The sequence below is a fragment of the Mus musculus genome, chromosome 6 (assembly GCF_000001635.26).
Source record: "Mus musculus strain C57BL/6J chromosome 6, GRCm38.p6 C57BL/6J".
NCBI classification, from domain to species: domain Eukaryota; kingdom Metazoa; phylum Chordata; class Mammalia; order Rodentia; family Muridae; genus Mus; species Mus musculus.
Window position 1 is genome coordinate 133669137 of NC_000072.6, and position 72089 is coordinate 133741225.

The window sequence follows — 72089 nt, forward strand, 5'->3', positions numbered from 1 at the left end:
TAGTTTTTTCTTCTTTTATCTGATATTTTCTTTATTTACATTTCAAATGCTATTTTCTCTCCAGTTCAAACCTCCAGAAATCCCCAGCCCCTCTGCCCTCCTCCTGCTTTTTCTAATGCCAATCTTTCCTTACTTATGCTTGCAAGATTCTCTCCCTCTATCACTTTCCCTTTCTCTTTCTCTCTCTCTCCCCCACTCTGTCTCTCTCTCTCTCTCAATCTGTCGCTCTCTTTCCTTTTTTTTTCTTATTTTTTTTAATTACGTATTTTCCTCAATTACATTTCCAATGCTATCCCAAAAGTCTCCCCCACCGCCCCCCCCCACTCTCCTACCCACCCATTCCCATTTTCTGGCCCTGGGGTTCCCCTGTACTAGGGCATATAAAGTTTGCCTGTCCAGTGGGCCTCTCTTTCCAGTAATGGCCGACTAGGCCATCTTTTGATACATATACAGCTAGAGTCAAGAGCTCCGGGGTACTGGTTAGTTCATAATGTTGCACCTACAGGGTTGCAGATCTCTTTAGCTCCTTGGATACTTTCTCTAGCTCCTCAATTGGGGGCCCTCTGATCCATCCAATAGTTGACTGTGAGCATCCACTTCTGTGTTTGTTAGGCCCCGGCCTAGTCTCACAAGAGACAGCTATATCACGGTCCTTGCACCAAACGCTTGCTAGTGTATGCAATGGTGTCATTGTTTGGAGGCTAATTATGGGATGGATCCCTGGATATGGCAGTCTCTTGATGGTCCATCCTTTTGTCTCAGCTCCAAACTTTGTCTCTGTAACTCCTTCCATGTTGATTTTTTCCAATTCTAAGAAAAGACAAAGTGTCCACACTATGGTCTTCATTCTTCCACAGTTTCATGTGTTTTACATACTGTACCTTGTATCTCACTATACTAAGTTTCTGGGCTAATATCCACTTATCAGTGAGTACATATTATTTGAGTTCTTTTGTGATTGTGTTACCTCACTTAGGATGATGCCCTCCAGGTCCAACCATTTGCCTAGGAATTTCATAAATTCATTCTTTTTAATAGCTGAGTAGTACTCCATTGTGTAAATGTACCACATTTTTTGGATCCATTCCTCTGTTGAGGGGCATCTGGGTTCCTTCCAGCTTCTGGCTATTATAAATAAGGCTGCTATGAACATAGTGGAGCATGTGCCCTTTTTACCGGTTGGGACATCTTCTGGATATATGCCCAGGAGAGGTATTGCGGGATCCTCCGGTAGTACTATGTCCAATTTTCTGAGGAACCGCCAGACTGATTTCCAGAGTGGTTGTACAAGCTTGCAATCCCACCAACAATGAAGGCGTGTTCCTCTTTCTCCACATCCTCGCCAGAGTCTGCTGGCACCTGAATTTTTGATCTTAGCCATTCTAACTGGTGTGAGGTGGAATCTCAGGGTTGTTTTGATTTGCATTTCTCTGATGATTAAGGATGTTGAACATTTTTTTCAGGTGCTTCTCGGCCATTCGGTATTCCTCAGGTGAGAATTCTTTGTTTAGCTCTGAGCCCCATCTTTTAAGGGGGTTGTTTGATTTTTCTGGAGTCCATCCTCTTGAGTTCTTTATATATATTGGATATTAGTCCCCTATCTCATTTAAGATACATAAAGATCCTTTCCCAATCTGTTGGTGTCCTTTTTGTCTTATTGACGGTGTCTTTTGCCTTGCAGAAACTTTGCAGTTTCATGAGGTTCATTTGTCAATTCTCGATCTTACAGCACAAGCCATTGCTCTTCTATTCAGGAATTTCTCCCCTGTGCCCATATCTTCAAGGCTTTTCCCGACTTTCGCATCTATAAGTTTCACTGTCTCTGGTTTTATGTGAAGTTCCTTGATCCACTTAGATTTGACCTTAGTACAAGGAGATAGGAATGGATCAATTCACATTCTTCTACATGATAACCGCCAGTTGAGCCAGCACCATTTGTTGAAAATGCTTTCTTTCTTCCACTAGATGGTTTTAGCTCCCTTGTTAAATATCAAGTGACCATAGGTGTGTGGGTTCATTTCTGGGTCTTCAATTCTATTCCACTGGTCTACTTGTCTGTCACTATACCAGTACCATGCAGTTTTTATCACTATTGCTCTGTAGTAAAGCTTTAGGTCAGGCATGGTGATTCCACCAGAGGTACTTTTGTCCTTGAGAAGAGTTTCTGCTATCCTAGGTTTTTTTTGTTATTCCAGATGAATTTACAGATTACTCTTTCTAATTCGTTGAAGAATTGAGTTGGAATTTTGATGGGGATTGCATTGAATCTGTAGATTGCTTTTGGCAAGATAGCCATTTTTACAATGTTGATCCTGCCGATCCATGAGTATGGGAGATCTTTCCATCTTCTGAGATCTTCTTTAATTTCTTTCTTCAGAGACTTGAAGTTTTTATCCTACAGATCTTTCACTTCCTTAGTTAGAGTCACGCCAAGATATTTTATATTATTTGTGGCTATTGAGAATGGTGTTGTTTCCCTACTTTCTTTCTCAGCCTGTTTATTCTTTGTGTAGAGAAAGGCCATTGACTTGTTTGAGTTTATTTTATATCCAGCTACTTCACCGAAGCTGTTTATCAGGTTTAGGAGTTCTCTGGTAGAATTTTTAGGGTCACTTATATATACTATCATATCATCTGCAAAAAGTGATATTTTGACTTCTTATTTTCCAATTTGTATCCCCTTGATCTCCTTTTGTTGTCGAATTGCTCTGGCTAATACTTCAAGTACTATGTTGAAAAGGTAGGGAGAAAGTGGGCAGCCTTGTCTAGTCCCTGATTTTAGTGGGATTGCTCCCAGCTTCTCACCATTTACTTTGATGTTGGCTACTGGTTTGCTGTAGATTGCTTTTATCATGTTTAGGTATGGGCCTTGATTCCTGATCTTTCCAAGACTTTTACCATGAATGGGTGTTGGATTTTGTCAAATGCTTTCTCAGCATCTAACGAGATTATCATGTGGTTTTTGTCTTTGAGTTTGTTTATATAATGGATTACATTGATGGATTTTCGTATATTAAACAATCCCTGCATCCCTGGAATAAAACCTACTTGGTCAGGATGCATGATTGCTTTAATGTGTTCTTGGATTCGGTTAGCGAGAATTTTATTGAGGATTTTTGCATCGATATTCATAAGGGAAATTGGTCTGAAGTTCTCTATCTTTGTTGGATTTTTCTGTGGTTTAGATATCAGAGTAATTGTGGCTTCATAGAATGAGCTGGGTAGAGTGCCCTCTATTTCTATTTTGTGGAATAGTTTGTGCAGAACTGGGATTAGATCTTCTTTGAAGGTCTGGTAGAACTCTGAACTAAAACCATCTGGTCCTGGGCTTTTTTTGGCTGGGAGACTATTAATGACTGCTTCTATTTCCTTAGGGGATATGGGACTGTTTAGATCGTTAACTTGATCCTGATTTAACTTTGGGACCTGGTATCTGTCTAGAAATTTGTCCATTTCTTCCAGGTTTTCCAGTTTTGTTGACTATAGCCTTTTGTAGAAGGATCTGATGGTGTTTTGGATTTCTTCGGGATCTGTTGTTATGTCTCCCTTTTCATTTCTGATTTTGTTAATTAGGATGCTGTCCCTGTGCCCTCTAGTAAATCTAGCTTAGGATTTATCTATCTTGTTGATTTTCTCAAAGAACCAACTCCTTGTTTGGTTAATTCTTTGAATAGTTCTTCTTATTTCCACTTGGTTGATTTCACCCCTGAGTTTGATTATTTCCTGCTGTCTACTCCTCTTGGGTGAATTTGCTTCCTTTTTTTCTAGAGCCTTTAGATGTGATGTCAAGCTGCTAGTATGTGCTCTCTCCCGTTTCTACTTGGAGGCACTCAGAGCTATGAGTTTCCCTCTTAGAAATGCTTTCATTGTGTCCCATAGGTTTGGGTATGTTATGGCTTCATTTTCATTAACCTCTAAAAAGTCTTTAATTTCTTTCTGTATTCCTTCCTTGACCAAGGTATCATTGAGAAGAGTGTTGTTCAGTTTCCACGTGAATGTTGGCTTTCCATTATTTATGTTGTTATTGAAGATCAGCCTTAGGCCATGGTGGTCTGATAGAATACATGGGACAATTTCAATATTTTTGTATCTGTTGAGGCCTGTTTTGTGACCAATTATATGGTCAATTTTGGAGAAGGTCCCGAGAGGTGCTGAGAAGAAGGTATATCCTTTTGTTTTAGGATAAAATGTTCTGAAGTTATCTGTCAAATCCATTTGTTTCATAACTTCTGTTAGTTTCACTGTGTCCCTGTTTAGTTTCTGTTTCCATGATCTGTTCATTGATGAAAGTGGTGTGTTGAAATCTCCCACTATTATTGTGTGAGGTGCAATGTGTGCTTTGAGCTTTACTAAAGTGTCTTTAATGAATGTGGCTGCCCTTGCATTTGGAGCATAGATATTCAGAATTGAGAGTTCCTCTTGGAGGATTTTACCTTTGATGAGTATGAAGTGTCCCTCCTTCTCTTTTTTGATAACTTTGGGTTGGAAGTCAATTTTATCTGATATTAGAATGGCTACTCCAGCTTGTTTCATCAGACCATTTGCTTGGAAAATTGTTTTCCAGCCTTTCACTCTGAGGTAGTGTCTGTCTTTTTCCCTGAGATGGGTTTCCTGTAAGCAGCAAAATGTTGGGTCCTGTTTGTTTAGCCAGTCTGTTAGTCTATGTCTTTTTATTGGGGAATTGAGTCCATTGATATTAAGAGATATTAAGGAAAAGTAATTGTTGCTTCCTTTTATTTTTGTTCTTACAGTTGGCATTCTGTTCTTGTGGCGGTCTTCTTTTTGGTTTGTTGAGGGATTACTTTCTTGCTTGTTCTAGGGAGTGATTTCCGTCCTTGTATTGCTTCTTTTCTGTTATTATCCTTTGAAGGGCTGGATTCGTGGAAAGATAATGTGTGAATTTGGTTTTCTCGTGGAATACTTTGGTTTCTCCGTCTATGGTAATTGAGAGTTTGGCCGGGTATAGTAGCCTGCACTGGCATTTGTGTTCTCTTAGTGTCTGTATAACATCTGTCCAGGCTCTTCTGGCTTTCATAGTCTCTGCTGAAAAGTCTGGTGTAATTCTGATAGGTCTGCCTTTATATGTTACTTGACCTTTCTCCCTTACTGCTTTTAATATTCTCTCTTTATTCAGAGCATTTGTTGTTCTGATTATTATGTGTCAGAAGGAATTTCTTTTCTGTTCCAGTCTGTTTGGAGTTCTGTAGGCTTCTTGTATGTTCATGGGCATGTCATTCTTTAGGTTTTTGAAGTTTTCTTCTATAATTTTGTTGAATATATTTGCTGGCCCTTTAAGTTGAAAATCTTCATTCTCATCAACTCCTATTATCCGTAGGTTTGGTCTACTCATTGTGTCCTGGATTTCCTGGATGTTTTGAGTTAGGATCTTTTTGCATTTTGCATTTTCTCTGATTGTTGTGCCTATGTTCTCTATGGAATCTTCTGCACCTGAGATTCTCTCTTCCATCTCTTGTATCCTGTTGCTGATGCTCGCGTCTATGGTTCCAGATTTCTTTCCTAGGGTTTCTATCTCCAGCGTTGCCTCGTTTTGGTTTTTCTTTATTGTGTCTACTTCCCTTTTTAGGTCTAGTATGGTTTTGTTCATTTCCATCACCTGTTTGGATGTGTTTTCCTGTTTTTCTTTAAGGACTTCTACCTGTTTGGCTGTGTTTTCCTGTTTTTCTTTAAGGACATAACTATTTAGCAGTGTTCTCCTGTATTTCTTTAAGTGAGTTATTAAAGTTCTTCTTGATGTCCTCTACCATCATCATGAGATATGCTTTTAAATCCGGGTCTAGCTTTTCGGGTGTGTTGGGGTGCCCAGGACTAGGTGGCGTGGGAGTGCTGTGTTCTGATGATGGTAAGCGGTCTTGATTTCTGTTAGTAGGATTCTTACGTTTGCCTTTTGCCATCTTGTATTCTCTGGAGCTAGTTGTTATAGTTGTCTCTGGTTAGAGCTTTTTCCTCAGGTGATTATGTTAGCCTCTATCAGCAGACCTGGGAGACTAGATCTATCCTTAGTTTCAGTTGTCAGAGTACTCTCTGCATGCAAGCTCTCCTCTTGCAGGGATGGTGCCCAGATATCTGGTGTTTGAACCTGCCTCCTGACAGAAGTTGTGTTCCACTCACCAAAGAACTTAGGATCCCGTGGCAGATCCTGTGTGGGTCCTTGTGGGTGTCCGTAGACTCCCCCGGGCCAGGAACCCCGGTGCTGCAGTGGGCAGGCTGGAAGGGACTTGAGCCCCGTATCAAGCCGGGTTTCATGCTTCCTTAATTAATGCAGTCTCAGGACCTGCACAATTGGATTGGAGCGGGCGCTGTGTTCCACTCACCAGAGGTCTTAGGATCCCATGGTGGATCCTGTGTGGGTCCTTGCGGGTGTCCGGAGACTCCCCCGAGCCAGGGACCACAGTGCTGCAGTGGGCCGGACAGAAGGGTGAAGACAATTTCTTTTTTTCTTTTTCTTTTTTTAATTAATATTTTTTATTACATATTTTCCTCAATTACATTTCCAATGCTATCCCAAAAGTCCCCCATACCCTCCCCCCCACTTCCCTACCCACTCATTCCCATTTTTTTTGGCCCTGGCGTTCCCCTGTACTGGGGCATATACAGTTTGCGTGTCCAATGGGCCTCTCTTTCCAGTGATGGCCGACTAGGCCATCTTTTGATACATATGCAGCTAGAGTCAAGAGCTCCGGGGTACTGGTTAGTTCATAATGTTGTTCCACCTATATGGTTGCAGATCCCTTTAGCTCTTAAGCCAATTATTTATTTACGTTAGTCCCAGTTCTTCATAAACACAGCTGGGAACACAATGGATTTCTGACTCCCAGTTTTTCACTTTTGTATTGTAGATTCACAGCATTAAAAAGTGGAAACATTAGCTTCAAAAAAAAGTGGAACAGAAAATACAAAGGAAACATGTAGTTTCACAGAAGGGTCGCCAAGGGTTTCTGGGTTTGATGTGTAGTTCATTAGTCAGATTTAGTTCATGTGTTTAATACCAAAATAAGATACAGTTGAGAGTGCCTTTCTACGAATCAGTGGTATTAATTTTATAACTAATCACTGAATTATAGTTTTGTTATATCTATTTAATGAGATGAAAGTCATGTTTTTAATCTTCAGTTGCATACATTATACAACTAAAATCTCTGCTTCTCATGAGAATGTAACATTACTTGTCTCATATTGGGTGGAAAGTAAGAAGCTGAAGGTTGAGTTGTGAAGATATATACATATGTATGCTTCTTTATAAATCCCTCAGTATTAATTATAAATGGATAAAATTAACTAGCCTCCAATAGAAGTAAAACTTAAAAGCATTTAATCTTGTCTTAATATGGATAAGATTCTTAGCATTTGAAATTTGAACATAAGAAGCTAAAATGAATGTTTAGTTACATTATTATGTCAAGTATGACATGGAACTGAAATTATAGAAGGCGGACCCACTGTTTGTGCCCAGTTATACTTGGACCACATCTCACAAAAGCACTGTTTTCAAAAGGTCAACAGATGCCCCTCAAGTTTTCCATATTTAAATAATACAGACAAGTAGTAAGAATACAGACTCAGCCCCTAAATGTAAACTTATAAAACAAATGTGCTATTATACTTGGTAGAATTATATGAAAAAATCCAGAACTTAAAAAAATGGGCACAGATATCAGAGAGGTGAAATAATTCGGAAGGGTCAAGGGGGGGGATACATGGATCATCTTGGGGAAAGAAAATAAAATTGATTGCATGGTCTCCCTGGGGGACAGGTGGGAATGGGAACAGGATGGATCAGGTAGGAAAAAAATGGATGAAGGTAGAAAGTCCTGGGAGAGAAGACAGAAAGTGACAGGCTTCTCATGGGTGAGGGAGAAATGTAGAGCAATGGAAACTCCCTAGAATCTACAAGGGTGACCCTAGTGAAGAATGCTAGTAACAGGGGATACAAAGCCTGAACTGGCCATCTTCTCTAATAACTCAAACCCTCCAGTGGAGAGAATAGGACCCCAAATGTAGCCACACAAACTTTGACCTTAAATGGGTCCTGCCTGCAAGACATGCCAGGGTAAAAGTGGCACAGATGAGGATTTACTGGCCATACAATGACTAATCCAACATAAAACCCACACCACTAGAGAGAACCTATTCCTGACAATGCCTGCCAGCACAGCCACCAGAAGCCAGGAGACCTAAAGACCCACGATAGAACAAAGTGATACTGGCAAAAAATGAAATAATGAAATGATTCCTAATAATATTCTGCTGTACTCATAGACAGGATCCTAGCATACTAGCCTTTAGAGAAACTTCATCCGGCAGAAAGGTGGGAGCAGATGCAGAGACCCACAACAAAATATTATTCAGGGATCACCAAATCCTTTAGAAGATGAGAAAAATAAAAGGATTAAAATAGGAAGAGGGCTCAAAGACATTGCAAGAAAATGACCCACAGAATCAATTAACCAGGGCTCATAGAGGCTTTCACAGACTGACACAAAAGCTCAGACATGACATTAGTCTGGACTAAGCCTTCTGTATACATAATGAGGTTGTTTAGTTTGTAGGTTTTGTGGTACTCCTAAAAGAATAATAGAAAATTTCCCTGACAATATTGCCTTCTTTGAGACCATTTCTTCCTATTGGCTTGCCCCCATAAAGCCTTGATATAAGGGTTTGATCCTAGTCTTGCTGTTACATGCCTTTCTGGGTTTAGTTGGTGTGACTGAGAGCTCTGTTCTTTTCTGAATTAAAAATAGGGAAAGCAGTAACTGAAGAATAAAGGGAGCAGGAGGGGTGTAGAAAACTGGGGGAAGAAGACAGAGTGGAGCCTGTGGTTTAGATGTATTTTATGAGAGAAAAGTAAAGGAAATGAAAAGGGAATAGAAGTAAGAAGTTGAAGGTTTTCTACAGTTATAACATGAGCTTAAGTCTAACCTGGTCTCCATAGGACCCTATCAAAAATGCAACTAATGAAAAATAATTTCATCTGGCTGGAGAGATGCCTAAGTGGTTAAAATCATTAATTGCTCTTCCAGAGGTCCTGATTTCGATCGCAGCAACCACATGCTGGCTTACACACCATCCATAATGGGATCTGATACCATCTTAACAGTATATGCATATATATAAAATAAATAAATCTTAGAAAATTATATCATTCTCACAATAAATCAACCTATACCACAGGATGGCATCAGGAAATGTGTTGGGGCCGGCCTGTGGCTCTCATGTCCAGGTTCGAGCCTGGGAGGCAACCTGTAGCTGAAAGACAAGAGGGAACATAGGTGGGTTGAGAAATAATGGAGCCAAGACATGCTAGTCTGCTCGAGGTTCGAATGTTTAATAAAAAATGTCTGTGCTTATAAAGAGGGAAACCCATCCCCAGTCACTCTGAGTTTCTTGATGTAGAGACGTGAAGTTGTCAGAACAGCCTTTTAGAAGAAACTCACCAAATTCACAGTTTGCAGTTTACTCCAGAAAATCTCAGAGAACCAATTCAGCCTCAAGGCAGGTGGTAGGCAGTGTCACATCAAAGGAGGGTGATGAGAAGCAGCATGGCAGGTGGCCCTGACTCAGTGGCTTAGGGTCTGAACCAGCCTGCCTAGGCTGAAGGAGGTTCCAGAAATGACTTGCTGTAGGAAATCCTTTTTGACAAATGGTCAGAAATTTATCTTTCTTTTAAATGCATTTATTGCAGGTAAGAGAGAGACATGAAGAAATTCCTAGCATTTAAAAGATGGAATTCAATTATAATTTACTCACATTTACATATATAGAATTAAGTTAAAAATAACACATTTATCATTTATGTAGCAGTTGGATAATTGAATACTGAGTAGATTGTTTTAGCAGTATTAAGAAAGCAGAAACACTTACTTTAGATCCAAAAAACAGAACATAAAATGCAACATGGGACTAGAAAATTTCAAACCTGAGAGATGAACTAGGGAATATTACAGTGGCGAAAACTCAGATTTTAAACTCCCTCAATATATCTACCCAGTTTCCTTTAAACTGGGAAAAACTCAACAAGAGAGCTTAATATAATATAATATAATATAATATAGATTTCTAAAGCAGACTCCAAGGAAGAATTATCTGGTTACAGGGACATAAAGTGTTTTCTGTTATCATTTGCTATCTGTCTTGTGGGGGAAAAAAAAGAGATGGAAATATTTGCAGGTATTCCTAGAGTGTTTTGCTAGGTGTTGTTTTCTTGTAGCTAGAACTATGAAATTCTCTCCTCTCCCTTACTAAGAAACACAGACAACACTCAGAAATTGCATGCTGAAAATTTTATTGGAATAGTATAGACAATCAACATTGATACGTTGACCTATACGTTTGAAGAACATATTTTTTATCAGGTACTCTCTGAAACAGAAAATAAGGAGAAACGTTATTGAAAAATTAAGACATGTTGAACGTTCCTTAACTGCTATTGGTACCCCAGAAGTGAGAGTGGTGGGAGCCCACACCCTCTTCTTCAGAGTGTGCTGTATCATGAAAGAAAAATATCACCTCTGATTTCAATGGAAACAGAAATCAGACTACAGAAGAGTGGGTAAGCAAAACTATTAGGGAGCAAAGTGGGGATGAAGAATGGGCAGGTGTCAGGTTGAAGTTCTGCACATCTTAGACATTTTGTTCTGCTTCAATATTATAATATTTAATGCAATTATTTATCAAATGTTTATGTTTTCTGTTCAAGAAGTCCATACATGTATGTAATGGAGTTTGATTAAACCACACTATCCACCCAACTGGGAATGTTTTCCTAATTTTGAGTGTTCTTTCTTTGAAAGTCACTGAGTCCACCTGCATGTGCACTGCTGTGAAGCTAGATTATTCAAATTAGATTGATGATGTCCATATCTAACAACATTCCTGAAAAGAACATAATTTTATTCTCTTTTCTTATGCTTTTTACTTAGTACTTTTAATTTATAGAAACATAATGGCTTTTCTTGTGATATATTCATACATATCTATCAGTGTACTTTTCTCATGAGAATCTCTGACACTGCTTTCCTCCATTATTTATTTTTTTCTTTCATTAGATATTTTCTTTATTTACATTTTAAATACTATTCCCTCTTCAGTTCTTCTTCTTCTTCTTCTTCTTCTTCTTCTTCTTCTTCTTCTTTTTCTTCTTCTTCTTCTTCATCTTCTTCTTCTTCTTCTTCTCCTGCTCCTTCTCCTTCTCCTCCTCCTCCTCCTCCTTCTTCTCTCTCTCTCTCTCTCTCTCTCTCTCTCTCTCTCTCTCTCTCTCTCTCTCTCTCTCTCTCTCTCCATGTGTGTGTGTTAAAGCCAAACTCATGTTGCCCAAATGTTCTTGGATATGTAAACATAATTTGCCCACACTTATTTGTGCACAGTTAGGAACACACTGCTTTTGTGACTCCCAGTACTTGACAATTATTCTTTAAATTAAGAGAAATTTTACTATGTAGCTCCATGGGAAATATTCCCAGGTGTTTCTAGGTTTGCTGTCTGGTTGTTCAGTTAGGTTTAAGTGAAATTTTTAAATACTCAAGAAATAAGTTTTCATTGCCAGTGCCTACCAATAATTTCAAGAATTGTACTTTTTAAATTTAAAAAAATATTCATTGTAGTTTGACTTTTACCAGATTTAACACTAATCCTTACCCTAAGTCCAATCCTTACCCACTTGCATAAATAACACAAATAAAATTGTATGTTCCAGATGAAAATATAAATTATTTTCCTCAGACTGTGAAATACCATGAACGATTAGAAGCACAGTTACTCATATGTTCCTGAATACTTTGTTAATATTCTTAAGTCCTAGGTTTTTAATGAATAAATACATAGACTCCAATAGAATTAAAATTTCAAAGTTATTTTATCTTGTATGCATCATGGTGCCTTTCTCATCATTTGAATTATGAACAAAACATGCTTAAAAGAACTTAAGGACAGGATGATCTCTATCATATACGACATGGAACTAGAAATTTTAATGAAAGGTATAGAAGCATAAAACCATTGAAAAAAACATAAATCTTCATAGTGAAAAAAAAGTACTCTAACAAATACCAAAATGCAAAGTCAGAAAAATAAGAATTTAGAAGTGAAAATACATTTTTTCAGGTGTTTCTCTGCCATTCGGTATTCCTCAGGTGAGAATTCTTTGTTCAGCTCTGAGCCCCATTTTTTAATGGGGTTATTTGATTTTCTTTAGTCCACCTTCTTGAGTTCTTTATATATATTGGATATTAGTCCCCTATCCGATTTGGGATAGGTAAAGATCCTTTCCCAATCTGTTGGTGGCCTTTTTGTCTTATTGATGGTGTCTTTTGCTTTGCAGAAGCTTTGCAATTTTATGAGATCCCATTTATCGATTCTTGATCTTACAGCACAAGCCATTGCTGTTCTATTCAGGAATTTTTCCCCTGTACCCATATCTTCGAGGCTTTTCCCTACTTTCTCCTCTATAAGTTTCAGTGTCTCTGGTTTTATGTGGAGTTCCTTAATCCACTTAGATTTGACCTTAGTACAAGGAGATAGAAATGGATCAATTCGCATTCTTCTACATGATAACTGCCAGTTGTGCCAGCACCATTTGTTGAAAATGCTGTCTTTTTTCCACTGGATGGTTTTAGCTCCCTTGTCAAAGATCAAGTGACCATAGGTGTGTGGGTTCATCTCTGGGTCTTCAATTCTGTTCCATTGGTCTACTTGTCTGTCACATACTTAATCATCAGGGAAATGCAAATCAAAACAACACTGAGATTCCACTTCACTCCAGTCAGAATGGCTAAGATCAAAAACTCAGGTGACAGCAGATGTTGGCGAGGATGTGGAGAAAGGGGAACACTCCTCCATTGTTGGTGGGATTGCAAGCTTGTACAACCACTCTGGAAATCAGTCTGGCGGTTCCTCAGAAAATTGGACATAGTACTACCGGAGGATCCCGCAATACCTCTCCTGGGCATGTATCCAGAAGATGTCCCAACCGGTAAGAAGAACACATGCTCCACTATGTTCATGGCAGCCTTGTTTATAATAGCCGGAAGCTGGAAAGAACCCAGATGCCCCTCAACAGAGGAATGGATACAGAAAATGTGGTACATTTACACAATGGAATACTACTCAGATATTAAAAAAAAATGAATTTATGAAATTCCTAGGCAAATGGATGGACCTGGAGGGTATCATCCTGAGTGAAGTAACCCAATCACAAAGGAACTCGCACAATATGTACTCACTGATAAGTGAATAATAGCCCAGAAACTTAGGATACCCAAGATATAAGATACAACTTGCCAAACGCATGAAATTCAAGAAGAACGAAGACCAAAGTGTGGACACTTTACCCTTTCTTAGAAATGGGAACAAAACACCCATAGAAGGAGTTACAGAGACAAAATTTGGAGCTGTGACGAAAGGATGGACCATCTAGTGACTGCCATATGCAGGGATCCATCCCATAATCGGCCTCCAAATGCTGACACCATTGCATACACTAGCAAGATTTCGCTGAAAGGACCCAGTTATAGCTCTCTCTTGTGAGACTATGCCGGGGCCTAGCAAACACAGAAGTGGATGATCACAGTCAGCTATTGGATGGGTCACACGGCCCCTAATGGAGGAGCTAGAGAAACTACCCAAGGATCTATAGGGAACTTCAACCCTATAGGTGGAACAACAATATGAACTAACCAGTACCCGGGAGCTCTTGTCTTTAGCTGCATATGTATCAAAAGATGGCCTAGTCGGCCATCACTGCAAAGAGAGGCCCATTGGACTTGCAAACTTTATATGCCCCAGTTCAGGGGAATGCCAGGGCCAAAAAGCGGGAGTGGGTGGGTAGGGGATTGGGGGGGTGGGTATGGGGGACCTTTGGGATAGCATTGAAAATGTAAATGAGGAAAATACCTAACTTAAAAAAAATTTAAGAAAATTTAAAAAAAAAGAAGTGAAAATACATATTTAACATGTTTTCAGGAAGTGTCACAGATTTGTGGGGAGAGCGCCATTAATTTCTGAGACTGGTTCTGTTTGGAAGAAGATTTCTTTTCTTACATAAAGGTACAAAGGCAGGATAGGAAGTATGGAGAGAAAGAGGGAGGGAGGGCAGGAGAGAGGAAGTGGGAAAGAGGGAGGGAGTAAGCAAAAGAAAGAGAGAGAGGGACCTTTTCTTCCTGATGAGGACAGAAGTATTTGCCTTGGTTCTTCTGTTCATTTCCCCCCTATAGGTGGAACTACAATATGAACTAACCAGTACCTCCAGAGCTCGTGTCTCTAGCTGCATAGGTGAAGAGAGCTCTCATTGTGAAGAGAGGCCCCTTGGTCTAGCAAACTTTATATGCCCCAGTACAGGGGAATGCCAGGGCCAAGAAGTAGGAGTGAGTGGGCAGGGGAGCAGGGCAGTGAGGGCGGGGGGAATAAGAGACATTTTGGATAGTATTTGAAATGTAAATGAATTTTTATCTAATAAAAAAAGAATAAATCAGCAACAGAAAAAAAAAGAAACATAATAAACAATCCACCATTCAACAGGAAGAACTGGCAGAACTGTACCCAGGAATCCAGAACACGTTAAAAGGTGGATCTTTCCATGCAGACCATTGTGCAGCAGAGTCTGAGGGGAGAAAAGCTCTGACAGATTTCCTTCTATCCCTCACCTTGCTCAGTCATCTACAATCTGAGAAGTTGACATCATACTTTTTAATAGCTGTGTAATATAAAGTTTTGTAAATTCACCACATTTTCTTTCACCATTTTTATTTGAGGGATATATATAGTTTATTTTAATTTCTGGATGTTATAAATAAAGTTTCTATGAACACAGTTGTTCAAGTGTCCTTGTGGTATGGTCAAACATGTGTTTGTTTTACCCAAGAGTGGTATAGCTAACTCATGAGATAGAAATATTCCCAGTTTTCTGAGAAGTACCAAATTGATTTCCAAATCATTGCACAAGTTTGCACTCCCACCAACAATAGAGGACTATTAACCTTGCTCCACATTCTCACCACAATGAACTGTCATCTGAGGTTTGATCTTAGTCATTCTGATATGTATAAGATGAAATTTCAGAGTTGCTTTTATTTGTATTTCACTGTTGACTAAGGATGTTGACCATTTCTTTCATTTAAGAGCTTCTCAGCCATTAGATATTCCTCTGTCTAGAATGTTTGTTTAGACCCGTATCCCATTTTTAACAGGTTTGCTGATGTCTACATTCTTTTAATGCTCTTTTTTGTTGATTACATTATTTATTTACATCTCAAATGTTATCCCATTTCTAGGATTCCCCTCTGCAAACCCCCATCCCATTCTCCCTTCCCCTGCTTCTGGGAGGGTACTAACACACCCACCCACTACTGGCTAACAGATCTAGCATTCACATACAATGGGTCATCAAGTCTTCACAAGATCAAGGTCCTTGATTCACATTGATGCCTGATAAGGACATCCTCTTCTACATTGGTAGCTGGAGATATGAGTCCCTCCATGTATACTCTTTGGTTGGTGGTTTAGTCCCTGGGAGCTCTTTGGGAACTGGTTCATTGACATTGCTGTACTTTCTATGGGGTTGCAAACCACTTCAGCTCATTCAGTCCTTCCCCTAACTCCCCATTGGGGTCCCCGTGCTCAGTACAATGATTGGCTGTAAGCATCCACCTCTGTATTTGTCAGGCTCTTGCAGAGCTGCTCAGGAGACAGCTATATTAGGCTCCTTTCAGCAAGCACTTCTGGACATCAGCAATAGTGTCTGGGTTTGGTGACTATACAAGGGATGGATTATGAGGATGGGTAGTCTCTGGATGGACTTTCCTTTAGTCTCTGCTCTACTCTTTGCCCCTGGATTTCCTTTAGATAGAGAAATTCTGGGTTAAAATTTTTGAGATCTGTGGGTGGCCCCATATCTCAACCGGGAGCCATGCCTAACCTCTTCATATGGTCTCTCCATGATCTCACCCTATAATATCATCCCAGTTAGGTCTTTGGAGGGCCTTTTTCTGGCAACTGGGACTTCTTGGTGGCTACCCCCAACTCCCCATCTCCTGCTGCTACATACCTCAATTCAATTTCCTGGCCCTCTCTAGTTCTCCCCTATCAACTCCAATACCTGATCCTTTCTTCCCCTACCCCTCCTTTCTTCTTCCCAAGTACCAAGATTATTTTATCTCCCCTTCCAAGTAGAACTGAAGCATTCCTATTTTTTGTCTTACTCTTCTTGAGCTTTGTATGATCTGTAAGTTGAATTGTGGGTATTCTGAAATTTTTGCCTTATATCCACTTAAAAGTGAGTATATACACTGTGTGTTCTTTTGTGACTGAGTTTCCTCACTCAGGATGATATATTATTCTAGTTCCATGAATTTTCCTGCTAATTTCATGTTGTCATTGATTTAAAAGCTGAGTAGTACTCCATTGTGTAAATGTACCACGTTTTCTCTATCTATTCCTCAGTTGAGGGACATCTGGGTTGATGTTGGCTATTTTGAATGGTGTAAGGGGGGATCTCAGGGTAGTTTTGTTTTGTTCTTTTTCCTGATGACTAAGGATGTTGAGCATTTCCTTACATGCTTCTCATTCATTTAAGATACCTCTGTTGAGAACATTCTTTTGTGCCCTATACTGCATTTTCAAAATTGGGTTATATGTTTGTTTGTTTGTTTGGTTATATTTTTTGGAGACTACCTTCTTGAGTTCTTTATGTATTTTGAATATTATCTCTCTGTCAGATACAGGGCTTTGAAGATCTTTTCCCAATTGTTGGGGCACCAACCCACCCACAAAACATTCCACCCCAAATTTATTCTGTCTAGAAGAAATGCAGGCACAGTGGATGGAGCAGAAACTTAGGAAATGGTCAAACCCATAAAGCAACAGTTACTAACACTATTACGGATATTCAGTTATGTTTGTCCACAGAAGCATGTTGTGCTTTGCAAGGCTACACCTGTCAAATGATTCAGACAAATACAGACATTCTCAGCAAAACAGTGGATGGTATGTTGGGACTCCAAGTTTTCTGAAGACTATTTAGCTCTTTAATATATGATCAATTTTGGAAATGTATTTTTGTAATAAGCTAGACTAATATCTAATGTGATTATAAGTTTGATTAATGATTAATTTGCATTTCTAAATTATCTTAAACAACTTGTAATATTAGATTTCATATTGTCTAGTTGATAATCAGTATAGTGTAACCAAAAATAACCTTAATACTGCCAGGCATGGTGTTGCATGTCTTTAATCCCAGCACTCAGGAGGCAGAAGCAGGCAGATTTCTGAGTTCGAGGCCAGCCTGGTCTACAAAGTGAGTTCCAGGACAACCAGGGCTAAGCAGAGAAACCCAGTCTCGAAAAACTAATAAATAAATAAATAAATAAATAAATAAATAAATAAATAAATAAAACCTTAATTTAATATCTATGTACAAAGATCTATACCAATGTAAGGTATTTTGTCTTGTTAATATTCTTTGTTCTAAGAGTAGATTCAAAAATCAACCATTTTTCCTATTATTCCTATATCCTCCCTCTTTCATCCCTTGTCCCCTGTTTATCACTAACACTAAATAGTAGAGTAAGAACAATAAGGAAAGAAAGAAGAGAGAAATTTCTGAGTCTAACTGCCAGGTCCAACCTTGACACAAGGTCGGGGTTTTCAACTGGAAGTAGGGATATATGGAAGATGCATAAGGAATATACAGACTATGTTTGTGTACGCAAGATGACGGGGCCTTCTTGAAGCTTGAGGTTGTGTACACTCTCTTGCACTAACTCACACTCTTGTGCTTGCTCCCTAGTACACTGTAGACCTTCATCCAGCTTCATCTTGACTCAAACTACCCCTCTCCCCATACACACTTTTTTTGTTTTGTTTTGTTTTGTTTTGTTTTGTTTTGTTTTTTGAGACAGGGTTTCTCTTTATAGCCCTGCTGGCTGTCCTGGAACTCACTCTGTAGACCAGGCTGGCCTTGAACTCAGAAATCAGTCTGCCTCTGCCTCCCAAGTGCTGGGATTAAAGGTGTGTGCCACCACTGCCAGGCAAATTTAAACTGCATTTTTGGGGGGTTGTGCCCCCTTTTTAATTTATTTTTATTCTTTATATTTTTTCACAGTCCAGACTTCATTCCCATCCAGATCTGAATTTGACTGTTCTCCATCCCATAGATCCCCCCCAACAGTACCTCATCTCAAAGAGAATGTCCCCACCTCCCTATGCCACCAGGTCTTATCACTCTGTAGGGCTTCAAGTCTCCCAAAGGTTAGCTGCATCTTCTGTCACTGAGGCCAAACCAAGCAGTCCTCCACTGTATATGCATCAGGAACCTCATAATAGCTACTGTATGCTGCCTCATTGGTGGGTCAGTGTATGAGAGACCTTGAATGTTCAGGTCAGTTGAAACTATTGGTCTTCCCATGGGGCTGCCCTCCTCCACAGTTTCTTCCAGCTTTTAGCCAATTCAAAACATGGGTCGCTACCTTACAGCAATTTATTGGGTGGTAGTATTTGCATCTGACTCTTTCAGCTGCTTGTTGGGCATCTCAGAGGGCAGCCATGTTCCTGTCTGTAAGCCCACCTCAACATTAGTAACACTGTCAGAACCTTGGTCCTCCCATTAAGCTGGATCCCAATTTGTGCCTGTCTCTGGACCTAATTTCTCTCCTGCTCTTCTACATTTTTGTACCTGCAGTTCCTTCACATAGGATCAATTCTGTGTCACCACTTTTCACTGTGGGATTGCAACCTCATTTCTTGAATATTTAACATTTAAATGTAAATTTGAACAATTCTTAACTGGTCAGATGCTTCATTGTTGTGGAGTTTTTCTTGTCTTCTCTCATTTTCTCATATATATTTAGATCAAACCTTGAGCTGTCATTTGCCTCCCTCCCTTCCTATGTTCAACAATAAATACCTCCCAGTCTTCTCTTCAACTAAGTTCTCTATCTCCTGTTCTAAATTTGATAAGTTGTCTTGAGTCCATGAGGAAGCTCCTCAGAACATCACCATGTGATAGGGCAACCAGTGACTAACCAGCACAATCCCCTTCAGCTCTGCCCTCCCAAGATCTCTACTAGCCTACCGCCAACTTGAAAATGACCTTTAGATGTACTTGTTTGTAAGGCCCAACTGATTCTCTTTAGACTCAGCCTGGACATCATAAAATCATCCATTTTCCTGTACAACAGGCTCTTTTTCAAAGTGGCAAGGTTTGTGTTGGCATAAAGCTTTCATAGGTAATATAATTCTGTATTTAGATAATGTACACAATGAGCAATGTGCACATGTCAGTTATCAATGATGTGCTGCTTCTTGTTCAAGCATATTAAAAATATCTTCATGTAAAGTGAGTTTGGGTTGTAAAACCAAAATGTAATATAAATCTCAATGAATGACATATGAATAAATAGTATGTAATAATGTGTTCTGAGAATCCTATACCTAACAAGATTATTTGCCATGTATGAATGAAATTTTAGCTGCAGATATTTTAAGTCTCAGATTTAAAGGTGTCCTAAATTTGAGGGATCAACATCTACCTCACCTATTTTTAGTCTTTCTGTTTCTCCCCTTCTTTTCTCTAGCCAAGCTCTTCAGGGGTCTCCCTCTATGAAGTTTTTCCATGTTATTTTGAAAGGAATCCAAAGCCTCTTCTTCTTTCCTACTACAAAATTTCAAAGCCTCTCTCCCAACCTCATGTTCACCTTATCCGGCAGATTATAGGCTTCATAACTATACATTGATCCAATCTAGCAGTCATATTTCTACAGCTGTTTGCTACATTTTGACCTCTCTTCAACAGGATGGGCACTACCAATACAATTGAACACATAACTACATTCATTCATGCTGATAAATCTAAATAAGACTGCATGGAGTCCAAGTATCTTCATAGATGTAGATATAGATAGAGATAGATAGAGATAGATAGAGATGATAGAGATAGAGATAGAGATAGAGATAGACTTATAGATATAGATATAGTATATATGATATAGATGTAGATTTATATATATATAGACCTATAGATATAGCTAGATATGGTATAGATATAGTATAGGTATAGAATAGATATAATATAGATGTAGTATAGATATAGTATAGATATAGCATAGACATAGATATAAACTTTATAGAGACAAAGTTGATCTTTGTAGCCCTGGAAGTACTGGATTTCCTCTGTAGATAAGGCTGGCTTTGAAATTGCAAAGAAACTCTCTGTCTCCTTCTTCGTCTCCCAATTATTAGGATCAAATGAATGAACTTATTTAGAATCTATGTACCCTTGAAATCCTTTAACTTTTTTCTATTTCTCTCTTCTTTGGAGATTTAACTTTCATGTAGTTTCCTTTATCCTTTTTTTTCTCTCTGAATTCAATATTGTTCCCAGTATTCAACTTTATTAATCTTCTTAACATCGTAAGCATATTTTTAAGCATATTCTGATCTGTTTAGAGGCCTCAGAATCGATTCTGTATCATGTTATGGGCTGAAACATTATCACTTCTCCCCCTGAAAGCCCTACATCTGTCTACAGGAGACTGTTTGGCTAATCTGAGTAAAATGATACAGTCAGCAATCCCTGTAACTTTAACTTAGACAATTGTCTGTCAGTGTATCCAGAAGAATAATATGATGGCATATCACATTTTGAACTTTATTGGCATTAATTACTTTTATTTCTAATTTAAAATAAAATCACATTGCCTCTATGATATGTGGCTTATTTATTTATCTCCTCTGATAAAAGATGATTGTATTTTGTATTACCAAGCTGAAAATTAACACACAATATAGTGAACAAGATTAACACTATTATTTTTATGTTTCTCTTTTCCAAAAATCTCCGGATCCCTTCGATTAATGCTTTTCTTCTTTTAGAAAGTCAAAAGCAAACAAACAAACAAACAAAACCCTGCTCTAACTATAAACCTCGGTCCTTGCATTGACGGGAAGAATATATCTTTCTCATAAAAAAAAATGACTCATGGCAACAGAAAAAGCATTATAAGTCTCTTTCACATCATAAACATATCTTATGTGGATAAATAGACCTATTATTCCCTTTTTCTTCATATAAACATGATTTATGTGTATTTAATTTTTAAATTATGTTCATTCTTAAGTATTACTAAGCAAAAAACCTACATAGTACCTTTAAAGACAAAATGAATCATTTTGAATTTAGGCTTTCATTTTTAATTGGCTTTATCTACATTCAGAGGATCTCACTCTGATTATATTATATTCTAGAAGACACAAAGCCATTGTGCAGTAGTCTATGAACAATCATGGACTGCCACCTGGGCCTCATGCCCGCCAACAATCTCAAGACCATGAGTCCTGCCATGGTTGGTTATGCAAAAGACTCTGTCCATTGCCCAATCCAGAAAAATCATGAGCCAGTGGCAAGATGAGGTTGGAGAATTTACATTCCTTTGCAAGCCTCAGACTGGATCTCTGCATTCCCCATCCCTTCTCTCTCAGTAGGGATACTCAGAGCCTTTGTGATCTGGTTGCCTAGTGGGCATAGCTTATGCATTAGTTGCAATGAACTAAACTGGGTTGTTGGGTCCATGGCTGATTAGTGTACACTCCTGCTCCCTATGTGCTGTAGACAGGCCTCCATTCTTCCTAGCATCATCTCTTCTGTAAGCAGAGGACATCTTTTTAGAGGTTTTAAAGCACTACATTTTTTTCCAGCCTCTTGGTTTTTTAAAGATACAGAGCTCAACAATTATTTTGTTTTGGGGGAGGATTTGAGCTTTCTGGTTTGTACTTGGGACTTTACTCAGATCAGTTTAGATTCTATGCCTTAATAGGGTGAAATTTAGATGTTAGGCCTGGTTCTTCCTTCCAGATTCATGCTACCAGAATTAAAACTCAGACTCCAAATACATTCACAAATACCTTGGTCATAAATGTAGCTAGACTATTCTCTAACTAAATTATAACTTATATAACACATTTATTCTAATCTACATCCTGCCACATGGCTGGTGTGCAGGTACCACCCATCTGTCTCATCACAACTTCTCAGGTGAATCTCCCAGTGACTTGTTCTATCCCAAAATTCTGTCTGCTTTCCAGATGTCCCACATCTTATTGTACCATTTCGTTTAGACCTTAAGGGTTTTAATTGAAAGTTGATTTATCCACAAAATGTACAAGATATTCCCACTATAATGTGTAAATATGTGTGGATATCTGATGATTACTATAGCCAGATCTTCATCACACTTATTCTCCTATAACTTGGTTTATTAAACCTAGCCATTGACTGTTCATAATTTTCTCAAATAATACAAATGGGTCAGGAAAAACAACCGCCCCTATCAGTAGGTAATCCATGGAAAACTTCAAGTGGGAAAATTGCAGAGATACAAAAGAGGGAAGAGGCAGGTTGAGTGTCTCATACTGTGTGCTCCTGGAACCAGAAGTTCCAGTGGAAACCTGCCTTCATCTTGGCTTTGTGCTCTGTAACACAATGGTAGCCTCTACCAAATCTAACTCATCTCAGGTCACTTTCATGACCTTTTTCAGTGTCAGTAGTGAGTGGAGATGGTAATGAATCACTGTAGAAAAGTATCACCTCTGATCTCAATGAACACAGAAAAATCAGAAGACAAAACTGTTGAGAAGCAAAGGACTTATGAAGGAAGATGGGTATGAAAAATGAGAAGGTATCAGTTGAATATTGCAAATCATAGACTATTTGTTATGCTTTTTCTTTATAATATGTATTGTAGTTATTTACTTATGTGGTTTCTTTTTATTTGAGAAGTTCATATATTTATAAAACAAAGTTTCATCTTTGATCAAACTACCCCCTTTCCACTCTGATCTAATTTCCATACTATACAGCCAATTATAATATTGTTGATAATTTCATGTGCTTTTTTTATAAAACTTAATAACCACACCTTCATGTACATTGATGTAGGGCTAAATTATTGATCATAATGTTGTGAAACTCTTTTCTAAACATAATTCTGAAAATAACATAATTTTATTCTTTTTGATGTTTTTAACTTAGTAATTTTGAGTCAAACAAAATAATAGGCTTTTCCTGTGATATATACACACATATACCACTGTACATTTATCATATGCATCTCTGAATCTATAGTCCTCCATTCCTTCTACTAATAATCTTCCATTCCTTATGCTTCTATATGTGTGAGATAGGAAGTGAGAGAGAAATTTAAAGAGAGTAAGAGAATCAGAGAGAAAGAGAAAGAGAAGAGATCAAGTTCATTTGGTGCTGTGGAAATGTCCCAGATCTGTAGTTTTCCAATACTAAATGGTAAGTTATCAAGGGCTACACTCTTAGAGAAAATGATTACTTCCTTTCCAAGAAGTTAAGAGTTACTAATAGCTCTAAGTATGGGGATGGATTTTCATACCCAAATCTTCTCTCCATGCTGGGATATCATTCTCTAAACACTTAATTCTTACTTGAACCTAATGTAATGCCCTTTTCATTATTAATTTTATTAATTAATGTTTCCTGTTTGTTTTTTATCTTGTCTTGCTTTCTTGCTTACTTGTGTTCCTGAGACAAGGTCTTATGTGTTCCAGGCTGGCCACTATGTATACAAAAATGACCTTGAACTTTATGTATGCCTCTTATGAATCCCAAGAACTAAGAAGGTAGTCAAATTCTGAGAGAAACGTTTTATTTTCACTGACATTTCCCAAATATTTACTCAGTATATTTAAACAAAAATACTTTTTGGAGCAACAGGTCCTGGTGCAATTCACTCACTGCCAGAAAAGGCTGAGGTCTTCTATCATTGCTCATCCAGTAAACCTTGCCTCATTTTCCACCATATGTGGAAGTAATGGTTTTACATATAGAGTATGTCTATATTTTTTGATATATTTGAAGTGCAATACTCTTCCAAATTGATGTATAGGTGGGCCTGGGAAGAATTAAGTTTAAAGTTTGCAACTCACTTCAGGTACAATTGGATGTTTCGTTTCAGGAAGAACCACACTTGGTTTAAATTTGCACATAAATGCCTACTCTGCCTCTTGTGAGAGGAACACATAATAGAAGTAATTGAAGGAAGATATATAGCTTTAAATAGCACTAAACTGAGTTTATAACTTGCAAAAAATACTTGTGATTAATAGAGACAAGATGAAACAATGAAATTATCTATACCCTACCCAATAGTTCACTACATTTGGTAACAGAGTTTTGGATACATAATAACAGTCAAGACTTTTATGTGAGAGGTAATCTATTCTGTATGTTCCTTGTAAGACACATGCATTTGAGGACAAAGTAGGGAAGTACATGCATAGAGGGAAATATAGAGAAACAGCTCTCTGGACACTCAGCAGTGATGCCTCTGAAGAGTCAGAACATCCTGACAATGGAATCCTGGCATTGGTGCCTACACCCGGCTCTGCATGAGCCTGACAAATACAGAGGTGGATGCTTGCAGCCCATTATTGTACTGTGCATGGGATCCCCAAAGAGGAGTTATGGGAAACAATGAATGAGTTGAGGGATTTACAATACCGTAGGAAGAACAGCAACATCAACAATCCAGATACTAAAGAGCTCCCAGGCACTAAGCTATCAACCAAAGAGTACACATGAAGGGACACATGGCTCCAACTACATATTTAGAAGAGGATGGCCTTATTTGGCATCAATTCGAAGGGAAGGCCTTGGACTTGTGAAGGCCTGATGCCCCATTATAGGGGAATACTTGGTTGGTTAGGCCATGGTGTGTGGGTTGGGGAGCATCCTCAGATAAGCAGGGAAAGGCAAGATGGCATTTGCAGAGGGGAAACTTAGAAAGGGGATAACATTTGAGAAGTAAATAAATAATATAATCAATAAAAAAAGAACATTAAAAGAATGTAGACATCAGCAAACCATTTCAAAAATGGGATACAGGTCTAAACATAATTTCTTGACAGAGGGATATCTAATGGCCAAGAAGCTCTTAATTGAGAGAAATGATCAACATCATTAGTCATCAATGAAATACAAATAAAAACTATTCTGAAATTTCATCTTATACCTGTCAGAATGACAAAGATCAAAACTCAGGTGACAGCTCATTGTAGTGAGGATGTTGAGCAAGGTTAATAGTCCTCTATTGTTGGTGGGAGTCGAACTTGTGCAATGATTTTGAAATCAATTTGGCACATCTCAGAAAATTGGAAATAGTCCTACCCCATGAGCCAGCTATACCACTCCTGAGCAAAACAAAACACATGCTTGACCATACCACAATGACACTTGGTCAACCATGTCCGTAGAAACTTCATTTATGATATCTAGAAATTAAAATAAACTAGATGTCCCTCAACTAAAATTGGATAAGTAAAATGTGGTGAATTTACAGAATTTTATATTTATGACACAGCTATTAAAAAGCATGATGTCAACTTTTCAGATTACAGATTACTGAGCAAGGTGAGTGACAGAAGGAAATCTTTCAGAGCTCTTCTCTCCTCAGACACTGCTGCACATGGGTCTGAATAGCAGCATCCACATTTTAATGTGTTCTAGATTCCTGGGTACAGTTCTGCCAAGAATCAGTTCTTGTTCAATATAGGATTGTTTTATCTTTTTTTTTTCCTGTTGTGGACTTGTTTCTCAATTCTCATTATTTCTATGAATTCTTAAAAGATGGAAACCACATGGGACAGTAATGACCTCTTGAAAATTCAGTATTTTGGGAAAGATAGTCCCAGCATAATGGTGTGCAACCATCCACGGGGGGGGGGGGGGGGGTGTCTTCAGCAGGCAACAGGAGATTCAGTCCTTAGGAGAAGTAATTTGAACAAGGATTTCAAAGGGTCTGTGCCATTATTTAGGAAGTGAGAATCAAATTTCATTCTGAACTTTGATTCTGAGTAGAAGAATTATAGCACAGTTGAGGCAGTGCTAGTATTGCAATATTACAGCATGAAGGATTATTTGTCATCAATTCCCAATCTCTAATAACCTGTTATGGCAAATATTGGAGTCATCAAAACAAGGGGACATTTTCACCCAACTATGCAAATTGACAGAAGGATCAAGGCAATCAGTTCCTGTGAACCCTTCAGACCTTATCAGGATGAAAGAGCCCCTCTCTCTCTTTCACTTGCTTACTCCCTCCTTCCTTCCCCCTTCCTCTTTCATGCCCCCCTTTCTATGCCTTCTATCCTGCATTTTTATCTTTAGGTAAAAAAAGAAGTCTCCTACCAAACAGAACCATTCTCAGAAAGTAATGGTTTTCTCCCCACAAATCTGTGATGCTGCTAGAAAACATGTTAAATATATATTTTTACTTCCAATTTCTTGTCATACTTCACATTTTGTTATTTGTTAGAGTACTTTCTTTTCCGTAAGAAGATTTAAATTTTTCTGTGGTTTTCCTTATGTAACTTTCATTATAATTCCTTGTTCCGTGTTATGTATGAAAGAGACCATCCTGTCCCTAAATGTTCTTTAAGATTATTTTGATCATCATGCAAATGATAAGAAAGACACCATGATGCAGACAAGATAAAATTATTTTAAACTTTTAATTCTATCTTTGTAGTTTTGTTCACTTAGAAACTAGTACTTAGGACTATTCATGAAGTGTGCAGGAATATATGAGTAACTGTGCTTCTAGTCTTTCATTGTTTTCACGGTCTAAGGAAAATAATTTATATTTTCATCAGAAAAATATGTTTTATTTGTATAATTTATGCAACTGGGTAAGGTAAGGGTTATATCAGGTAAAAGACAAACTACAGTGAGGTGTTTTTTTGAATTTGAAAAGTACATCCCATGAAAATATCAGTAGGCACTGGCAATTAAAACTTATTTCTTGAGTATTGAAAATTTTTCACTTAAAACTAACTTAACAACCAGACAGCATGCCTAGAAACACCTGGGAATACTTTCCATGGACCTACATAATAAGAGTTTCTCTTAATCCAAAAACAATTGTCAAGATCTGAGAGTCATAGAACCAGTATTTTCCTAACTGTGCACAAATGAATGGAGGAAATTGGGACTACATAGCCAAGAACATTTGGGCAACAGAAGTTTGGCTTAAACACACACACACACACACACACAGAGAGAGAGAGAGAGAGAGAGAGAGAGAGAGAGAGAGAGAGAGAGAGAGAGAGAGAGAGAGATACAGAGACAGAGACAGAGAGAAAGTGAGAGAGAGAAAGAGGAGAGAGAAAGAGGAGAGAGTTGCAAGCATAAATAAGGGAAGACTGGTATTAGAAAAATCAGGGAGAGGGGAAAGGGGTTTCTGGAGGGTAGACATGTAGAGGTGATAACATTTGAAATGTAAATAAAGAAAATAACTAACAGAAGAAAAAAGGAAAGAATGGAGGAAGGTAGTGTAAGAGATTCTCATGAACAAAGTACAGTGATGCATATGCATGAATATATCACAAGAAAAGCCATTATATTTTTATGAATTAAAGATTCTAAATAAAAAGCATAGGAAAAGAGAATAAAATAATGTTCTTTTCAGAAATGTTGTTAGAAATGGACATCATCAATGTAATCTAAGTAATCTAGCTTCACAGCAGTGCACATGCAGGTGGACTCAGTGACTTTCAAAGAAAGAACACTCAAAATTAGGAAAACATTCCCAGTTGGGTGGATAGTACTGAAATGGAGGAGGGAAAATGAAAGGAAGATGAAATTTCAAGACCTGTAAGTCATATAAAGTACTCAGAAATTGCTGGTTGTTTGTGAACCTAGAGGCTGCCTGGGGGCGAGAACAAAGCAGAACAGAAAGGGCTGTTGATAAGACATTCCTAAAAACAGCCTGACTGTAAAAATGAAGAAAAAAAAAGCAAGGACAAGGAGGGCTATCTTGTCTGGGTCAACACCACCTGGCCAGAACCTCCCCTCTGTCTACTGCCCCTTGACGCCAGTTAAGTTATACATCAACTGGTTGCTATGTGAACAAAGATAAGCCCCCAGCCCACAGGAACAAAGTCCTGATGCACTTTTGCTGATATGTAATCTTTCTGTTAATGTTTGAATAAGCCAATAGTGTGTCGCTATGCTGAATTCCACACCCCTAAGCCCCTTACCCCATAAAAACCCCTAGCTTTCGAGTCTCCTGGCCGACATCCATTATCTCCTATGTGGGATGCATGTCGGTCTGGAGCTTCATCATTAAACGTCCTCATGAATTTACATCAAGATGGTCCTTCGTGATTTTTTTGGGTGCACGCCGAATCGGGAATTGGGTGGGGGGGTCCCCACTAGGTTCTAACAAAAAGAGGGTAGGTTCAATCAAACTCCATTACATATCTTTATTGACTTCTTGAACAGGAAACATATACACTTGATAAATAAAGAGTTGCATTAAATATTATAATATTAAAGCAGAACAAAATGTCTAAGATGTGCAGAACTTCAACCTGATACCTACCCATTCTTCATCCCCACTTTCCTTCCTAATAGTTTTGCTTACCCACTCTTCTGTAACCTGATCTCTGTTTCCATTGAAATCAGAGGTGATATTTTTTCTTCATGATACAGTACACTCTGCACTCATTGTTGACACTGAAGGAAGTCAGGTAATGGATCTGAGTGAAATGACATTTAACAGAAGCTCCCACTGTGTTGTAGGACACAGAGCCAAGGTCAAGACTGGCTTCCTGTAGGACTTCTTCTTCCAGGAGTACACATTATGAAACATATAGCTTGATTCTTGTTAAATCTTTTTCTCTCTCTCTGTTTCCCACTGAAGCCTTCCTAAGTCACCCAATGAAAACCAATCAGGGTATTCTCTCTGTCTATTTCATATCTGGAGAAACCATATAGTTATCTTGCATTCAATAGAAGAAACTCCCAGAACTAATCAATTTCTCTTTCTTCCTTCCAGCCCTTAATTGTAGAGAGAATTATGAAGTTATGCCTAGAGAAGATTTGCCAAGGCCTAGCATCTTCCTTTCAGAATACACACTCATTATGGCATGAAGAAAGTTTAAGAATTTACAATGAAGTTAGAGACTATACTGTTTCGGAAAGTGGGAGTAACTGATTTTTTTTTATTAGAGACTATTGACTAGTTATTTTATTTATCAAGCTTCACAGAAACTTTTATAGGCGGTACATTTCAGGTTGGACCTTTTTAGGATATTACCAGCTTTATCCTTCCATGTTGTATGTCCAAAGTGTGTAGGGTCATCTATAATAGGGTCTTATAATGAAGTTCTAGGATGCAGCCAGAAACAATTACAAAACTGATATTGTTTTGTGTCTTGGACCAAACAATGTACAGGAATTCCCCCATGCCCAGTTCTGTGGTTTTGGTTTGACCATCTATGCTGCCTGTGGGGAGCATTATCAGCCCAATAGTGTATATCATTTGAAATATACATATACTTTTTGGATACATATAAACTTACTTATTCTAACTGTTTCAAGTAAAAATTAAACAGATGTCTCTATAATGTTTCTAAACATATATCATGTTATTTACCTTTGTTTTTTCCTCTACTTCTGCATGTCACTTCTAACCAGATAATTTCCTTAAAAATTTCCCACCTTTTCTCATAGAATTGTTATTCTACCATGGACTTTAAAACTTCTTTCCCTCCATCACATGATTGGTCTTTTTTACATCCTTGGCTACTCCATGTTATATATTCAATTCTAAGGAATCACAGCTATGGACCATTAACAGATTAGTACATGGAACATCTTCCTTACTGTACCTTGGGTAACATCACTCATGTTATCATTTACTAGGCCCATTTATTTACCTACTAAATGTTTGAGAAAGGATCAATGTTTTTATCAAAGCAGCAGAAAACATGAATAACTTAGGAAAAAAAGGTACCCTTTCCTTATACCAAATACAAATTTACTGAGAAAGAAAACATGAAAACAATACTATTGAAAATAGCATCAAAATCTACCTATACGGAAACCTAACCAAAGATGTGCAAGATTTCTACACTGAAAGCTCTTTTCTGGAGAAAAGAGATGTAGCAAGGCATCAGAGGATGAAAGAACTCCCATGGTCATGGTTTGGTATCATCAGCATTGTATCATGTGTATCATAATAATATTTAGTAATTCAACATAATCCTAATTTAAAATTTATGAGATTCTTCTCAGAAATTGTCTAACATCATAAACTTCATATGTGGACAAAAAAAAAACTCTGGATCCTCAAACCAAAAGATTCTAATGATTTCTAAGAAGCAAATGATTTTGGGGTGATTGCAATATGAGATTTCCTGCCAGGTTACAGAAGTATAGCAGTTAGAGAATTTCAAATTAATAGTACACTGAGATTTGGTGTTACATCAGTCAGAATAGTGAAGATCAAGATAATAGGTGACAACATATCCTTCAGAAGATGTTTACCCTTCTGTGCACTTTCAGTTTTTTGTGGGAGAGGAAACTAGAGCAAACAGCATGGAATTAGGGGTCAGGAATTCTGAAAACCTAAAAGAAAATTTATAAGATAACAATGATTTACTGGTTTTATAGTACTCCAGAGGACTCAACATTCTACTCTTCAGATACTTGTGCAATACTCTCACAGAAGCTAGGAAAGGGTAACAAATTATATGCCTTACATCTCCTGAGTGGATTGAGAATGTGGTGCACACAAACAATGTAATAATACTTGTCTGTAAAGAGACAATTGTCCTTTAACATCATCACCATATTAGATGTTGTTCCTGTAGTTAAAGCTCATTGGAAATCTCCCATACTCCACCCTGCTGGGCTACAGTCCCAAAGAGAAATAATGGAGCAATGTCATCCAGTTGATGCTCAAAGATACCTTTGTTTGTCTTGCTTTTATAAAGAGTATGGGCATGCATGTCTCAGCACACAGTTGCGAGAAGTCCAGAGTCTCCTCCAAGATGCTTGTGGTCCTGCTCAGCTCAGAGTGCAGATGAAGGTACCAAGAAATACAGGGTGGGACCTTGAGACATTCAAGTAAAAGAGAGGAGAAAGCAGGGGAGAAATAACAGATATGCATGAGAAGAAAGACAGGCCCATAGGATATCTGTGAGAAAGATGGGAATAGTTATGTCTTTATCATGTAACATGGTCTTTTTTACTTAATATTCTACCTGAAATTTAGTAAATTCTTGAAGAGAAAAATAAGATGGCCCATTCTGTGTTCAGGAAAGTGCTCTGCATTGTGTAAAGAGACATGAAAACAAAGGGTAGATTTGAGAGCATATTATAGTCAGAGGAGAGAGTGGGAGCAGACAGCTTTGCTGCATATTGGGTGCCAGAAACATGATATAGACAAACATGTCCAGATTAATTCAAAGCATAGATATAGAAACTATATTGAATGCTATAGATAATAACCTAAAATTATCAGAGCCACCTTATACATTTTTCTCAGCCTACCTCTAGAACGTGAAGCAGAGCATGTAACCTTTTAAGATGCGTACTCAGGGATTTGCCTCCTGACTGTCCTAAGGGATGTTAATTTTAAAAAATGAGTGGGACATATTCTCAAGCTGAATCATGGAGGATAATTTTGAAGTATGCAGTATAATTATATATATGTTACTGTTTGATGGTAGTGTTTCTGGGAGAATTAAAAAGTTCTTTGTGATTTGGTGGAAGGTAAGAACACAGGGAAATCGCACATGCTTTTGCATCCTTGTACTTTTACAGGATCGTCTCAGACAGTAAGTGTTCAGCTTAATTGTACTAAGAAGTTTTACTCTGGAAGTCACTTTTTTGGTAGCTCTGTAAGCTCTGAATGATTGTAGTCTGAAGTTTCTCTTTATGCTATTCTTTATTTCTAGATGTCCATCATTTTTGCATGCTGTTCAACTGTCTGTGTTTCAGTGTGTTGTCTCGTCATATATGTCTTATACATGAGTAAATATTCATTTCACTGTTAATTTCTTTATGAATATAAATAAATATTCCTCAACCTGATGATAGAGACGATACTGAGTTTAGCCAACTGAACGAAGGAGAAAAAAATCTTCCATAACTGTAGAAGAAATTTGTTAGCTTCCCAGCCCAAATCACCACTGTGAGATGAGGCAGGAAACAAATGTGCCTTTATACTTATTTCTCTGATTGTGAGAAAATCCATGGTTTTATTTTCCTTGGTGTTCCTGTATATAATAATCAAGCTTCATGAACAAGATGGGGTTGTTTCCTTTGTCTGGTTTCTCTTTGCCTTCCTGTTACTAGGTAGTTGTCTTTGATTTAAGGAAAAACAGAAGCAAATTGTCCCTAGGCATGCAGTATATTTATTCTACACCGTTATTGTTAGTCTTTTTCTGTATTGAAATGTGTAGGTATTGAACAGTTAACTAATATTCCATTCTTGAGAATGTAAACTCTAACTAAAACACTTTGCACAGCAGAGATTTTATTATTGTGACCTGAAGTATAACTTTCAGCCCTCCAGAAATTAACCTAAGTAGTTTTGGAATTTGGAATTAGAAAGCCAACATGAGGATGTCTGGGAGAGGTAGTTAGCAGCTGGAAGACAGGTTCTGAGAGAAAGGATTGTGTGATCAGGTCAGGGAAAGAAAACAAGAGGAAAGTCTTCTATCAATGTGCTCACATCTTCTGGACCTTTCTATGCAGTTCCTGTGCATCAAACCCAGGACTCATGTTCAGATCTTTCTTCTGCTAATGTAAATACAGGGAATGTCCAAGAGCCTGAATCAGCTCCAGCAGGAAATGAGTCTTCTGCCAACTCTGGGAGTGAACAGGAACAGCGACAGGAAACTCTGGAATTACAACAATCAGAGGGTCTGGGGCCTTCTGATTCTGCTGTGAAAGAACAGGGAAATCAATCTGGAGAAGAAAGTGTAGAAGATGTTAAAAAGGAACTTCCCTCCTCTCCTGAAAAGTCAGAAGAACTACCCCCACAGAAGAATCTTCCTACGTCTCAGGATGGCTCTGAACAGTCTAGAGCCAGTAGAGCAGATAAAATCATTTCTCTTATCTTGAAAATGATAAGAAAAGAAATAAAATTTGTTCCACTCCCTTTTGTACCATGGAATTAAATAAATTAGGTAAGATCAATGAGTCAAATTTAATAAATATAAAGACCTTGCCTTGGTATTTGTCAATTCATAGTGTGAAAATTTGCTTGTTGTCAGCAAATGCACATTGCATAAGCCTCAGCCTCATTTCAAGTCTTAGCATTCAGACAGTACAAGGTGGCATGGCTTTGATGGTCTAAGCTGATATTGCACAAGATCTCCAATGTACTTGTGCCCCTGAGGCACATAACTCCACAGCAACTTTATGCTCCATTGCTCCCTTTTATAAAATTTATTTTTATTACCTTACTTTGTAACAATGTTTACTCTTTGCATTGACTACATTTATAGAAGTATAGAAGCAATCATTCTTTGTTCTTATGTCCTCTGAATTCACCTTCACTGCCTTCTCAACTTAAGTATATACAATATGCCTAACTCACGTAGGGTGTTTAGATCCATTGTCTCTAAATGTTCCCTTATAGATACCTCTAACCTTGTTCAGATTTTTCATATGTTCTTCTAAATTGGTGTATGCCCAAGTTGGTCACAATCTATATCCCTAGGATTACATTTGGCTGAATATCATAGTTATATATTATAGTAAGTTCCTATTGTTTGTTCTTGAAAGTCATTTTTTAATCCTTTGGCAATAACCTTAAAAATATTAATATGTGTATGTGAGTAAATATTATACACAATTGAGGTTTACATGAAAGGTCTACATAGACCCTTAGAATATTTATTTTCAAACCCACATTTCTTAGAAAATTCATAGCTTCATAAAGTCTCTGCATCTCCCCGTAGCATGATTTGTTTGATTTAATTTTGCTGGTAGCATACACAGGATTCAATTGCATGGACTGTCATGGTGTTTTATGGCTTGTTATGTTAATAAATATTTAGGTAAGTTTCAGTTGTTCAATCAGTCAGGGAACATAGCACTAAAATATTTGGAAATATATCCTGGAACCTTTTATATCAGAACCAATGAGTGAACAACCTAACATAATCATTCACATTCATCTTGTGAGAAACAGTTTAGTTCCATTTTCTTCTCTGTACCTGACAAGAATAAACCTGAGAAAATGGAGAAGGAATGAGGTGAAGGAGATGCAGGATGAAGAGGGTGTGGGCTCTCTCTGCTCTCACTTCTGGGGGACCAATACCAGTTAAGGAACGTTCAACATGTCTTAATTTTTTAATATCTTTTCTCCTTCTTTTCTGTTTCAGAGAGTACCTGATAAAAATATGTCCTTCAAACGTATAGATCAACAGATCAGTGTTGATTGTCAACAATATTCCAATAAAATTTTCAGCATGCAATTTCTGAGTGTTGTCTGTGTTTCTTTATAAGGGAGGGGAGAGGATTTCAGAGCTGTAGCTCCAAGAAAACAACACCTAGCAAAACACACCAGAAATACTTGCAAATATTTCCATCTTTTTCCCCCACAACACAGATAGCAAAGGAAAACACTTTATGCCTCTGTAACTAAATGATTCTTCCTTGCAGTCTGCATTACAAATCCATATTATAATATATAAGTTTAAGGTCTCTTGCTGAATTATTTTCCAGTTAAAGGAAACTGATTAGATATATTGAAGGAGTTGAAAACCTGAGTTTTCAACACTGTAACATTCCCTAGTTCATCTGTCAGGTTTGTACTTTTGTAATCCCTTGTTGCAGTTTCTGTTCCAATTTTTTGGATCTAAAGTAAGTGGGTCCAATTTTCTTAATATTGCTAAAAAAAAAAACTCTAATCAGCATTCCATTATCCAACTGCTACATAAATGATAAATATGTTAGTTTAAACTTAGTTCTATTGATGTGAATTTGACTAAATTATAATTGAATTCCATCTTTTAATTGCTAGGAATTTCTTCATGTCTCTATCTTACCTGCAATAAATGCATTTAAAAGAGACATAAATTCCTGACCATATTTCAAAAAGGATTTCCTACACTTAACATTTCCTGATCCCATCCTGTGGTAAAGGCTGATTGATTTTGGTGATAATATGATTTTCTCAGATCTATTTATTTTATATCTATGAGTAATCCATAAGATGGTATCAGATCCCACTAGATGGTCTGTGGCCAGCCTGTGGTTGCTGGGATTGAATTCAGGACCTGGAAAGAGCAGTGAAGGCTTTTAAACACTTAGCCATCTCTCCATCCAGATGAAATTATTTTTTATTAGTTGCATTTGTGATAGGGTCCTGTGGAGACTACGGTGGTCTTTAGCTCATGTTATAACTGTAGGCAACCTTCAACTTCTTACTTCTATTCCCTTCTCCTTTCCTTTCCTTTTCTCTCATAAAATACATCCAAATTACAGGCTCCATTCTGTCTTCTTTGCAGAGTTTTCTACATCACTCCAACTCTCTTTATTCCAGACTCACTGCTTTCCCTAGTTTTATTCAGAAAAGTGCAGAGCTCCCAGTGATACCATCCAAACATAGAAAGGAACTTTACAGGATCAAAGACTAGGATCAAACACTCATATCAAGGTTGATGGGGGAAAGCCAGTACGAAGAAATGCTCTCAGAGTAGGCAATATAATCAGGGACATATTGCATCATTCTTTTAGGAGTCCTACAAACTAAATAACCTCATTGTATATAAGGAAGGCTTAGTCCAGACCAATGTCATGTCTGAGATTTTTGTGTCAGCCTGTGTGAGCCTCTATGAGTCCTGGTTAATCAATTCTGTGGGGCATTTTCTTGCAGTGTCCTTAAGCCCTTTGCCTAAAATAATCCTTTTTTTCCCATCTCCCGAAGGATTAAGTTTATTCTTGAATAATATTTTGTGTGGATCTCTGCATGTGCTCTCATCTTTTTACTGGATGGAGCTTCTCTAATGGCTAGTATGCTAGGGTTCTCTCTGTGAATGCAGCAGAATATTATTAGGAATCATTTCATTATTTCATTTTTTGCCAGTATCACTTTGTTCTATCGTGGGTCTTTAGGTCTCCTAGCTTCTGGTGGCTGTGCTGGCAGGCATTGTCAGGAATAGGTTCTTTCTAGTGGTGTGGGTTTTATGTTGGATTAGTCATTGTATGGCCAGTTTAACCACATCTGTGCCACTTTACCCTGGAATATCTTGCAGGCAGAACATATTTAAGGTTGAAGTTTTTGTGGCTACATTTGAGGTCCTATTCTCTCCACTGGAGGGTTTGATCTATTACCAAAGTTGGCCAGTTCAGGCTTTGTATCCCCTGTTACTAGCATTCTTCACTAGGGTCATCCTTGTAGATTCCAGGGAGTTTCCATTGTTCTACATTTCTACCTCACCCCTGAGAAGACTCACAGTATCAACCTTCTCTCCCAGGTCTTTCTCCCTTCATCCATTTTTCCTACCTGATCCATCCTGTTCCCATTTCTACCTGCCCCCAGGGAGACTATGTAGTCTATTTCATTTTCTCTTGAAGGATGATCCAAGTATTCTCCCTTGACCCTTCCTTATCAATCTAGATCTCTGAAGTCTTTGCCCATTTTATTAAGTTCTAAATGTTTGCATACAATTCAACCAAGTTTAATAGCACAGTTGTTTTATCAGTTGATTTTTAGGGCTTACATTGGTCTTCTTACATCTTCTCTGTATTACTTAAAGATGGAAAACCTGAGGGGCTAACTTTGACCTGTTGAAAACAGTGCTTTTGTGAGATGTGGCCCCATCATAACCTGGCACAAGCAGGGGTCAGCCTTCAGCATGCAACAACAGATAAAGCCCCATTGAGAATTAATTTGAACAGGAATGGAAAGCAACAATACAATTAAATTTCTCTGAGAAATTTTGTTCTGATTAGAGATGTGATATGTAGAGATAACAAAGTGTGAACACAATGCATTACAATCCTGCATCATAAGCTGTCATTTATCATCATTTTCCAAGCTCCAAAACTGGACATGGTACAATTAGGAGTCTTCTGAACAAAAAGATCTATTCCCACAATGACAGAAATGAACACAGAGGCCAATGCAATCAGTTTGTATATCTAGTTTCAGATCTTATCAGGACCAAAGTGTACCTCCCTATGCTATCTTATTTTGCTTTTGTTTTTTATTGCTACTGCTTTTGTTGTTGTTGTTCTTGTTGTTGCTGCTGTTGTTTCTGTTGCTGTTGCTGTTTTTGTTGTTGTTTTAATAAGGACCTCACTCATAGTCCTTATTGACCTTGAACTACTTAGATAGAGAGTAAACTGTGATCTTAGTATTGGGATCAAAGCCATGTTCCACTAAGCCTAGCATGTTCTTCTTCCTGCTCATTCTCCTTCTCTTTCCCTCCTATCCCCCTCCCTCCTTGCCTTTCACTTTTTCTCTTTCTTACTTTCTCTAAGAAAAGAAGGCTCGTTTCATATAGAACAACTCTTAGACTTATATGGTTCTCACCTATTAAAATATATCATATGTCCATTTTCATTTAATTTCTTATTTACCTGAGTTCACATCTTGGTATATGTTAGAGTTAATTCTTTCTTCTATGAAGATTTACATTTTTACGATCTTATGCATCTTTCCCTTCCTCTTTATTTTTAGTTCCGTGTCATACCTGACTAAATACTGTAACTAAACATTCATTTATATTCTTACACTCAAACTTCGAATGATAAGAAGCTTATCCTTATTAAGACAAAGTGTTTTTAAGTTTTACTTCTATTGGAGTGTAGTTACTTTTAACCATTTATAATTAATACTGAGGGATTTTGAAGAAACATACACAACTCAACTTCCAGCTTCTTATTCCCCCTAATGTAAAGGGCTGCAATATATGTGCCGCCACTAGATGGTGCTAAACCTCTTTGTGCGCAGCTGCGAGAGCACAGCCCGCCAAAGTCACCAGTCCTTCTCCCGGGGCTTTTGCCCAACCACTGGGGGCTTTAACCTATCCCCAGGGTGCATGAGGATCATGGGTGTTGCTACCAGTCCTAGTTTAGACACGTCGCCAAAAGTATTTAAGCCACACACTTTCTGAGCCTTCTTTGTCTACCTCACTATGTTATTGAAGTAAAAGTTAACCACGGAAGAACCTGGTGTGTCCTGTGTTTATTTCCCGCGGGACAGGGATAAGCTCGGGATACCCTAATATGAGAAAAGTAATCTTATGTTTTCATGAGAAGCAGAATGTTAGTTGTATAACATACGCAACTCAAGATAAAAACATGACTTTCAAGTAGTTAAATAGGTATAACAAAAATGCAATTCAGTTATTAGTTATAATGTTAATACCACTGATTCATGGAAAGGCGTTGTCAACTGTATCTTTTTTTGTGATTTAAAACCTGGCATAAATATGATTCTAAGGAACTACACAGCAAACCCAGAAATGTTGCCAGAAACCCTTGGCAACATTTTCTGTGAAACTATATGTTTCCTTTGTATTTTCTGTTTCACTTTTTGAATCCAATGTTTCTACTTTTTGATGCCTTGAATCTAAAATATAAAAGTGAAAAACTGAGTGTCAGAAATCCAGTGTGTTCCCAGCTGTGTTCATGCAGAACTGAGACCAACATTAATAACTAATTAGTCTGAGAAACTGTCTTCACAACAGCTAATAGAGAACTGAAGCTCAGAGGACTTCGCTCCCTCCATCTCCAACAAGCAAGGGTGTGATGTGAGGCATTTGCTGCATGAACACTTGAGAAGTAACACTAGGGCTGCAGAGTCAAGAGAAACTGCTCAAAGATTTACCAGAACTGATGATGGAAGAAAAACAAATGTTCATAGGAAAAGTGGAGGCTAGAGACACAAGCAGGGCAATTTAAAGAAGTTTGCTTTATACTCTTTCAGTGATGACCATGTTTATCCATTAATTTATGGTTCTACTTGAGGACATAAGCAGTGGGGTAGCCAAAATATATGAGACTGAGAACACTCTCTCTTGTCATTTTCTTGGATTTCTGTCACTTCTGCAAACTTTAATAAATATGGGCTGATACCATATTCTCCTGACTAGGAAATATCAGCCTTACACATAGCACTTTGTCTTATGGAGTTGACTGCAGTTATCATTGGAAGAAAGAGTTCTTCTGCATGCTTCCCTTAATCCTGATTGCAGACCTAATTGCACACACAAAGCTTTGAGTCATTGAAAACGTTTCTGACCTCAGTTATGCAGCATAATTCTGGCCTCATGTGAGCCATTTTATACAAGTTCTTCTACAGAATAGGCATAGAACTAATCTAGGAGGTTTAAAGCATGGTCACGATTGTTCTTCTTATTGATACCTTTTTGTAAATTGTTAAAAAATGAATTCTGTCAATAACCTCTCTGAAGTCTTTTGGTTCTTTTTCCAATAATTAATTTTAACATATACTTTCTTCAGAAGGGTTTTAAAAATTGTGTTTCTCAGTCTGTTGGGATTGCCCCATACCATTGAATGTCCCCAAATAAACAGAAAGTTTGAGTTTCCAAGCTAATTTTATTTATTGGTTATGTATAAGTCCAACATATTCATGGTCATTTCAGGAAATTTTTGTTTACCTTTCGACTGGTAATTTTACATACCTAGAGAGTGTTCTGCTTCAGTACAGGAAATATTGATCATGTTCACCTTGTTAAAAATTTCCTGTATTATTATACTGAGTGGAATTCATATTATAAGACAGGAACTTCCTTGATTGGGCAAGGAAGCTGAGGGTTGTATAGTCAGAGGATCAAAATATAGCATTACCCTTGACTGTCCTTATCTTCCTGTAGTGTAACTTTCTTTTGAACTGAATTCAATGCTGGGAAGACAGACCCACTCTCCCCTAGCTAGCTATCTGTTCTTTGTTTATTTGCTGATAACATTCTATGTTCTCTTCCTGTAGGAATCCTTAATAAATATTTAAATTCTTTGTTAAATCTTTCTGGACTAGAGCGAGTTTGTCTCTATCTTTATTTTTTGTTATTGAAATTGCCCATCACCTGTGTGGTGGTCAGAGGACAACTGGTCAGCACAGGTGACAACCTCCAGTTGTTACCTGTCCCCCATGGTTAAAGGAGAGGACGATCCTTCCAAGCTGTTCTTCAAGTTCTACCAGGAAAAGGATCAAATAATCACACAGACACATAGACACAAATTATATGTGCACACTTACACAGAAAAAGAGGGGGAGGGAGAAAGAGAGAGGAGGCAAGAAGGGGAAGAGAGAGAGAAGAGAGGAGAGAGAGAGAGAGAGAGAGAGAGAGAGAGAGAGAGAGAGGTGCACAAATGTAGACTAGAAAAGTCAGAAAATTCAAATACTTCTTCAAATACTTCTTCGATGGGATAAGGTACATAGCTGCTCATCCTGGAATGCTAGGAATGATGTAATCATTCAACCTATCTGTCTGTTGATTCAGGACTAAATTTATCCAAATTTACATTTTTATTCATCCCAGACCCCACTCCTAATTCTCACACAGTGCATTTAGCCCAGAAAACCTACTCTTATGATTGATGTCACTTGTAGGTTACAAGAGCCTAAGTTTCACCTGCATTAACTTAGGATCAGAAAAATTCTGACATCCACAAGAACTATGATTCTCTCAGGTAAAATGCATAGTCTTGGGTACTATCTCAGTGTCAAAAGAACTCATTTGTTGAAAGAATGAAGATATATCTTGTAAAGAAATTCAGAGTAAGAATGTATTTAAAATATTTTGCACTTGGAATTGAGTTAATTTTTATCTGAATAGTATTTTCAGAAGTTTTGTTATCTTTAATTATGTTTTTTAAAACGATTATGTCCAAACTCAAGGCGTCTTGGTTCGGCAATGTGTGTATTGAAATCCAATCGAACAATTTCATTCTAACTTACCCAAACCAAAAAGGAGAGCTACATCCAAGAATACACAAGAAATAATTCCATACCAGTACAGAATTTCACAGAAGAGAAGAGCTGTCTCCCTCCCCCACAAAAACATACACATTAACTTCACCGACCTTGAAATAAAATCTATGTCATTCATATCTCTCAACATCAATGGACTGAATTCAAAAAAGATCTAGACTAATAAAATGGATGTGAAAATAAGATCCATCATTGTGCTTCATTCAAGGAACACACATTAGCAAACAAGATAGGTATTACCCCAGAGTAAAGGGTTGCCAATGTTTTCCAAGAAGACAGACCCAAGAAGCAAGCTGGCATAGCCATTCTAATATTTAATAAAATAGACTTTCATCCAAAATTAATCGACAGAGAATGACACTTCTTATTTATCAAAAGCAAGATCTACCAAGATGATATCTCAGTTCTGATCTATGCCCCCAAAGCAAGTGTATCCACATTTTTAAAAGAAACATTGCTAAAGCTTAAGACACACAGCAAACACCACAAATTAATAGTGGGAGACTTCAATAGCCTACTTGTAGTACTCCACAGGTCGTCTAGACAAACTAAACAGAGAAGTAATGAAAGTATGAAGGAAATGGACCTGACAAGAATCTGTATAGTGTTTAACACAAACAGAAAAGAATATATCTTCTTTTCAACACCTCATGTATCCTTCTCCAAAATTCACCACAAAGCAGCCTCAATATATACAAAAAATTGAAATTATGCATTGCATCTTATCAGCCCACCATGGGTGAAAGCTGGACTTCAACAACAGCAGAAACAACCAAAAGCCTATACACTCATGGAAACAGAAAAATCTATAGTCAATGGTAATCTGGCTCAGGGAAGAAACAAGGACACAAATAGTATTCAAGGAAAATGAAGGAACAACGTGCAAATTTATTGGACAAAATGAAAGCAGGACTAAGAGGAAAGTACTTAGCAGTAAGTTCTCCTACTTTTGTTTCTCCATGGGATAGGCAAATGTGTCATGAAAACTTTTTTTTTTTTTACTAAATTTTCATTGTTGTACTCAGGGTCTAGGGGTCAAAATGGTGGCCTGTTTATGAAGTTTCAGTAGGAGTGATTACTCTTTCATTCCTTTCTATCAAAGTGATTACAAGAAGGAATTGGAGATCCAAGAAAGGCTGAGTTAAAGGAGAAATATTCAATGGAAGCAAAATTTTATGGAGGGAGATTATTCAAATTAGATCACTTAGAAAAACATAACATTACTTGAAAAGTTCAATGTCAAATTGCCCAAGGTCACAAATGTCCTAAAGGTAAAAGTAACCTTCAATTTCTACTTACCCTACTGTATATAATCTGTTAAGCCAGTTAAAGAATCTGCTGGAATTGGGGGAATAGAAAGAATTAGCGAGATTCTTCTATCACAAATGCACCTACCTCTTTTAAATTAAGAAAAGAAATAATTATTCTCTCTTCATGTAGCAGCCTCCCCATGCTCTGCTTACTTTAGGGAAATAATGCATAAGTTTTTATATGTTTTTTAATCTTTTGAAACAAAGTCTCCAGTTGCTCAGACTAGCCTCAATCTTTTTTTTTATTTCTTTATTTTTTTTATTTTTGGTTTTTTGAGACAGGGTTTCTCTGTGTAGCCCTGTCCTGGAACTCACTTTGTAGATCAGGCTGGCCCCTACTCAGAAATCCACATGCCTCTGCCTCCCGAGTGCTGGGATTAAAGGCATGCACCACTGTGCCCGACAAGCTTCAATCTTAATGTTTAGTAAAGAATGACATTGAACTCATGATATTCCTAGTTAGGGATGGAATTATAGGAATTACCAATCATACCATAACCGGTGTTACTCTCCATATTGCAATGTTCATTTTATCATCTCCTTACCGCTTTCTATCATTAAACACTTTGTTTCTATTTACATTCTCTTAGGATTTGATTTTAAGAATATGATATTTGGGCATAAATGTATATACTACTTGTTAAATCCTGAAATAGTCCATATGGAAATTTTGTACAAAAGACCCTGATGTATTTCTCCCTGTAGAGAAAGTGACATTTCTTATGTGACACTCTATCTCTGATGGAAGTATGATAGGTGTTTATCTCTTTTATCTCTCCTGTATCCTGTGTAGAACTTGGCTAGTTGGAACTACTGTGTGCTTTGAATATGAAGATATTTTCACAGTTGTTCTTCTTTTATCAGCCTTTTCGTTTCCCAAGAAAGCTGACAGCATAGCAGAATCTTTGTGGAAATGAATCACTTACTCTGGCTTCTTTGTTTCATCTTTTTTTTCTCTCCCTTTCTCTCTCTCTCTCTTTTAGAATTATTTATTTATTTTAATGTATATGAATACACTGTAGCTTTCTTCAGACATATGAGAAGAGGATGTCAGATCCCATTACAGGTGGTTGTGAGCCACCATGTGGTTGCTGGGAATTGAACTCGGGACCTCTGGAAGAGCAGCCAGTGTTGTTAACCACTGAGCCATCTCTCCAGCCCTCACTTGCTCTTTAAAGTTGGTACTTTCCAAAGATCTGTCTTCAAGTGCTCTTGCTCATTTTCCTCCTGCCTGTAGCTGCTGAACACCTATGTTTTTTTTTCCATTTTTTATTAGGTATTTAACTCATTTACATTTCCAATGCTATACCAAAAGTCCCCCATATCCACCCACCCCCACTCCCCTGCCCACCCACTCCCCCTTTTTGGCCCTGGTGTTCCCCTGTACTGGGGCATATAAAGTTTGCAAGTCCAATGGGCCTCTCTTTCCAGTGATGGCCGACTAGGCCATCTTTTGATATATATGCAGCTAGAGTCAAGAGCTCCGGGGTACTGGTTAGTTCATAATGTTGTTCCACCTATAGGGTTGCAGATCCCTTTAGCTCCTTGGCTACTTTCTCTAGCTCCTCCATTGGGAGCCCTATGATCCATCCATTAGCTGACTGTGAGCATTTTAAAGACATACTTTCAAAATTATATTAATAGCAAAATTTTCTTGATGCAGAGTGAGGACATAACTTATTGTACTCTTGTCCTTTGAACTCAAAAGCCAGTTATTCTTCATAGTTACTTCCCGTAATTCTGTTTTGCTCTCAGCAATGTGGCCTCCTATGTCCCAATCACAGTCCCAAACAACCATATCCAAATTCTCATACCTTCATCTGTGCTGAAAAATGAGCTCAGGAGCAGCAGAGTAGGACTGCATGTGTCTTGGAGGAACCTCTGCATTTTTTTTCTGCAGTGTGTGCCATAGGGCATAAGAAATCCCCCTTGATAGGAGGAGCAAAGGAATGGTGTCCTAGCAGCTCTAGTGATCTCATATCTGACACAGAAAAGAGTCTTAAACAGCTTGTTTTTCTTTTGTATATTGGCTCAATATTACACAGTATGACAGAGCTGTACAGTGTGTTATTTCTAATAGATAAAGTATATTAACTATATTATTTTTTAATGTTACTTGTATAATATTGCTGAAGGAAGACTTTCCAAGCAATTTCCACAAATAAGAGAATTTAAATGCTATCACTATGTAAATTTCTGATATGCCTTTATAACCATGAGATGATTAGTAACTGCATTTTTAGCATGTAATTGGAGATAGAACTGTTTGCATATTTGTGTCCCAACAATGATGCTCCATGCTTAGAGTGATGTATTAAATGACTCCCTCTCTGTATTAAAAAACTTAGTAAAGAGTTACAAAACTATAGCCTGTTAGACACCAACAATGATGTACACATCATTCCATCTTTGATAGAAATTAATTTTCCTTTACACAAGTGAATTTCTTCTCAAGTACTAGTGCTTTAGAGTACCCCATAAGCAAGCAGTAATACAAGTCTTAATTTTAGTCTACCCAGATAAATTAGACTTAGTTGTCATCTCTTAATTTCTAAGACTCTTCATCCCTCTGTCTTTATTAGTAATTAACACATTAAATGAAAGCAACACAATTTTTCCTGAAGGTATTTCCATAGTTTAGACTTTGCTGACATCCTGTGTGTTATAGGTTGACATTTATTTCTGTAATGACATGGTTTTTATTAGTTGCATTTTAGATAGGGTTTTATGGAACCAAGGCTGACCTTAAGCTTACTATGTAACTGTAGAAAATCTTCAAGAACTTTCTTTTCCTTATATTTGTCTCATTTAACACATCTGGACTACAGGCTCCCCTCATTCCAGTGCCCTCCCACCTCCTCTGTTTCCCAGATCCACTACTCCTCTGTTTTCCTTTGATAAAAATCAAACCTTGCAGGGGTATCAAGATAAAATGCACAACAGGATACAATAAATCTAGGTATAAACACTAATATCATGGCTGGACTAGGCAATCTAGTAGGAGAAAAGGGGTCCCATGAGCAGGCAAATGAATCAGAAGTACACTACTCCTTTTCCTATGAGTCTAAGGACCATCCTACTCTAAACAACCTTAGATTTTTATTATGGGCCTAGCTAATCCTTATGCAGGCTCCATCATTGCTGTTTCAGTGTCTGTGAGCCTCTATGAGTCATGCTAACTAAGTTGATTCTGCTGTCCTGGATCTCCTGATGTCCTTGAACCTTTATAACCTAAAATCCTTCTCTCTTTTTAGAGGGGCTGCAAGAGCTCCAGCTAATGTTTGTCTGTTGGTCTTTGCATCTGCTGTCTTCTGCTGGTGGGGGAAGACACTGATGAAAAATGAGCTATGCACTGTCCTATGAGTACAGCCGGATATCTTTAAGAACCACTTCCTTGACTTTTTCTTTTTTTTTTCCTTTCCCTTTCCTTTCTTTCTCTGTTTCTTTCTTTCTTTCTTTCTTTCTTCGTTGATTCATTCATTCCTTTCTTTCTTTTACTTTTTTTCCTTTTCTTTTCTTTCCCTTCCTTTTCTTTTCCTTTCTTTTTTCTTTTCCTTTCTCTTTTCTTTTCTTTTCTTTTCCCATTTTTTTCTGAGGACTCTTATAAGCCACTCAGTTTCTGGTTCTTTTTCATGCCAGGCAATGTCAGCCATGTGCTCCCTCTAGTGCTTTGGGCCTTAAGTAAGGCCAGCAATTCGTTGGCCACATCTACAAAGTGAACCACAGCTTCCCCAGAGCATCTTGCATTCTGAACAGTTTGAAGTTGAAGGTGTTCTTCCTTGGTTTGTTGTCCCAGTCCTACCAGTTAGAGATTAGACTGGTTACATAAGATGTTCAGCTAAGACTTCCTATCCTCCTTTGTATTGAGACATCACTAGGGTAATCCTCAAATGTTCTAGGATATTTTACTGTTATAGGTTTCCATATTGCCTTCTAAACCTCAGCTATTCCAGTAGTCTCTCCCATATTCTCTCTTTCCTCCTATCCCTCCCTGACCAATCCTTCCAGTTTTCTTCCATACTTGCCTCCTGTGCGTTGAACTCTTTTAATTCTCTTGTCTTTACTTCCCCGGGGCTTGAAGAACACCTTTTCTCTTCCTTTGTAGTGTTGAAGTATAGACCTAGTGATTCATGCAATCTACAGATTCAATGCAATCCCCATCAAAATTCCAACTCAATTTTTCAACGAATTAGAAAGAGCAATATGCAAATTCATCTGGAATAACAAAAAACCTAGGATAGCAAAAACTCTTCTCAAGGATAAAAGAACCTCTGGTGGAATCACCATGCCTGACCTAAAGCTTTACTACAGAGCAATTGTGATAAAAACTGCATGGTACTGGTATAGTGACAGACAAGTAGACCAATGGAATAGAATTGAAGACCCAGAAATGAACCCACACACCTATGGTCACTTGATCTTCGTCAAGGGAGCTAAAACCATCCAGTGGAAGAAAGAAAGCATTTTCAACAAATGGTGCTGGCACAACTGGTTGTTATCATGTAGAAGAATGCGAATCGATCCATACCTATCTCCATGTACAAGGTCAAATCTAAGTGGATCAAGGAACTCCACATAAAACCAGAGACACTGAAACTTATAGAGGAGAAAGTGGGGAAAAGCCTTGAAGATATGGGCACAGGGGAAAAATTCCTGAATAGAACAGCAATGGCTTGTGCTGTAAGATGGGGAATTGACAAATGGGACCTCATGAAACTCCAAAGCTTCTGCAAGGCAAAAGACACCGTCAATAAGACAAAAAGACCACCAACAGATTGGGAAAGGATCTTTACCTATCCTAAATCAGATAGGGGACTAATATCCAACATATATAAAGAACTCAAGAAGGTGGACTTCATAAAATCAAATAACCCCATTAAAAAATGGGGCTCAGAAATGAATAAAGAATTCTCACCTGAGGAATACTGAATGGCAGAGAAGCACCTGAAAAAATGTTCAACATCCTTAATCATCAGGTAAATGAAAATCAAAACAACCCTGAGATTCCACCTCAGACCAGTCAGAATGACTAAGTTCAAAAATTCAGGTGACAGCAGATGCTGGCATGGATGTGGAGAAAGAGGAATATTCCTCCATTGTTGGTGGGATTGCAGGTTTGTACAACCACTCTGGAAATCAGTCTGCCGGTTCCTCAGAAAATTGGACATAGTACTACCGGAGGATCCAGCAACACCTCTCCTGGGCATATATCCAGAAGATGTCTCAACCGGTAAGAAGGACACATGCTCCACTATGTTCATAGCAGCCTTATTTATAATAGCCAGAAGCTGGAAAGAACCCAGATGACCCTCAACAGAGGAATGGATACAGAAAATGTGGTACATTTACACAATGGAGTACTACTCAGCTATTAAAAAGAATGAATTTATGAAATTCCTAGCCAAATGGATGGACCTGGAGGCCATCATCCTAAGTGAGGTAACACATTCACAAAGGAACTCACACAATATGTACTCACTGATAAGTAGATATTAGCCCAAAAGCTAGGATACCCAAGATATTAGATACACTTTGTTAAACACATGAAACTCAAGAAGAATGAAGACTGAAGTGTGGACACTATGCCCCTCCTTAGAATTGGGAACAAAATACCCATGGAAGGAGTTACAGAGAAAAAGTTTTGAGCTGAGACGAAAGCATGGACCATCTAGAGACTGCCATATCCAGGGATCCACCCCATAATCAGCTTCCAAATGCTGACACCATTACATACACTAGTAAGATTTTGTTGAAAGGACCCAGATGTAGCTGTCTCTTGTGAGACTATGCCGGGGCCTAGCAAACACACAAGTGGATGCTTACAGTCAACTATTGGATGGATCACAGGGCTCCCAATGGAGGAGCTAGAGAAAGTAACCAAGGAGCTAAAGGGATCTGCAACCCTATAGGTGGAACAACATTATGAACTAACCAGTACCCCGGAGCTCTTGACTCTAGCTGCATATGTATCAAAAGATGGCCTAGTCGGCAATCACTGGAAAGAGAGGCCCATTGGACACGCAAACTGTATACGCCCCAGTACAGGGGAACGCCAGTGCCAAAAAAAATGGGAATGGGTAGGTAGGGAAGTTGGGGGGAGGGTATGGGGGACTTTTGGGATAGCATTGGAAATGTAATTGAGGAAAATATGTAATAAAAAATATTAAAAAAAGAAAAAATCTTTTAATTTAATATACATAGAGTGGGTATCACTCAATTTTTCTTATAATATATTTTGCTGATGCTTTAAAACTGGATAAAACAACACATATCCATCACAGAAAAATAATAATGTAAACATTCTGGAAAAATAGCAAACAATTAATGATAATTATATTTTTCATTTATTTAAAAGTGAGTAGAAACCAACTAATCGTATTCTATTTTATGTATATGGGCGTTGTGCCTGCATGCATGTCTGTGTGCCATGTGCATTTAGTAGCCACAGAGATGGGAAAAGGGCATCAGATATACTAGGGTTGAAGTCAGAGGATTGTGAGCTGTCATGTGGGTACTGGGAATTGAACCTCTTAAAAACCAGCCAGTGGTCTTGGTCACTGAGCCATCTCTCCAGTCCTGCCCTGCCCTTTTTTAACATCACAGTGTATTGTGAACTTTTTCTCTGTCTATAGTAAATGTATAATTGAATCACTTGTCAGTTTCTGGATAATTATCATTCAACTTTTGGATATATATCACAACATACAAATGTGTATATGCATGCTCTATAGAACAAGTAAGTCCAACCTTTAAAAATATCAAATTTTAGTGTTTAGTGTCTGGGGAGATTGAGTTACCATGGTTTCTGAACTAAGTCTGTGTTACGTTTTCTTTTAGGCAGGAGCTCAGCTGGGTTCAAGAGAGAGAGGTACAGTGGCAAAGCATGGGTTTGCCAGATGTGCACCACAAAGGCTGTAGGGGGGATGAAGCACGAGGTTAGCATGGTAGCAACCTGACAATGGGAACCTAGTGAGCTGGGTGGAGACATTTTGGGAGCTCCAGGCCAGAGAATCTCCAGAAGATAAAATAGGTCAGCCTTTGCCCGCCAGTGCATGGCCAGCCAGGCTGGCAGGGCAGAGGCACAACCGCTGGAGTGTGCCGGCTCTACTTTTTAGATATTTCCTTCAACAGAGATCCCGCCTTAAAAAAAAAAAAAAAGAAAGAAAGAAAAAAAGTATGGAGAGTGATGGAGGAACCTATGTCAATTTTTGGTGTTTGGCCTCCTCATGGATGTAGAGTGGCCACAAACACACACACACACACACACACACACACACACACACACACACACACACATACACACACACACACACACACACAGAGAGAGAGAGAGAGAGAGAGAGAGAGAGAGAGAGAGAGAGAGAGAGAGAGAGAGGAAAAATAATATGTGCACAAAGGGTCTATACCAGGTGCTCAGAAAAATGTTGATGTTTGACAGTGCTCTTCTCAAAGCCATGGTCATAGAAGTGAAGTTAGTCCCAAGATACCTTCTGACTGCACACCACACACCATGGAACTCCCTCTTCTTCTCAGCTGTTTCTAAGGGTTCAGACTAGACGGACTTGGCTTTCATGAGAGTCATTTTTTAGTACCTGTACTGAGCTCAAGGCTAAACAAAACCCTGCATTTAGCATCAATATCTATGAAGCCAGTAGCTTGGATAAAGGTGCTAAGATTCACATTTTTTAATGAAACTTTATTTCCTCTGCTTTGAAACAATAATGGCTCCCTCAAACGTTTTGGTTTAGTCAACTAATGGTTACCTAGCTAGGCAGTGATTCTCAGCCTGTGGGTCATGACCTCTTTGGTGTGGCATATCAGATATTCTGCATACCAGTGAAGAATGAAAAATTACTGGCCTCTTGTGAGAACATGAACTTTTTACCTCGGAGCCCACCCCCTCCCATCTGGAAAACATACTTGAGAAAAAACATTTTCTGGAACAACCACAGAATGTTTCAACAGGCCAGATGTATTGCCAAACACAGGATATGACTCTTTGGTTGAGTAAACTTGTGGTTGTTAAACTTCCCCTATTCCCTCCCCATTCCCCCTCCCAGTTTGTGGTTTTAGCCTTTAAAAGCTTGTGAAAAATTTGAGTCTTCGTTGAGACTCCTCTACCCTATGCAGAGGTGTACGAGTCTCGGCCCCAGCGCGCTGGCTTCCCCCCCCCCCCGCTTTATTAAATAGCTTTGTGTGTACGCCATTTCAGTCTCCTCGTCTCTCTTGGGTCCGCGCCACATCCCGAGGCTTGAGTGAGGGTCTCCCTTTGGGGATCTTTCATTTGGGGGCTCGTCCGGGATTGACGCGACCACCCAAGAGACCGAGACCATCCTATCGGGTAAGTTCTGTCGCTTGGTAATTTTGTTTGTCTACGTTTGTTTTTGTGAGTCTTCTATGTTGTCTGTTATCTAAGTGTCTAAGTGTGGCACCGCTGAATTTCTTTCTTTGTTTTTCAGTTCTGAGATTGTGGGTTTGAGTCCCACCTGTGTTACCAGTTCTGGTATTCTGTATTCTGGCAGCTGCCACTATGGGCCGTAAGGACCTAGTGGCTGTGGGAAGACGACGGTCTATGGCCCCACAGGCTGCACCCCTGGAAGACGTTCCAAGGGAGACCCTGGAGAGAGTGCCCAGGGTACGGAACAGTCAGGAGGACCTGGCTGTTGCCTGGCAGAGTAAAGGAGAGAGGGTGTTCTCTCTGCCAGAGTGGGAGTGGACGTGGAATCCCACCCCATCAGGAAGGGAGTCGATGTGGAATCCGACCCCGTCAGGCTTCTTTTTCTCTGTTACTATCTTGTTTTTGTTTGTGGTTTACGGTTTCTGTGTGTGTCTTGTGTGTCTCTTTGTGTTCAGACTTGGACTGATGACTGATGACTGTTTTTAAGTTATGCCCTTTGAAATAAGCCTAAGAATCCTGTCAGATCCCTATGCTGACCACTTCCTTTCAGATTCTCAGCTGCCCTGCCTCCCACTCCAACTCCAGGAAGCAGCCAGCAGGTCACAGTGGTCCCGCCCATGGACCTGGAGCCTAGGGGGAAATGAGCTTGAAAAATCCGGAGTGGTCCTTGAAACGTCAGTGGCCCTGGATGTCGTGGCTGCTAAAGAGAAAAAGAGGAAGAGGCTGTGAGAGTAGCCAGCCAAGAGCTCCACAGGTTTCCCTGATTGCTTCTCATTCCCCTGTCCCTTGCATCCCGTCTCTTGTTAACAGAAAAACTGCTTTCACTTTAAGATAAGTGCTGGTTGCAGCCAGCTGTGAGAGCTGCACTCCCGTCTCTGCTCTAAAGTTCCCTCTTCACAGAAGGTGGCACCACCCTGAGTTGCTGGCAGTGAGTCTGTTCCAAGTTCCAGTTAGGAAGGCATCTGCCCACTTGGGGCTTCTGTCCAAGGTAAGAAGCACCTGTGAGTCTAACTGCCAGGCTCTGATGGGGGTCTCATCTCTGTGGGACTAGAAAGTCCCAACAATCTGACCAAGGTAACAGGAAGTTACAAAAGCAAAGAGAAGAACAGGGTAAGTTGGTAAGAAAGTTAGTGTAAGTAGATAAGAAAGTGCAGAGGAGGAGAAACAAAGGAAGGATAGAGGTCTGCAAAGAAGTGAGCTAAAAGCAAATCTTCAGCAGACCCAGAAGAGATAGGTTAACAGTGAAGAGAGGTAAAAATAAAGATAAAAGAGATTAGAGAGGTCTAAAATGAGAGAGATACTCTAAATGAGAAATATTTAGAAGAGGAACCAGTAAGTAAGAGTCAGACAAGAAAAAGAGTTAAAGAAACATGAGGCTGACAAAGACAGAGACCAGAGTCAGAATCAGAGCTGTGCTGTGAGACAAAAAGATAAGAGAAATAAAATGCTGGTCACAAAAGTCAGGAAAATTAGAAAACTTAGATAGTACCTGGCAACAAACAAAAGCTTTTGGCTAAAGATCAATGTGTTTAAGAGATAACAAAAGGGGTGCTAATACAGAAGCTGAGTCCTTAGAAGAGTCCGGTGGCCTACCTGTTGAAGCAGCTAGAAAAAGAGACTGTGTTTCATACTCCTCCACCGACCAGTGCAAAACAAGCTAAAAAGTTCCTGGGCACTGCGGGCTTTTGCAGATTGTGGATTCCAGGTTTGCTGAGTTAAAGAGATAAACAGCCCTTCGTATACAAAAAAAAAAAAAAAAAAAGAAAAAAAAAAAGAGAACAATCTTAGATGGCCTTGGATGCTCTTGAGACTGCCCTAATGTTATCCCCAGCTATGGGACTCCTAGATGTGACTGAGAACAAAGGTATTGCCAAAGAAGTTCTTACTCAGAGATTGGGACCCTGGAAAAGACCTGTGGCATACTTGTAAAAAATTAGACCTGGTGGCTGTAGGATGGCCTGCTTGTCTGCACATAGTGGCTTCTGGTCAAGGACGCAGATAAATTGACTCTGAGACAAAACTTGGCACATGTCCTAGAAAGTGTGGTTCAGCCCCCATGACCGATGGCTGACTAACGCTCTTGAAAGCATTATCCAACTGTTCCCCTGACCGATGGACACATTGTCAGAGCTTTTTGTTGACTGAATGAGTGACCTTCGCTCCCCCTGCTGTCCTCAATCTCACTACTGCCTGAGACTTCACCTACTCATCATTGTGCTGACATTCTGGCAGAAGGAACTCATACTCGAAATGATCTGAAGAATCAGATCAGCCTTGGCCTGAGAGTTTGAACTGGTACACGGATGGCAGTAGCCTCGAGGTTAAGGGTAAGCGGAAGGCGGGGACAGCAGTGCAGTGATGGACAGAAAGCAAGTGATCTAGGCCAGCAGCCTCCCTAAAGGAACTTCAGCCCAAAAAGCCAAACTTGTGGCTTTAATACAAGCTCTATATATACAGACAAAGAGAGCTGTTGACATCTGCAGAGAAAGACCTAAGATGCTGTGGCTAAAAAAAAAAAAATCAGATGGCAAATCTAACTGCCCAGGCATCCTAAAGAGCAATGATCCTGACAGTCTGAAGACTATCAAGTTATAGACAAATTAAGACTGGTAAAAGAAACCCTGTATAAAATAGTAGAAACTGAAGAAAGAAAACTAGTCCTCTCATGAGAAGACAGACCTGACATCTACTGAAAAATAGACTTCACTGAAAAAAAAAATATGTGTATGAATACCTTCTGGTTTTTGTGAACGTTCTCAAGATGGATAAAAGCTTTTCCTTGTAAAACTGAGACTGCTCAGATAGTCATCAAGAAGATTATTAAAAATTTTCCAAGGTTCGGAGTGCCAAAAGCAATAGTGTCAGATAATGGTCCTGTCTTTGTTGCCCAGGTAAGTCAGGGTGTGGCCAAGTATTTAGAGGTCAAATAAAAATTGTACAGACCTCAGAACTCAGGACAGATAGAAATAATGAATAAAACTCTAAACAGACCTTGACAAAATTAATCCTAGAGACTGGCACAGACTTACTTGGCACTCCTTCCCCTTGCCCTATTTAGAACTGAGAATACTCCCTCTTGATTCGGTTTTACTCTTTTTGAGATCCTTTATGGGGCTCCTATGCCCATCACTGTCTTAAATAATGTGTTTAAACCTATGTTGTTATAATAATGATCTGTATACTAAGTTAAAAGGCTTACAGGTGGTGCAGAAAGAAGTCTGGTCACAACTAGCTACAGTGAACGAGCTGGGTACCCCAAGGACATCTTACCAGTTCCAGCCAGAGATCTGATCTACGTACACCTGCGTCATGCTGAGACCCTCAAGCCTCACTAGAAGGGTCCCTGCCTAGTTCTGTTTACTAATCCGCCTTATTCTGTTTTTGTTCCCATGTTAAAGATAGAGTAAATGCAGTATTCTCCACATAGAGATATAGACTTCTGAAATTCTAAGATTAGAATTACTTACAAGAAGAAGTGGGGAATGAAGAATGAAAAATTACTGGCCTCTTGTGAGAACATGAACTTTTTACCTCGGAGCCCACCCCCTCCCATCTGGAAAACATACTTGAGAAAAAACATTTTCTGGAACAACCACAGAATGTTTCAACAGGCCAGATGTATTGCCAAACACAGGATATGACTCTTTGGTTGAGTAAACTTGTGGTTGTTAAACTTCCCCTATTCCCTCCCCATTCCCCCTCCCAGTTTGTGGTTTTAGCCTTTAAAAGCTTGTGAAAATTTTGAGTCTTCGTCGAGACTCCTCTACCCTATGCAGAGGTGTACGAGTCTCGGCCCCAGCGCGCTGGCTTCCCCCCCCCCCCCCGCTTTATTAAATAGCTTTGTGTGTACGCCATTTCAGTCTCCTCGTCTCTCTTGGGTCCGCGCCACATCCCGAGGCTTGAGTGAGGGTCTCCCTTTGGGGATCTTTCACCAGATATTTACATTATGATTCATAACAGTAGTAGGATTACAGTTAGGAAGGAGCAACAAGAAAACTTAGTGGTTAGAGGTCACCACAAGATAAGGAGCTGCATTAAAGTGTTGCAAAATTAGGAAGGTTGAGAACCACATATCTAAAGATATAATACAACTCCATCTAGTTTTAATTCATTAGTAAAGTAATTTTTAACAATAAAAAATAGCCAGGTGTGGTGGCTTATACTTAGAGTCCTAGAATCTGAAGCAGAGGATTGCTGTGAGTTTGAGATCAGTTTAGGATACATGGTGAGTTCAAGACCAGCCTGGATGACAGTGTGAGAGTCTTAAAAGCAAACAACAATAGCTACAACAAAAGGGACAGACATCCCAGGGCAATACCAGATCATTCCAGTCCACATTATCTACTCTGCTAGGGAAGTGGTTTACAACAGGTAAAATGTGGCAAATGGTGACCTTTAACAGCATGGAGTTAAGCTGGGAGGTAGGAGGAAATTCTTCAATGAAGACCAGCAGAAGGCATGCTGGGAGAGAAGAGAACTCTTCCCAAGTCTCCCCACCAGGGGTGAGACGCCCCCTACTTCATACTCCTGCTTTCTCTCCCTCTCTGCTCGGCTCACCTTTTGGCCTGCTCCATGACTGGGAAGGAAGCTGGTGGTAGATGGGCTGGCACAGAACTGGTGAAGAGGCTCTGCTGTGGCAGCACAGAAGGGAAGTGGCAGCTCTTACCTGCATCTTCACAGTACCTCTTGCTGATGGTTTGCTGCAAGACCGTGGTGTCCCTATCCAAGCATGAAGAACTTCTCAGTGGGACAATGTCACACCAGGTTTCCTCATGGCTATGGATGGATGGCACAGAAAGTGCTGGAATTACCCCAGAACAGAGATATGGTGGACAGATGGTGACCCCAGAGACACCCACTGCCTAGCTCTGCTGACCTGAACACAGCAAGAGGGACTGTGAAGACGTATGGAAGAGGTGGGGAGATTATTTTGAACTATCTATGGAGATCTCAGGGAATCACAGGAGCCCCTGTGGGAGGGAGGCGGAGTGAAGAGAAGGCACTCTGACATTAAAGAAATCAGCAGGAATGGTGTGGTTCGGAAGGGTTGAGGAATGAGGCAGCTTTTGGAAGCTGAACAAGAAAAGGGAACTAGCTTTCTTATCAGACACAAGAGGCTACTGTGTCATTCAGAAGAGTAGATGTAGGGATGCAGGGGAGCATCCTTCCAGAAGGTGGCGCCTTTGAGCCCTTTGCCTCAGCCACTCACACAGATGCCAGACTCTGAACAGACTACAAGACTATGTTACTTTAAATCTATAAACCTGCGTTGTACAGTGTTGTATTCAAGTTCAAGTTCATAAAAGACCCCGTGCAACCTCAAATCTGAGCAAACGTTCCCTTCCCCAAGCAATCTTGTCTAGTAGCAACTCTGTCCTGGGGCAACTTACTCTCCAGGCACAGGTGGCAATCTTAAGGAAGAAAGTTTTTATCTCTAGCATTCAGCATTTGGAAACCCTCCACATCTGTTCTGCCTGGGATATGCTTTCTCGGCTTCAGGGTGTCTAAATCTTATACTCTCTTTACCAGAGTTCCCTTTTTATGTTTACACCCTGTGTTTAGCTGGCCATGTGGATTCTGTCCTTCGTTTGAACTCAGACTGCTGTGCCTTTATCGTGTAAGGTATGATAAACCAAGTCTGGCAGAGAACCTGGTTCTAGAGGTCTTTACTGGGAATGGGGTATTGTGGTTCCAGCAGAGAAAAACAAGAGCAGGTGTTAAGCAACTGTGGTACCCAAGGCGTTGTACTAAGCTCTTCTTGAACGGTTTTGTATAACAGATGTGGAATAGTGAGATTTTTCACTCCCCTGGTATTTAAAAAGTCTAGTATTGCCAAGTCTGACTATAGAGGCATCCGGGCAGCTGTGGGCACTGTCTTACTTAAGATTTCCAGTGCTGTGATAAAACCCCAATGCCATAAGCAACTTGGGGAAGAAGGAGCTTATTTCAACTTAGATGACCACATCATAGTCCATCAGGACACAAGCAGGAGCTCAAGCAGGGATGGAACCTGGAAGTAGGAGCTGATGTAGAGGCCATGGAGGAATGCTGCTTACTAGAGAGCTCCTTATGTCTCTTGTATCCCAGGATGGGCTTGAATTTACTACATAGTTGAAGATAAGTCCTGCTTGTTTAGTGTTGGTCGCTGGGCTGAGCAAGCAGAAAGGAAACAGTTCCTGGTGGTGGAGCCCTTGAGTTACCACCAGATCTCTAGGCTCCCGTGTCTTCCTCTTTTTCTGAAGCCTTATCTGTCTGTCTCTGATCCATGGGAAATGGGTTTATAATTTAAAGGGTGTTCATATAAGAATTATTAAAAGAATCTTTGGCTGAATCATATTGGTCTGCTAGTGTGTGTGTGTGTGTGTGTGTGTGTGTGTGTGTGTGTGTGTAAAAGAGAGAGAGAGAGAGAGAGAGAGGGAGAGAGAGAGAGAGAGAGAGAGAGAGAGGGAGAGAGAGAGAGAGAGAGAGAGAGAGAGAGAGAGAGAGAGAGAGAGAGAAGCTATGGGTACTCCAGTTGTTCCTTTAGAACTTTTGTTCTTTTGAGGGAGTTTTTTTTATTAGATATTTTCTTCATTTACATTTCAAACCTGAAAATCCCCTATACTCTCCCCCTGCCCTGCTCCCCAACCCATCCACTCCCACTTCCTGGCCCTGGCATTCCCCTGTACTAGTGCATATAATCTTCGCAAGACCAAGGGCCTCTCCTCCCACTGGTGGACTACCAGGCCATCTTGAGTGTTATATGAATGATTCCATTGACTGAAGCACTGTAGATGGTCAAGGCCATCAGGTTGGAGTGAGGAAGCCTGGCTCTGAAGACAACAAAAAAGAGATCAGATGCTCCTCCTAGGTCTCTGTATCTTCATGCCTTGTTCTATTTCTCACTGCCCTGAGAAACCTGAGCTCAACATGAACAGCTCCTGGAACCACATAGCTGAAAACTTGTGTCCTTCACTGTATGGCAACTTCTGACCAGCTACTAGTCTCAGATGCAATGGGAAGTCACTTTGTCTTCTATCTAGACTTGGTTTGGTATCGGAACCTTCAGAGCAAGTGAGAGTCAGCAGAACCTTTGTCTGTGATAGGATTGGCAATGAGGTTGCTAAGGCAGCTGCTTGAATGTGTGACCTGGTATTTGTCTTATGCAGAGAAAACACACTGAACAGTGCAGCTAGCCACAGGTGGACAAGCCAGGAGACAAGGAAAGACTTGGGGCTAGAAAGGAGAGGGACAGCATTCTAGAATCAGGAGAGCTATGAGACTGTCTCCCCCTTCTCCCTGCCTGTGTTTGGCTGAGCTCCTCTTAGTCCTTCACATGTACCATGGTTTCTCAAATATGCTTCCAGCATGCTGCAAATTCATTAATGCTTATTCTAATTATTATATTAATTAAATGAGGCCAGAGGTGGCCAGGGTCATAGTAGACTGTCCATCTCCTAATCATGCATTTCTAAGGGTGAAAATGTGTGGCAAAGAGGTGCTTTCCCCAAATCCAATTCAGAGTGTTATAACAATGCAAGAAGTCAGCCAGTAAGCCAGCCAGGCAATCAGTCCTCTGAGGGCTATGCTTTGATTGGTACAATACCATTCTGAAGCAACCTCATCCGTTCTCTAGAGTCATGGGCAGAGCTTCTTCTTTTTCTCTTTATGGTGATCATTAGGAGGCTCCTAAAAACTAGCTCTTGATGTCCAGTGTGAAGAAGAAGGGACAGATGGGAGAGGAGTTAGGGATATCCTAATTTTTGCCACTGAACTTCTGTGTGATGTCAACAAGTCACAAAGCCTTCCTAGGCTTTAGCTTGCTCATTTGAAGAGTGAAGAGGAAGATGGACGGATGATTCTGTGCATCTCAGGAGCAGTACTCTCCTAGGCTCCTTGATGGCTTTGAGCAGACTTGAGCTGAGACCCAGCTCTAGGCTGTCACCTAAATTGTGACCTTTCAGGGCACTAGCACTGCAGCCAAACAACAGTGGATAGAGGGTGGGAAGAGGAGTCTACCCCACTAGGCTGCTGTTCTGCACCTCGCAGTTTTGAGATCCAGAGTGTGCATCAAGAGTTGTCTGTGCCATATGCTCCAAATGATCTCAGCAAATTTGGCCCCAGCACTAGGACTTAAGAAGATGCTCTGTAAAGGCCAGGTCCAACAAGGGGTTTTAAAGCAGGGAGGGACCTGAGAGAGATGTAAATCATGAGTTGGTGTCCCTGGGAGGACATTAGCAATCTGACCAGTTCCCAGTCTGGAAGTGATCATGTGGCTTTTGGCTTATTACCAAAGTAAGGAAGGACATTCTTTTCCATGAGGTTGAAGACTCCTGGAAGGTGGAGATTTTCAGAGGCAGCTCTTTCTTTGCTGTTTGTGTGCATGATTTCTCTTTCAGAGATGCCAGGAGGCTTCATGTACAGTTGATAAGCCATGATAGAATGAGAGGAATTATAAACGCTCACTATTGTCACATCATTATTATGGTAATGCAATCAGTAAAATATATCTGCCTCTTAAGGTCTAGTGTAATTGGATTCTGCTGAATTGATGCAATTAAAAGAATTAGGGAACCCATTAGGTGATTTATGTTTTCTATAAAAAATTTCTCAAAATAGCAAAAAAAGAAAAAGTTTAGGCTTCACCCATGGCTTTGCTTTCTCTAGTCTAACACTCCACCTACTGGAGAAACACTACATAGTATTTAAGGCTCCAGATAGTTTAAAAACTAAGAAGACTGTCTAGCATCAACAAATCTGTACAATTAAAAAATAAATATCCATAAATGAGAGGAGAAATTCTTATAGTTGATTTAGTAGTATTTCTTTAATAGCATCAGCGTCAAAGACATGTGTAGCATGAATGTGCCAAACATTACCTAATTGCAAAGAAATTAGTCAGAAAAAAAATAATGATTGCTTTTAGGTTTGTGTCTTTGACTTGCAAACAAAAATTCAGAAGCTACTTACAGAGTTTGAAGCAATGATGTCTGGACCAGTGTCTAGTATAATTAATATTTCATTCTTAGAATTTAAATTAACTTAAATAGCTATTGACTGAAGTCATCATACATAAGAAGCATTTTAGACAGTGACTGACATAAGCATCAATGAATTAATTTCTGTCCTGTTTTCCCTGAGGAGCTCAAAGAAAAACCCGTTTTGATGATTTGGGAATAAAAACAAATGTATGAGGGGAAAGGAAACTCAGAAGAAGAATAAAATCTAAAATCAGGTGGTGTGGCTTATGAAAACTGGTACTAGTAGATATACCATTTGTACTGGCTGGTTTTATGTGTCAACTTGACACAAGCTGGAGTTATCACAGAGAAAGGAGCTTCAGTTGAGGAAATACCTCCATGAAATCCAGCTATGGAGCATTTTCTCAATTAGTGATCAAGGGGGAAAAAGGACCCTTGTCGGTGGTGCCATCTCTGGGCTGGATGTCTTGGGTTCTATAAGACAGCAGGCTGAGCAATCCAGGGGAAGCCAGTAAAGAACATCCCTCCATGGGCTCTGAATCAGCTCCTGCTTCCTGACCTGCTTGAGTTCCAGTCCTGACTTCCTTTGGTGATGAACAGCAACGTGGAAAGTGTAAGCTGAATAAACCCTTTCCTCCCTAACTTGCTTCTTGGTCATGATGTTTTGTCCAGGAATAGAAACCCTGACTAAGACAGAGTGTTTCAGTGTATCTCTTCCCACACATTGCTAAGGCCTCAGAAGTTCTCAAGATGGATCAGTGGATGGCTGTAAGGCAAACACTGAGTGGCTTTTGGAGCTCTACAGGGATCCTCTTGGCACAGTAAGGACTTTCTGCCTGAGAGAAAGTGTACTTCTGGGGTGATGAATCTTGGAACTCACTTTCTGTTAGGAGAAATACTGTCTTTTCTTTCTATACTACCCTTTAGCTTTTCTTCCATCTTCCCTCAGGGAGGGCAGGACTGTTCTAATCACTGAAGGGCAACTGTGTTATATCCTATGATAGGGGACAGCTGGAGGCACGTCTTTCTAGCACCTATGGGTGCAATTCCTATGAACAATTTTTTCTTTGTTGTTTGAAATGCTCCTAAAATTTGCCTTCCTCTTCTAAGTTCATGGCTCTTTCAGGGTTCTCATAGCCATCATGCCTTCCTGACTTTCACTGGAACTGTATTCTGTTCTGGGGGAGACTCCCCAGCCCCTGCCCTAACAGTAGGACTTGACTACAGCTCATTTCTCATGTTCTTCTTCCCCACCATGGAATGAGCACTGGATCCAAGCCAGGCTCAAAGGGATTCTCTGGAGGGTTAAAATAAGAACCAAGAAAATAGGACCTTTTTTCTGGTAGAAAAATTGGGGAGGCATGAGTTCAGTGCTCTACCGTCAACTCTAACCTATAACACATGAAAGAAGGCACATGGATTAACCTAGACCTCATTGAGAGGTGCAACAGCAGAGAGATGAAGAAGGATAGAGTAGGTATGGCTAAGGAAAGATGGGAAGCGAGAAAAGAAAAGAAAAGAAAAGAAAAGAAAAGAAAAGAAAAGAAAAGAAAAGAAAAGAAAAGAAAAGAAAAGAAAAGAAAAGAAAAGAAAAGAGGGAGGAAAAAATAATTAGGGAGATCCAATGACATTTCTATAATTTTAATCGTCCTAAGTGTCTTAGTCAGTGTTCTATTGCTGTGAAGAAACACCACTATCATAACAATTCTTTAAAAGGAAAGCATTTAATTGTGGCTGGCTTACAGTTTTAGAGGTTTAGTTCATTGTCATCATGGCTAGGAAGCATGGTAGTGTGTGCAAAGACATTTTGGTACAGGAAAAATTAGAGTTCTATATTCAGATCCACAAGCATCAGGAAAATAGAGTCACTGGGCTTGGTTGGGCTTCTGAAACCCTAATGTCCACCCCTAGTGACACACTTACTCCAGCAAGGCCATGCCTCCTAATCTCTTTAAGTAGTGGCACTCCCTAATGACCAAGCATTCAAATATTTGAGCCTTATGGGGGCCATTCCTATTCAAACTCTTTTGGTTTTCTCTCATAAGTTCTATAATTCCACAATATAGTCTAGAAATCTCTATCCAGTGGATTAATTCTGAACTGAGATTTCTTTTTATTTACAGTCTAAAGAACCTAGAACAAGAGAACTGAACTCTGCCTACCATTTCAGTCTACTGGTTTCCCTGTGTTTTCAGCTGCACAGACATGGCTGGCTCTCAGAGTCCCAGGAGCCTCAGGTTCTTATGCTGCCTGTGACTGTCCCTTTTCAGGCTGATCTCCAATTCACTGTGGCAGTATGAGGCTAACTGTAAATGTCTTGGGCATTGGTTAGTCTTTGTACTGTTCTTATAGCTAGTTGTTTAGCTCTTTTTAGCTAAGAGCTTATAACAGAGAAGTGGCAAACTAAACCACTTTCTTTTAAAATTGTTTATTTATTATTATTGTTGTTGTTATTGATTTTTTTCTTCAAGACAGGGTTTCTGTGTGGAGCCCTGGCTGTTCTGAGATTTACTGCATATACCAGGCTGTCCTCGAACTCAAAAGGTCTGCTTGCCTCTGACTCCCAAATTTTGGGATTAAAGGTATGTGCTGCCATCTCTTGGCTGCTTATTTTTAAAATTATATGACTATGTATATATTTGAATGTAGGTTTGTGTACTTAAGTACCCAAGAAGGCCAAAATAAGAGCATTGAATCTCCTGGAGCTGTTATAGATGGTTGTGAGCCATGCCATGTGGTTGCTGGGGTTAAAACTCACCTGCAAGAGCAGTGAGTGACCTTAGCCAGTGAGGCATTTCTTTTTTTCTTTTTTTTTTTTTAATTTTTAAAAAGGAAATGTTTTACAAGAGATATATGGTATGAAGTCACATTACACTGATGAATATTACCTATATTAAATGTAAATGTATGACATCCAGAAATCTACCACCTTGCTTTCACTGAACACGTTAGGACTGCAGTGTCCTTCAAATAAGATTAAACAGTTTCCTTTAAGCAAGCCCTACTTTGAGGTTTTGCAAACAATGTATGCTTTTTCAAAGGTGGTAGAGCAAAGAAATTCCCAGGGGAATATTGTCTACTGCTTTCCACAATATATGTTCTCTTACAGGATAAAATTTCACTATGTGATAAACTACTTTGTAAAAAAAATTAACAAATTAAAAAACTGTTGGGAAGCAAAAGTACGTTCCAGTTTAAGATCAATGCTAAACATTTCAACAGGAGCAAAATACTCTACATCGTTTACAATACATTTGAAAGTTAATCACAATGAACACGAATACAAACAAATGTAATATCATCATAAAATACAAATGTGTTGGTCACAATTACATAGAAAAAAATAATATCTGTTTTCCATGTCAGCTCACAGCATCTGTACTGAAAATTCCTCTAAAACTAAAACAAGTCCACTAAAAATATAGTTGAAAAGAATACTTCTGCACTATGAAACAGAAGAAATGGGGTTCAGCGGAAAGCCCATCTGAGTAAGGACTTTATCCAGCCATTGCAGTGGCCTGTGGAGGTAAATCTCAATCCAGCACGGAGTACTGGTGACATCCTGTTGGTGGTACTCCGCTCCCCAACCCTTGACAAAGCTCATTCGAATGCTACACATCTTGGTGAGCTCATACACATCCTCCAATCCGAGGTTGACTGACTCCTGATTGTTAAAAATCTTGAGGCTGCAGCTGTTGGGGATCGTACAGACGGTGGTAGGATGGAAGCCAGGGTGAAATTTGCAGTTCCTACTCTGAACAAAGATGCTGCTGTTCTTTCCCTCAAAAATTAACTCTCGCCTCCCTCTAGAGCTTTCTGGGCAACCTTAATTGGCTTCTGCCCTGGCTCCCCCTTCCTACAAGCACCCTTCAACCCCTCTTTAACCTCCTGAAAGGAGACAAAAGTCCGTCATCCCTGAGAATACTGTCCCCAGAGGAAGTCCAAGCTCTAAATTCTGTCAATGCAACCCTAAAAGATATGGCTCTTGCTAGGTATGACCCAACAAAACCTACACAGTTAATGATGAGGACATCATTAACTCCTCCCCTACATTTGTGGGAACCCTTTACCAACCTCCAGGGGTGCTGGAATGGCTCCACACCCCAATGGGTGGTGCACCCCGAATTTTAAATGAGGTAGATGTGCTTGCCAGCATAATTAAAAATGGCAGGGATAGAACCCTGCAAACCCTAGGGAAAGAACCTGACATTTTTGTCATCCCCTTCTCCCTCTCTGATATTCAGTGGCTAATCAAAAATCACTCCCACTTTGCTATCAGCTTAGTAGGATTCCCAGGACAAATTGACAATCATTATCCTGATGAGAAATGGGCCTCTGCTCTCCCTCTGTTGCGATGGATGCCCCCCAATCTATTCTTAAAAGGGCCCATAGTGGAAGCCTCCTCAATATTTACTGATGGGGGAAAGAGGGGCCTGCAGCAGTAATATACTACTTCCCTGAGGATGAACCCCCTATCCTCCAATTCAAAGAGCTGCCCAGTCACTCCTTCCAATATAAAGAATTATATGACATCTATCTAGCACTAAAAGAAGTCAAGGGCCCCCTTAACCTCTTTTCAGACAGTGTATATACTGTTAACTTGCTCCCCTGGTTGTCAAGATCCTTCATCAAACTAGATGCCAACCCACTTTCCCCTCTACTCTTAGAGGTCTCCACCCTCCTACAGGAAAGAGATGCCCCCATCTACATCCAGCATGTCTGATTGCATAGTCCCCTGCCAGGTCCTATATCTCAGAGAAATACACTCGCTGACCAAACTGCCTCAAGAGAGATATTCATGGCCTCCACTGAACAAGCAGATCAATTTCATTCACGTACACACACAAATATAAAGGGGCTTCAGGTCCACTTTCCCCACATCCCTCTTGCTCAACTCCAGAGGATAATAAAGACATACTCCTCTTGTGCATCCCTCATTACCACCCCAGCTTTACAAAGGATGGGCACCAACCCCCGAGACCTTAAGTCCAATGCCTTATGGCAAATTGATGTCACACATATTCCCCAATTCAGTAGACAGAAGTATGTTTTTGTCACCATAAATACATACTCGCATTTTATATGGGCTATAGCCCAAACAGGTGAAAGCTCAAAAAGATTGATTCATCATATGCTCTCCACCTTTCCCATCATGGGCATTCCTCAACAGATAAAAACTGATAATGGCCCGGCCTTCACTAGTTCTCAATTCAAAACCTTCTGCCCACACTGGGAAATTGCCCATCATACGGGAATTCTCCACAATCCTCAAGAACAAGGAATAATAGAACACATCAAACCTTAAAAGCCCAACTCCTAAAACAAAAGGCAACCTCCCATCCCCCTAATGTACAATTAATGATGGCTCTGACTACCCTAAACATATTTAACATCTACAAAAACTTCAAACATACTCATATCTTCCTCCATTGGCATACAGAAAACTTAGCCACCACCCCCCATTCTAGTACAATGGCAAGATCCTTTGGATAAAATTTGGAAGGGACCAAACCCCCTCCTTACAACTGGGAGGGGTTTTGCTTGCGTCTTTCCACAGGACCAGCCTAAGTCTATCTGGGTTCCTGCCAGAAATGTCAGGCACCACCCCACTGACCAAGAAGATGGCCCGCCTCTCAGTGGCAGACCAAGGACAGAAGAAGGGGAGGAGGAGGAGGCAGAGGAAATGCTACACCCAGAAGGACAAAAATATCTCCTGGAAGGGCATCCAGGACCTGGTGACTGCTGCCCAGGCCATGTGCCCCCCACAAACCCCACTCTCCTCTATTCTCTTAGCTTTTTTGTCATTCTTCATGCTAACTCTATTGCTGCCCAGCCTCTCCTTAGACTTCCCAACACCTATCATTGGAGATCCTATGCTAGAGAAACCTACAATGGACACAACCAAGTTATAGGAACCCAGGACTGTCCAATAGAAGGATGTTGAACCAGGATTGAGATCCCCCTACACCCAGATTCCATCTCAACTACACCCAGCCCTTTTCTCTGCTTTCCTTACTGAAACACAGGTGAATGCCTCCAGGAGGTCTCCACATATGGAGGTTGCAGATACTCAAACTGCAGAATGGAATCCACCAGTCATGGTGGCACAGTGCTCACCAACCTTAAAACTTATTTTCAGCTTTCAATCAGCGATCCATGGGATGAACGTTGGCAGACCGGAGTCATGAGTAAACTTTACCCCAAATACCAAGTTGCTGACCTGCACATCTCCTGTGAGCTGAGCTTGATCCTGCCTCCAAATCAGTCTTTACTCATGCTAACATTATCCAACAGGGAAATCAGTCTCAGAAGGAGCTGCAAGCTACCGTCTCCTGGCTACAGTACATTCAATATGCAGCTGACCTTAACACTCTCTCCCGACCATTATTAGCAGCTGTTCCCATTAACAGTTCCCTTCATGACCTCCATGGAACCATACCCACAAGGAAAGCACAGGACATTCCTCTCTTTGACCTAACCCCCCACCTCTTTGCCTTGCAGGACCCACCTCAAAGCCCCATCTTACATGTGCCTGTGATGTCACCATCACCAAATAAGTATATGTTAACCCTCCTGCCATCCTTTAGTGCAAAGGCACTTCAGGTGCCTGTATTAAGCCCCCCTTTCAAGGCTCCTGCACCCCTATGATAATTGTCCCCCAGGTTTATCTCTACGAACCTGAAGAACTTGCCTAGCAGATGGGAGAAAGCAGAAAGAAAAGAGAGATCTTCATGCCTCTACTCATTGGACTACGCTTTGATGTCTCTCTGGGTGCAACTGGAACTGCTGGAGCAGTCCTCATCCAAACACAACATCTGGCCACTGACTTCCAAGACAAGCTTGACCAGTCAATGGCTTCCACTACAGACAGCCTTGAGTCTCTTCAACTCCAGATAACCTCCTTAGCAGGAGTTGCTCTCCAATACCGGAGAGCCCTGGACTTACTGCTGAACAGGGAGGGACTTGCATTTTTCTGGAGGAGAAATGTTGTTTTTATGTCAATGAGTCTGGGCTGGTTGAACAAGATGTACAAATGCTCAAAGAACTCAGGGGGAACCTCCCGGCACGCTATACTCCAAATACCCTTACCCCTTGGTACTCTAAGCCCTTGCTAGCATGGATTCTTCCTCTCATTGGCCCCATACTAGCCATTGGAGCCTTACTTCTCTTGGCACCCTGTCTCAGTTTCTAAAGCAGCAGATGAGTAGCATTTGCAAAAATCACTACAAATCAGGTCTTGGTTCAGTATCAAACTGTTCCCAACATACAAGACAGTTATTCTGGTGACACCTCTCCCTTATTAAAAAAAGGGGGTGCACCTGTGGGGCAATGGGATACGTGCAGACAGCCTGGATTCCAGTCGATCTAGATCTTGAACCCCGGGACCCCGTAGTGATAATTCACTTACATGGGATGTAAGGAGTTCTCTCATGTCTCCTGAACATGTCCTTGTTGGAGTTCCCCCCCCCCCAGAACCCCTACAGGAAAGGCATGGCTATCAGCCACTTAGGAACAGCACTAAGCCCTCTCACATTCAAATAAGGTTTCCCCCAAACTCTCAGCCCAAGCCAATGAGAGGGGCTTGCTGTCAAACTCTAAATCACTGCCAGAACTGTATATAGGAGAACCATGCAGAGAAATAAAGGAATCAAAGAACTTTTGCTTTGTCTGACCCTTTTGTTCCAAGAGCTGTAACATTTGGGAAGAGATCTTCTCTCCCAAAGAGCCTTGCCCAAGTTCCACCTCATTCCTCACTGGATTGTCTGATTTTCGCAGACCCAGGCTCTGAGTTACCTAGCATCACAGAAGGCATGGCAGAGGCTTCATCTGTCTCCCTGCCTGCACTCACTTCCCTCAGTGGGGCCTTGCCATCCTGCCTGGATAGAAATCTCCTTGGAAAACTTCTGGTACTTGGGCCCACACTTGAAGAGGCCCGGGCCAAAAGCAGGAAATGATGTGGGCCTCGGCCTAACAGTGACACTTGAAGAAGCCCGGGCTAAAAGAAAGAAGTGATGTAGGTCTGGACCTATCCCTGACCCTTGAAGAGGCCTGGGATAATAGCAAAATGTGATGTGGGCCTGGGCCTATCCCTGACCATTGAAGAGGCCCAGGCCAAAAGGAATAAGTGAAAGAGCCTGGGTATATATAGACCTTTGAAGAGGCTCTGGCATAAATAAAGAAGTAATGTGGGCCTGGTCCTATCACTGACCGTTGAAGCGGCCTGGGCACTAAGCAAGAAGTGATGTGGGCCTGGAACTATACCTAACTTTGAGAGGCCCAGGACAAAAGGGAAAATTGATGAGGGCCTGGACCTATCCCTGATCCTTGAAGAGGCCCAGGCCAAAATCAAGGACTGATGTGGGCCTGAGCCTATCCCAGACCACTGAAGAGGCCCAGGCCAAAAAACAAAAAATGATGTGGGCCTTGCCCTAAACCTGACCCTTGAAGGGGTCTGGGCCAAAAGGAAGAAGTGATGTGGGCCTGGGCTTATTCCTGAACAATGAAGAGGCCCAGACTAAAAGCAAAAAAGTTGAGGGCCAGGGTCAAAAGCAAGAAGTGAGGGGGCCTGGGCCTATCCTTGATTGTTGACGAATCCTGGCCTAAAGAAAGAATTGATGTGGGCCTAGGCCTATCCCTGACACTTGAAGAGGCTCTGGGCCAAAAGCAAGAAGTGAAAGTGCCTGGGTCTATACCTGACTTTTGAAGAGGCCAGAGCCTAAAGAAAGAAGTGATGTGGGTGTGGGTCTATCCCTATCATTTGAAGAGGCCTGGGCAATAAGCAAGAAATTTAAAGATGGCTGGGCCGAATGCAAGATGTGAAGAGGGCCTGGACCTAAGCCTGACCCTTGAAAGCAGCCTGGGCCTAAAGAAAGAAGTGGCCCTTCTGGTCTGTACCAGCACTGGGGCACCTTGGGCATGGAGTCTGCAGACACCCCCAAGGTCCCCAGAGGACTCTCCATGGGATCATAGGACCTCTGGTGAGTGGAACACAACTTCTGCCAGGAGGCAGGTTCAAACACCAGATATCTGGCCACCTTCCCTGCAAGAGGACAGCTTGCCTGCAGAAAGTACTCTGAACAATGAAACTCAGGAGAAGCTAGTCTCCCAGGTCTGCTGAAAAAGGCTAACATAATCACTGGAGGAACAATCTCTAACCAGAGACAACTATAAAAACTAACTCCAGAGATTACCAGATGGCAAAAGGCAAATGTAAGAATCTTACTAACAGAAAGAAAGACCACTCACCATCATCAGAACGCAGCACTCCCACCCACCCAGTCCTAGGCACCCCAACACACCCAAAAAACTAGAACCGGATTTAAAAGGATATCTCGTGATGATGGTAGAGGACATCAAGAAGGACTTTAATAACTCACTTAAAGAAATACAGGAGAAAACTGATACAGAGTTACAAGTCCTTAAAGAAAAATACAAAAACACAACCAAACAGGTAGAAGTCCTTAAAGAAAAACAGGAAAGCACAACCAAACAGGTGATGGAAATGAACAAAATCATACTAGACCTATAAAGGGAAGTAGACACAATAAAGAAAACCCAAAGTGAGGCAACGCTGGAAATAGAAACACTAGGAAAGAGATCTGGAACCATAGATGCAAGCATCAACAACAGAATACAAGAGATGGAAGGGAGAATCTCAGGTGCAGAGATTCCATAGAGAACATCGGTACAACAATCAAAGAATAAACAAAATGCAAAAAGATCCTAACTCAAAACATCCAGGTAATGCAGGACACAATGAGAAAACAAAACCTATGGATAATAGGAGTAGATGAGAATGAAGATTTTCAATTTAAAGGGCCAGCAAATATTTTCAACAAGATAATAGAAGAAAACTTCCCAAACCTAAAAAAAGAGATGCCCATGAACATACAAGAAGCCTACAGAACCCCAAATAGACTGGACCAGAAAAGAAATTCCTCCAAACACATAATAATCAGAACAACAAATACACTAAATAAAGATAGAACATTAAAAGCAGTAAGGGGAAAAGGTCAAGTAACATAGAAAGGCAAGCCTATCAGAATTACACCAGACTTTTCACCAGAGACTATGAAACCCAGAAGATCCTGGACAGATGTGATACAGACACTAAGAGAACACAAATGCCAGCCCAGGCTACTATACACAGCCAAACTCTCAATTACCATAGATGGAGAAACCAAAGTATTCCACAACAAAACCAAATTCACACATTATCATACCACGAATTCAGCCCTTCAAAGGATAATAACAGAAAAAAAACAATACAAGGATGGAAACCACGACCTAGAAAAAGCAACAAGGTAATCCTTCAACAAACCAAAAAGAAGACAGTCACAAGAACAGAATGCCAACTCTGATAACAAAAATAATAGGAAGCAACAATTATTTTTCCTTAATATCTCTTAATATCAATGGACTCAATTCCCAATAAAAAGACATAGACTAACAGACTGGCTACACAAACAGGACCCAACATTCTGCTGCTTACAGGAAACCCATCTCAGGGAAAAAGACAAACACTAGCTCAGAGTAAAATGCTGGAAAACAATTTTCCAAGCAAATGGTCTGAAGAAACAAGCCAGAGTAGCCATTCTAATATCGAATAAAATCGACTTCCAACCCAAAGTTATCAAAAAAGACAAGGAAGGACACTTCATAGACATTAAAGGTAAAATCCTCCAAGAGGAACTCTCAATTCTGAATATCTATGCTCCAAATGCAAGGGCAGCCACATTCATTAAAGAAACTTTAGTAAAGCTCAAAGCACACGTTGCACCTCACACAATAATAGTGGGAGACTTCAACACACCACTTCCATCAATGGATAGATTGTGGAAACAGAAACTAAACAGGGACACAGTGAAACTAACAGAAGTTATGAAACAAATGGACTTAACAGATATCTACAGAACATTTTATCCTAAAACAAAAGGATATAACTTCTTCTCAGCACCTCATGGTACGTTCCCCAAAATTGACCATATAATTGGTCACAAAACAGGCCCATGCATCCTATCAGACCACCATGGACTAAGGCTGATCTTCAATAACAACATAATGGAAAGCCAACATTCACGTGGAAACTGAACAATACTCTTCTTAATGATACCTTGGTCAAGGAAGGAATAAAGAAAGAAATTAAAGACTTTTTGGAGTTTAATGAAAATGAAGCCACAACATACCCAAAATTATGGGACACTATGAAAGCATTTCTAAGAGGGAAACTCATAGCTCTGAGTGCCTCCAAAAAGACACTAGAGAGAGCACACACTAGCAGCTTGACAACTCAGGAAAAACTCTAGAAAAAAAAGGAAGAAAACTCACCCAAGAGGAGTAGAAGGCAGGAAATAATCAAACTCAGGGGCAAAATCAACCAAGTGGAAACAAGAAGAACTATTCAAAGAATCAACCAATCAAGGAACTGGTTCTTTGAGAAAATAAACAAGATAGATAAACCCTTAGCCAGACTTACTAGAGGGCACAGGGACAGTATCCTAATTAACAAAATCAAAAATGAAAAGGGAGACATAACAACAGATCCTGAAGAAATCCAAAACACCATCAGATCCTTCTACAAAAGGCTATACTCAACAAAACTGGAAAACCTGCATGAAATGGACAAATTTCTACACAGATACCAGGTACCAAAGTTAAATCAGGATCAAGTTAACGATCTAAACAGTGCCATATCCCCTAGAGGAATAGAAGCAGTCATTAATAGTCTCCCAACCAAAATAAGCCCAGGACCAGATGGGTTTAGGGTAGAGTTCTGTCAGACCTTCAAAGAAGATCTAATTCCTGTTGTGCACAAACTATTCCACAAAATATAAGTAGAAGGTACTCTATCCAACTCATTCTATGAAGCCACAATTACTCTGATACGTAAACCACAGAAAGATCCAACAAACATAGAGAACTTCAGACCAATTTCCCTTATGAATATCAATGGAAAAATCCTCAATAAAATTCTCGCTAACAGAATCCAAAAACACATTAAAACAATCGTCCATCCTGACCAAGTAGGTCTTATCCCAGGGGTGCAGGGGTGGTTTAATATATGGAAATCCATCAACGTGATCCATTATATAAACAAACTCAAAGACAAAAACCACATGATCAACTCCTTAGACACGGAGAAAGCATTTGACAAAATCCAACACCCATTCATGATAAAAGTCTTGAAAAGATCAGGAATTCAAGGCCCATTCCTAAACATAATAAAAGCAATCTACAGCAAACCAGTAGCAAACATCAAAGTAAATGGTGAGAAGCTGGAAGCATTCCCAATAAAATCAGGGACTAGACAAGGCTGCCCAATTTCTCCCTACCTATTCAACATTATACTTGAAGTCCTAGCCAGAGCAATTCAACAACAATAAGAGATCAAGGGAATACAAATTGGAAAGGAAGAAGTCAAAATATCACTTTTTGCAGATGATATGATAGTATATATAAGTGACCCTAAAAATTCCACCAGAGAACACCTAAACCTGATAAACAGCTTCAATGAAGCAGCTGGATATAAAATTAACTCAAACAAGTCAATGGCCTTTCTCTACACAAAGAATAAACAGGCTGAGAAAGAAATTAGGGAAACAACACCCTGCCCAATAGTCAC

At 39.7% G+C, this 72089-nt stretch overlaps 1 long non-coding RNA gene across 1 annotated transcript; it reads left to right on the forward strand.

The window, feature by feature from the left end:
* The first annotated feature begins 32049 nt into the window (after nt 1-32049).
* Nucleotides 32050-50515, forward strand: Gm46987. The gene is made up of 3 exons (XR_001785444.1): nt 32050-32061; nt 48959-48962; nt 50456-50515. It is a non-coding gene; the product is annotated as a predicted gene, 46987 (long non-coding RNA).
* Nucleotides 50516-72089: the final 21574 nt, after the last annotated feature.